The sequence below is a fragment of the Humulus lupulus genome, chromosome 2 (genome assembly GCF_963169125.1).
Source record: "Humulus lupulus chromosome 2, drHumLupu1.1, whole genome shotgun sequence".
Classification (NCBI taxonomy): domain Eukaryota; kingdom Viridiplantae; phylum Streptophyta; class Magnoliopsida; order Rosales; family Cannabaceae; genus Humulus; species Humulus lupulus.
Genome location: NC_084794.1, coordinates 585484 through 657572, shown reverse-complemented (window position 1 = coordinate 657572; position 72089 = coordinate 585484).

Below are 72089 nucleotides of genomic sequence, written 5' to 3'. Positions count from 1 at the left end.
TATATAATATTATTGAGATGGGAAAAGGTTCAAAAAAATTAGAGCTTGTTAGAGGGAAATATGAGGGAATTACGAAATCGCTTCGGAGCCCTAGGCAGCTGCCTAGGAGATTTGGCCTGAAAGGTCAATTTTTTTGTTTGGTTGAATTAGGACCCCAATTCATGGTCAATAATCGCCCTATATAATATTATTGAGATGGGAAAAGGTTCAAAAAAATTAGAGCTTGTTAGATAGAAATATGAGTGAATTACGAAATCGCTTCGGAGCCCTAGGCAGCTGCCTAGGAGATTTGGCCTGAAAGGTCAATTTTTTTGTTTGGTTGAATTAGGACCCCAATTCATGGACAATAATAGCCCTATATAATATTATTGATATGGGAAAAGGTTCAAAAAAATTAGAGCTTGTTAGAGGGAAATATGAGGGAATTACGAAATCGCTTCGGAGCCCTAGGCAGCTGCCTAGGAGATTTGGCCTGAAAGGTCAATTTTTTTGTTTGGTTGAATTAGGACCCCAATTCATGGTCAATAATAGCCCTATATAATATTATTGAGATGGGAAAAGGTTCAAAAAAATTAGAGCTTGTTAGAGGGAAATATGAGGGAATTACGAAATCGCTTCGGAGCCCTAGGCAGCTGCCTAGGAGTTTTGTCCTGAAAGGTCAATTTTTTTGTTTGGTTGAATTAGGACCCCAATTAATGGTCAATAATCGCCCTATATAATATTATTGAGATGGGAAAAGGTTCAAAAAAATTAGAGCTTGTTAGATAGAAATATGAGTGAATTACGAAATCGCTTCGGAGCCCTAGGCAGCTGCCTAGGAGATTTGGCCTGAAAGGTCAATTTTTTTGTTTGGTTGAATTAGGACCCCAATACATGGTCAATAATCGCCCTATATAATATTATTGAGATGGCAAAAGGTTCAAAAAAATTAGAGCTTGTTAGATAGAAATATGAGTGAATTACGAAATCGCTTCGGAGCCCTAGGCAGCTGCCTAGGAGATTTCTCCTGAAAGGTAAATTTTTTTGTTTGGTTGAATTAGGACCCCAATTCATGGACAATAATAGCCCTATATAATATTATTGATATGGGAAAAGGTTCAAAAAAATTAGAGCTTGTTAGAGGGAAATATGAGGGAATTACGAAATCGCTTCGGAGCCCTAGGCAGCTGCCTAGGAGATTTGGCCTGAAAGGTCAATTTTTTTGTTTGGTTGAATTAGGACCCCAATTCATGGTCAATAATAGCCCTATATAATATTATTGAGATGGGAAAAGGTTCAAAAAAATTAGAGCTTGTTAGAGGGAAATATGAGGGACTTACGAAATCGCTTCGGAGCCCTAGGCAGCTGCCTAGGAGTTTTGTCCTGAAAGGTCAATTTTTTTGTTTGGTTGAATTAGGACCCCAATTCATGGTCAATAATCGCCCTATATAATATTATTGAGATGGGAAAAGGTTCAAAAAAATTAGAGCTTGTTAGATAGAAATATGAGTGAATTACGAAATCGCTTCGGAGCCCTAGGCAGCTGCCTAGGAGATTTGGCCTGAAAGGTCAATTTTTTTGTTTGGTTGAATTAGGACCCCAATACATGGTCAATAATCGCCCTATATAATATTATTGAGATGGCAAAAGGTTCAAAAAAATTAGAGCTTGTTAGATAGAAATATGAGTGAATTACGAAATCGCTTCGGAGCCCTAGGCAGCTGCCTAGGAGATTTCTCCTGAAAGGTAAATTTTTTTGTTTGGTTGAATTAGGACCCCAATTCATGGACAATAATAGCCCTATATAATATTATTGATATGGGAAAAGGTTCAAAAAAATTAGAGCTTGTTAGAGGGAAATATGAGGGAATTACGAAATCGCTTCGGAGCCCTAGGCAGCTGCCTAGGAGATTTGGCCTGAAAGGTCAATTTTTTTGTTTGGTTGAATTAGGACCCCAATTCATGGTCAATAATAGCCCTATATAATATTATTGAGATGGGAAAAGGTTCAAAAAAATTAGAGCTTGTTAGAGGGAAATATGAGGGAATTACGAAATCGCTTCGGAGCCCTAGGCAGCTGCCTAGGAGTTTTGTCCTGAAAGGTCAATTTTTTTGTTTGGTTGAATTAGGACCCCAATTCATGGTCAATAATCGCCCTATATAATATTATTGAGATGGGAAAAGGTTCAAAAAAATTAGAGCTTGTTAGAGAGAAATATGAGTGAATTACGAAATCGCTTCGGAGCCCTAGGCAGCTGCCTAGGAGATTTGGCCTGAAAGGTCAATTTTACTGTTTGGTTGAATTAGGACCCCAATTCATGGACAATAATAGCCCTATATAATATTATTGATATGGGAAAAGGTTCAAAAAAATTAGAGCTTGTTAGAGGGAAATATGAGGGAATTACGAAATCGCTTCGGAGCCCTAGGCAGCTGCCTAGGAGATTTGGCCTGAAAGGTCAATTTTTTGGTTTGGTTGAATTAGGACCCCAATACATGGTCAATAATCGCCCTATATAATATTATTGAGATGGTAAAAGGTTCAAAAAAATTAGAGCTTGTTAGATAGAAATATGAGTGAATTACGAAATCGCTTCGGAGCCCTAGGCAGCTGCCTAGGAGATTTCTCCTGAAAGGTAAATTTTTTTGTTTGGTTGAATTAGGAACCCAATTCATGGACAATAATAGCCCTATATAATATTATTGAGATGGGAAAAGGTTCAAAAAATTAGAGCTTGTTAGAGAGAAATATGAGTGAATTACGAAATCCCTTCGGAGCCCTAGGCAGCTGCCTAGGAGTTTTGGCCTGAAAGGTCAATTTTTTTGTTTGGTTGAATTAGGACCCCAATTCATGGTCAATAATCGCCCTATATAATATTATTGAGATGGGAAAAGGTTCAAAAAAATTAGAGCTTGTTAGAGGGAAATATGAGGGAATTACGAAATCGCTTCGGAGCCCTAGGCAGCTGCCTAGGAGATTTGGCCTGAAAGGTCAATTTTTTTGTTTGGTTGAATTAGGACCCCAATTCATGGTCAATAATCGCCCTATATAATATTATTGAGATGGGAAAAGGTTCAAAAAAATTAGAGCTTGTTAGATAGAAATATGAGTGAATTACGAAATCGCTTCGGAGCCCTAGGCAGCTGCCTAGGAGATTTGGCCTGAAAGGTCAATTTTTTTGTTTGGTTGAATTAGGACCCCAATTCATGGACAATAATAGCCCTATATAATATTATTGATATGGGAAAAGGTTCAAAAAAATTAGAGCTTGTTAGAGGGAAATATGAGGGAATTACGAAATCGCTTCGGAGCCCTAGGCAGCTGCCTAGGAGATTTGGCCTGAAAGGTCAATTTTTTTGTTTGGTTGAATTAGGACCCCAATTCATGGTCAATAATAGCCCTATATAATATTATTGAGATGGGAAAAGGTTCAAAAAAATTAGAGCTTGTTAGAGGGAAATATGAGGGAATTACGAAATCGCTTCGGAGCCCTAGGCAGCTGCCTAGGAGTTTTGTCCTGAAAGGTCAATTTTTTTGTTTGGTTGAATTAGGACCCCAATTCATGGTCAATAATCGCCCTATATAATATTATTGAGATGGGAAAAGGTTCAAAAAAATTAGAGCTTGTTAGATAGAAATATGAGTGAATTACGAAATCGCTTCGGAGCCCTAGGCAGCTGCCTAGGAGATTTGGCCTGAAAGGTCAATTTTTTTGTTTGGTTGAATTAGGACCCCAATACATGGTCAATAATCGCCCTATATAATATTATTGAGATGGTAAAAGGTTCAAAAAAATTAGAGCTTGTTAGATTGAAATATGAGTGAATTACGAAATCGCTTCGGAGCCCTAGGCAGCTACCTAGGAGATTTCTCCTGAAAGGTAAATTTTTTTGTTTGGTTGAATTAGGACCCCAATTCATGGACAATAATAGCCCTATATAATATTATTGAGATGGGAAAAGGTTCAAAAAATTAGAGCTTGTTAGAGAGAAATATGAGTGAATTACGAAATCCCTTCGGAGCCCTAGGCAGCTGCCTAGGAGTTTTGGCCTGAAAGGTCAATTTTTTTGTTTGGTTGAATTAGGACCCCAATTCATGGTCAATAATCGCCCTATATAATATTATTGAGATGGGAAAAGGTTCAAAAAAATTAGAGCTTGTTAGAGGGAAATATGAGGGAATTACGAAATCGCTTCGGAGCCCTAGGCAGCTGCCTAGGAGATTTGGCCTGAATGGTCAATATTTTTGTTTGGTTGAATTAGGACCCCAATTCATGGTCTATAATAGCCCTATATAATATTATTGAGATGGGAAAAGGTTCAAAAAAATTAGAGCTTGTTAGAGAGAAATATGAGTGAATTACGAAATCGCTTCGGAGCCCTAGGCAGCTGCCTAGGAGATTTGGCCTTAAAGGTCAATTTTACTGTTTGGTTGAATTAGGAACCCAATTCATGGACAATAATAGCCCTATATAATATTATTGATATGGGAAAAGGTTCAAAAAAATTAGAGCTTGTTAGAGGGAAATATGAGGGAATTACGAAATCGCTTCGGAGCCCTAGGCAGCTGCCTAGGAGATTTGGCCTGAAAGGTCAATTTTTTTGTTTGGTTGAATTAGGACCCCAATTCATGGTCAATAATCGCCCTATATAATATTATTGAGATGGGAAAAGGTTCAAAAAAATTAGAGCTTGTTAGATAGAAATATGAGTGAATTACGAAATCGCTTCGGAGCCCTAGGCAGCTGCCTAGGAGATTTGGCCTGAAAGATCAATTTTTTTGTTTGGTTGAATTAGGACCCCAATTCATGGACAATAATAGCCCTATATAATATTATTGATATGGGAAAAGGTTCAAAAAAATTAGAGCTTGTTAGAGGGAAATATGAGGGAATTACGAAATCGCTTCGGAGCCCTAGGCAGCTGCCTAGGAGATTTGGCCTGAAAGGTCAATTTTTTTGTTTGGTTGAATTAGGACCCCAATTCATGGTCAATAATAGCCCTATATAATATTATTGAGATGGGAAAAGGTTCAAAAAAATTAGAGCTTGTTAGAGGGAAATATGAGGGAATTACGAAATCGCTTCGGAGCCCTAGGCAGCTGCCTAGGAGTTTTGTCCTGAAAGGTCAATTTTTTTGTTTGGTTGAATTAGGACCCCAATTCATGGTCAATAATTGCCCTATATAATATTATTGAGATGGGAAAAGGTTCAAAAAAATTAGAGCTTGTTAGATAGAAATATGAGTGAATTACGAAATCGCTTCGGAGCCCTAGGCAGCTGCCTAGGAGATTTGGCCTGAAAGGTCAATTTTTTTGTTTGGTTGAAGTAGGACCCCAATTCATGGACAATAATAGCCCTATATAATATTATTGATATGGGAAAAGGTTCAAAAAAATTAGAGCTTGTTAGAGGGAAATATGAGGGAATTACGAAATCGCTTCGGAGCCCTAGGCAGCTGCCTAGGAGATTTGGCCTGAAAGGTCAATTTTTTTGTTTGGTTGAATTAGGACCCCAATACATGGTCAATAATCAACCTATATAATATTATTGAGATGGTAAAAGGATCAAAAAAATTAGAGCTTGTTATATAGAAATATGAGTGAATTACGAAATCGCTTCGGAGCCCTAGGCAGCTGCCTAGGAGATTTCTCCTGAAAGGTCAATTTTTTTGTTTGGTTGAATTAGGACCCCAATTCATGGACAATAATAGCCCTATATAATATTATTGAGATGGGAAAAGGTTCAAAAAATTAGAGCTTGTTAGAGAGAAATATGAGTGAATTACGAAATCCCTTCGGAGCCCTAGGCAGCTGCCTAGGAGTTTTGGCCTGAAAGGTCAATTTTTTTGTTTGGTTGAATTAGGACCCCAATTCATGGTCAATAATCGCCCTATATAATATTATTGAGATGGGAAAAGGTTCAAAAAAATTAGAGCTTGTTAGAGGGAAATATGAGGGAATTACGAAATCGCTTCGGAGCCCTAGGCAGCTGCCTAGGAGATTTGGCCTGAATGGTCAATATTTTTGTTTGGTTGAATTAGGACCCCAATTCATGGTCTATAATAGCCCTATATAATATTATTGAGATGGGAAAAGGTTCAAAAAAATTAGAGCTTGTTAGAGAGAAATATGAGTGAATTACGAAATCGCTTCGGAGCCCTAGGCAGCTGCCTAGGAGATTTGGCCTTAAAGGTCAATTTTACTGTTTGGTTGAATTAGGAACCCAATTCATGGACAATAATAGCCCTATATAATATTATTGATATGGGAAAAGGTTCAAAAAAATTAGAGCTTGTTAGAGGGAAATATGAGGGAATTACGAAATCGCTTCGGAGCCCTAGGCAGCTGCCTAGGAGATTTGGCCTGAAAGGTCAATTTTTTTGTTTGGTTGAATTAGGACCCCAATTCATGGTCAATAATCGCCCTATATAATATTATTGAGATGGGAAAAGGTTCAAAAAAATTAGAGCTTGTTAGATAGAAATATGAGTGAATTACGAAATCGCTTCGGAGCCCTAGGCAGCTGCCTAGGAGATTTGGCCTGAAAGATCAATTTTTTTGTTTGGTTGAATTAGGACCCCAATTCATGGACAATAATAGCCCTATATAATATTATTGATATGGGAAAAGGTTCAAAAAAATTAGAGCTTGTTAGAGGGAAATATGAGGGAATTACGAAATCGCTTCGGAGCCCTAGGCAGCTGCCTAGGAGATTTGGCCTGAAAGGTCAATTTTTTTGTTTGGTTGAATTAGGACCCCAATTCATGGTCAATAATAGCCCTATATAATATTATTGAGATGGGAAAAGGTTCAAAAAAATTAGAGCTTGTTAGAGGGAAATATGAGGGAATTACGAAATCGCTTCGGAGCCCTAGGCAGCTGCCTAGGAGTTTTGTCCTGAAAGGTCAATTTTTTTGTTTGGTTGAATTAGGACCCCAATTCATGGTCAATAATTGCCCTATATAATATTATTGAGATGGGAAAAGGTTCAAAAAAATTAGAGCTTGTTAGATAGAAATATGAGTGAATTACGAAATCGCTTCGGAGCCCTAGGCAGCTGCCTAGGAGATTTGGCCTGAAAGGTCAATTTTTTTGTTTGGTTGAAGTAGGACCCCAATTCATGGACAATAATAGCCCTATATAATATTATTGATATGGGAAAAGGTTCAAAAAAATTAGAGCTTGTTAGAGGGAAATATGAGGGAATTACGAAATCGCTTCGGAGCCCTAGGCAGCTGCCTAGGAGATTTGGCCTGAAAGGTCAATTTTTTTGTTTGGTTGAATTAGGACCCCAATACATGGTCAATAATCAACCTATATAATATTATTGAGATGGTAAAAGGATCAAAAAAATTAGAGCTTGTTATATAGAAATATGAGTGAATTACGAAATCGCTTCGGAGCCCTAGGCAGCTGCCTAGGAGATTTCTCCTGAAAGGTCAATTTTTTTGTTTGGTTGAATTAGGACCCCAATTCATGGACAATAATAGCCCTATATAATATTATTGAGATGGGAAAAGGTTCAAAAAATTAGAGCTTGTTAGAGAGAAATATGAGTGAATTACGAAATCGCTTCGGAGCCCTAGGCTGCTGCCTAGGAGTTTTGGCCTGAAAGGTCAATTTTTTTGTTTGGTTGAATTAGGACCCCAATTCATGGTCAATAATCGCCCTATATAATATTATTGAGATGGGAAAAGGTTCAAAAAAATTAGAGCTTGTTAGAGGGAAATATGAGGGAATTACGAAATCGCTTCGGAGCCCTAGGCAGCTGCCTAGGAGATTTGGCCTGAATGGTCAATATTTTTGTTTGGTTGAATTAGGACCCCAATTCATGGTCTATAATAGCCCTATATAATATTATTGAGATGGGAAAAGGTTCAAAAAAATTAGAGCTTGTTAGAGAGAAATATGAGTGAATTACGAAATCGCTTCGGAGCCCTAGGCAGCTGCCTAGGAGATTTGGCCTGAAAGGTCAATTTTACTGTTTGGTTGAATTAGGACCCCAATTCATGGACAATAATAGCCCTTTATAATATTATTGATATGGGAAAAGGTTCAAAAAAATTAGAGCTTGTTAGAGGGAAATATGAGGGAATTACGAAATCTCTTCGGAGCCCTAGGCAGCTGCCTAGGAGATTTGGCCTGAAAGGTCAATTTTTTTGTTTGGTTGAATTAGGACCCCAATTCATGGTCAATAATCGCCCTATATAATATTATTGAGATGGGAAAAGGTTCAAAAAAATTAGAGCTTGTTAGATAGAAATATGAGTGAATTACGAAATCGCTTCGGAGCCCTAGGCAGCTGCCTAGGAGATTTGGCCTGAAAGGGCAATTTTATTGTTTGGTTGAATTAGGACCCCAATTCATGGACAATAATAGCCCTATATAATATTATTGATATGGGCAAAGGTTCAAAAAAAATTAGAGCTTGTTGGAGGGAAATATGAGGGAATTACGAAATCGCTTCGGAGCCCTGGACAACTGCCTAGGAGATTTGGCCTGAAAGGTCAATTTTTTTGTTTGGTTGAATTAGGACCCCAATTCATGGAAAATAATGGCCCTATATAATATTATGGAAATGGGAAAAGGTTAAAAAAAATTAGAGCTTGTTGGATGGAAATATGAGGGAATTACGAAATCGCTTCGGAGCCCTTGGCAGCTTGCCTAGGAGATTTGGCCTGAATGGTCAATATTTTTGTTTGGTTGAATTAGGACCCCAATTCATGGTCTATAATAGCCCTATATAATATTATTGAGATGGGAAAAGGTTCAAAAAAATTAGAGCTTGTTAGAGAGAAATATGAGTGAATTACGAAATCGCTTCGGAGCCCTAGGCAGCTGCCTAGGAGATTTGGCCTGAAAGGTCAATTTTACTGTTTGGTTGAATTAGGACCCCAATTCATGGACAATAATAGCCCTATATAATATTATTGATATGGGAAAAGGTTCAAAAAAATTAGAGCTTGTTAGAGGGAAATATGAGGGAATTACGAAATCGCTTCGGAGCCCTAGGCAGCTGCCTAGGAGATTTGGCCTGAAAGGTCAATTTTTTTGTTTGGTTGAATTAGGACCCCAATTCATGGTCAATAATCGCCCTATATAATATTATTGAGATGGGAAAAGGTTCAAAAAAATTAGAGCTTGTTAGATAGAAATATGAGTGAATTACGAAATCGCTTCGGAGCCCTAGGCAGCTGCCTAGGAGATTTGGCCTGAAAGGGCAATTTTAATGTTTGGTTGAATTAGGACCCCAATTCATGGACAATAATAGCCCTATATAATATTATTGATATGGGCAAAGGTTCAAAAAAAATGAGAGCTTGTTGGAGGGAAATATGAGGGAATTACGAAATCGCTTCGGAGCCCTGGACAACTGCCTAGGAGATTTGGCCTGAAAGGTCAATTTTTTTGTTTGGTTGAATTAGGACCCCAATTCATGGAAAATAATGGCCCTATATAATATTATGGAAATGGGAAAAGGTTAAAAAAAATTAGAGCTTGTTGGATGGAAATATGAGGGAATTACGAAATCGCTTCGGAGCCCTTGGCAGCTTGCCTAGGAGATTTGGCCTGAAAGGTCAATTTTTTTGTTTGGTTGAATTAGGACCCCAATTCATGGTCAATAATAGCCCTACATAATATTTTTGAGATTGGAAATGGTTCAAAAAAACTAGAGCTATTTAGAGAGAAATATGAGTGAATTACGAAATCGCTTCGGAGCCCTAGGCAGCTGCCTATGAGATTTGGCCGGAAAGGTCAATTTTTTTGTTTGGTTGAATTAGGACCCCAATTCATGGTCAATAATCGCGCTATATAATATTATTGAGATGGGAAAAGGTTCAAAAAATTAGAGCTTGTTAGAGAGAAATATAAGTGAATTACGAAATCGCTTCGGAGCCCTAGGCAGCTGCCTAGGAGTTTTGGCCTGAAAGGTCTATTTTTTTGTTTGGTTGGATTAGGACTCCAATTCATGGTCAATAATATCCCTATATAATATTATTGAGATGGGAAAAGGTTCAAAAAAATTAGAGCTTGTTAGAGGGAAATATGAGGGAATTACGAAATCGCTTCGGAGCCCTAGGCAGCTGCCTAGGAGATTTGGCCTGAATGGTCAATATTTTTGTTTGGTTGAATTAGGACCCCAATTCATGGACAATAATAGCCCTATATAATATTATTGAGATGGGAAAAGGTTCAAAAAATTAGAGCTTGTTAGAGAGAAATATGAGTGAATTACGAAATCGCTTCGGAGCCCTAGGCAGCTGCCTAGGAGATTTGGCCTGAAAGGTCAATTTTTTTGTTTGGTTGAATTAGGACCCCAATACATGGTCAATAATCACCCTATATAATTTTATTGAGATGGTAAAAGGTTCAAAAAAATTAGAGCTTGTTAGATAGAAATATGAGTGAATTACGAAATCGCTTCGGAGCCCTAGGCAGCTGCCTAGGAGATTTCTCCTGAAAGGTCAATTTTTTTGTTTGGTTGAATTAGGACCCCAATTCATGGACAATAATAGCCCTATATAATATTATTGAGATGGGAAAAGGTTCAAAAAATTAGAGCTTGTTAGAGAGAAATATGAGTGAATTACGAAATCCCTTCGGAGCCCTAGGCCGCTGCCTAGGAGTTTTGGCCTGAAAGGTCAATTTTTTTGTTTGGTTGAATTAGGACCCCAATTCATGGTCAATAATCGCCCTATATAATATTATTGAGATGGGAAAAGGTTCAAAAAAATTAGAGCTTGTTAGAGGGAAATATGAGGGAATTACGAAATCGCTTCGGAGCCCTAGGCAGCTGCCTAGGAGATTTGGCCTGAATGGTCAATATTTTTGTTTGGTTGAATTAGGACCCCAATTCATGGTCTATAATAGCCCTATATAATATTATTGAGATGGGAAAAGGTTCAAAAAAATTAGAGCTTGTTAGAGAGAAATATGAGTGAATTACGAAATCGCTTCGGAGCCCTAGGCAGCGGCCTAGGAGATTTGGCCTGAAAGGTCAATTTTACTGTTTGGTTGAATTAGGACCCCAATTCATGGACAATAATAGCGCTATATAATATTATTGATATGGGAAAAGGTTCAAAAAAATTAGAGCTTGTTAGAGGGAAATATGAGGGAATTACGAAATCGCTTCGGAGCCCTAGGCAGCTGCCTAGGAGATTTGGCCTGAAAGGTCAATTTTTTTGTTTGGTTGAATTAGGACCCCAATTCATGGTCAATAATCGCCCTATATAATATTATTGAGATGGGAAAAGGTTCAAAAAAATTAGAGCTTGTTAGATAGAAATATGAGTGAATTACGAAATCGCTTCGGAGCCCTAGGCAGCTGCCTAGGAGATTTGGCCTGAAAGGGCAATTTTAATGTTTGGTTGAATTAGGACCCCAATTCATGGACAATAATAGCCCTATATAATATTATTGATATGGGCAAAGGTTCAAAAAAAATTAGAGCTTGTTGGAGGGAAATATGAGGGAATTACGAAATCGCTTCGGAGCCCTGGACAACTGCCTAGGAGATTTGGCCTGAAAGGTCAATTTTTTTGTTTGGTTGAATTAGGACCCCAATTCATGGAAAATAATGGTTCTATATAATATTATGGAAATGGGAAAAGGTTAAAAAAAATTAGAGCTTGTTGGATGGAAATATGAGGGAATTACGAAATCGCTTCGGAGCCCTTGGCAGCTTGCCTAGGAGATTTGGCCTGAATGGTCAATATTTTTGTTTGGTTGAATTAGGACCCCAATTCATGGTCTATAATAGCCCTATATAATATTATTGAGATGGGAAAAGGTTCAAAAAAATTAGAGCTTGTTAGAGAGAAATATGAGTGAATTACGAAATCGCTTCGGAGCCCTAGGCAGCTGCCTAGGAGATTTGGCCTGAAAGGTCAATTTTACTGTTTGGTTGAATTAGGACCCCAATTCATGGACAATAATAGCCCTATATAATATTATTGATATGGGAAAAGGTTCAAAAAAATTAGAGCTTGTTAGAGGGAAATATGAGGGAATTACGAAATCGCTTCGGAGCCCTAGGCAGCTGCCTAGGAGATTTGGCCTGAAAGGTCAATTTTTTTGTTTGGTTGAATTAGGACCCCAATTCATGGTCAATAATCGCCCTATATAATATTATTGAGATGGGAAAAGGTTCAAAAAAATTAGAGCTTGTTAGATAGAAATATGAGTGAATTACGAAATCGCTTCGGAGCCCTAGGCAGCTGCCTAGGAGATTTGGCCTGAAAGGGCAATTTTAATGTTTGGTTGAATTAGGACCCCAATTCATGGAAAATAATAGCCCTATATAATATTATTGATATGGGCAAAGGTTCAAAAAAAATTAGAGCTTGTTGGAGGGAAATATGAGGGAATTACGAAATCGCTTCGGAGCCCTGGACAACTGCCTAGGAGATTTGGCCTGAAAGGTCAATTTTTTTGTTTGGTTGAATTAGGACCCCAATTCATGGAAAATAATGGCCTTATATAATATTATGGAAATGGGAAAAGGTTAAAAAAAATTAGAGCTTGTTGGATGGAAATATGAGGGAATTACGAAATCGATTCGGAGCCCTTGGCAGCTTGCCTAGGAGATTTGGCCTGAAAGGTCAATTTTTTTGTTTGGTTGAATTAGGACCCCAATTCATGGTCAATAATAGCCCTACATAATATTTTTGAGATTGGAAATGGTTCAAAAAAACTAGAGCTATTTAGAGAGAAATATGAGTGAATTACGAAATCGCTTCGGAGCCCTAGGCAGCTGCCTATGAGATTTGGCCAGAAAGGTCAATTTTTTTGTTTGGTTGAATTAGGACCCCAATTCATGGTCAATAATCGCGCTATATAATATTATTGAGATGGGAAAAGGTTCAAAAAATTAGAGCTTGTTAGAGAGAAATATAAGTGAATTACGAAATCGCTTCGGAGCCCTAGGCAGCTGCCTAGGAGTTTTGGCCTGAAAGGTCTATTTTTTTGTTTGGTTGGATTAGGACTCCAATTCATGGTCAATAATATCCCTATATAATATTATTGAGATGGGAAAAGGTTCAAAAAAATTAGAGCTTGTTAGAGGGAAATATGAGGGAATTACGAAATCGCTTCGGAGCCCTAGGCAGCTGCCTAGGAGATTTGGCCTGAATGGTCAATATTTTTGTTTGGTTGAATTAGGACCCCAATTCATGGTCTATAATAGCCCTATATAATATTATTGAGATGGGAAAAGGTTCAAAAAAATTAGAGCTTGTTAGAGAGAAATATGAGTGAATTACGAAATCGCTTCGGAGCCCTAGGCAGCTGCCTAGGAGATTTGGCCTGAAAGGTCAATTTTACTGTTTGGTTGAATTAGGACCCCAATTCATGGACAATAATAGCCCTATATAATATTATTCATATGGGAAAAGGTTCAAAAAAATTAGAGCTTGTTAGAGGGAAATATGAGGGAATTACGAAATCGCTTCGGAGCCCTAGGCAGCTGCCTAGGAGATTTGGCCTGAATGGTCAATTTTTTTGTTTGGTTGAATTAGGACCCCAATTCATGGTCAATAATCGCCCTATATAATATTATTGAGATGGGAAAAGGTTCAAAAAAATTAGAGCTTGTTAGATAGAAATATGAGTGAATTGCGAAATCGCTTCGGAGCCCTAGGCAGCTGCCTAGGAGATTTGGCCTGAAAGGTCAATTTTAATGTTTGGTTGAATTAGGAGCCCAATTCATGGACAATAATAGCCCTATATAATATTATTGATATGGGCAAAGGTTCAAAAAAAATTAGAGCTTGTTGGAGGGAAATATGAGGGAATTACGAAATCGCTTCGGAGCCCTGGACAACTGCCTAGGAGATTTGGCCTGAAAGGTCAATTTTTTTGTTTGGTTGAATTAGGACCCCAATTCATGGAAAATAATGGCCCTATATAATATTATGGAAATGGGAAAAGGTTAAAAAAAATTAGAGCTTGTTGGATGGAAATATGAGGGAATTACGAAATCGCTTCGGAGCCCTTGGCAGCTTGCCTAGGAGATTTGGCCTGAAAGGTCAATTTTTTTGTTTGGTTGAATTAGGACCCCAATTCATGGTCAATAATAGCCCTACATAATATTTTTGAGATTGGAAATGGTTCAAAAAAACTAGAGCTATTTAGAGAGAAATATGAGTGAATTACGAAATCGCTTCGGAGCCCTAGGCAGCGGCCTATGAGATTTGGCCGGAAAGGTCAATTTTTTTGTTTGGTTGAATTAGGACCCCAATTCATGGTCAATAATCGCGCTATATAATATTATTGAGATGGGAAAAGGTTCAAAAAATTAGAGCTTGTTAGAGAGAAATATAAGTGAATAACGAAATCGCTTCGGAGCCCTAGGCAGCTGCCTAGGAGTTTTGGCCTGAAAGGTCTATTTTTTTGTTTGGTTGGATTAGGACTCCAATTCATGGTCAATAATATCCCTATATAATATTATTGAGATGGGAAAAGGTTCAAAAAAATTAGAGCTTGTTAGAGGGAAATATGAGGGAATTACGAAATCGCTTCGGAGCCCTAGGCAGCTGCCTAGGAGATTTGGCCTGAAAGGTCAATTTTACTGTTTGGTTGAATTAGGACCCCAATTCATGGACAATAATAGCCCTATATAATATTATTGATATGGGAAATGGTTCAAAAAAATTAGAGCTTGTTAGAGGGAAATATGAGGGAATTACGAAATCGCTTCGGAGCCCTAGGCAGGTGCCTAGGAGATTTGGCCTGAATGGTCAATTTTTTTGTTTGGTTGAATTAGGACCCCAATTCATGGTCTATAATAGTCCTATATAATATTATTGAGATGGGAAAAGGTTCAAAAAAAATTAGAGCTTGTTAGAGTGAAATATGAGTGAATTACGAAATCGCTTCGGAGCCCTAGGCAGCTGCCTAGGAGATTTGGCCTGAAAGGTCAATTTTAATGTTTGGTTGAATTAGGACCCCAATTCATGGACAATAATAGCCCTATATAATATTATTTATATGGGCAAAGGTTCAAAAAAAATTAGAGCTTGTTGGAGGGAAATATGAGGGAATTACGAAATCGTTTCGGAGCCCTGGACAACTGCCTAGGAGATTTGGCCTGAAAGGTCAATTTTTTTGTTTGGTTGAATTAGGACCCCAATTCATGGAATATAATGGCCCTATATAATATTATGGAAATGGGAAAAGGTTAAAAAAAATTAGAGCTTGTTGGATGGAAATATGAGGGAATTACGAAATCGCTTCGGAGCCCTTGGCAGCTTGCCTAGGAGATTTGGCCTGAAAGGTCAATTTTTTTGTTTGGTTGAATTAGGACCCCAATTCATGGTCAATAATAGCCCTACATAATATTTTTGAGATTGGAAATGGTTCAAAAAAACTAGAGCTATTTAGAGAGAAATATGAGAGAATTACGAAATCGCTTCGGAGCCCTAGGCAGCTGCCTATGAGATTTGGCCGGAAAGGTCAATTTTTTTGTTTGGTTGAATTAGGACCCCAATTCATGGTCAATAATCGCGCTATATAATATTATTGAGATGGGAAAAGGTTCAAAAAATTAGAGCTTGTTAGAGAGAAATATAAGTGAATTACGAAATCGCTTCGGAGCCCTAGGCAGCTGCCTAGGAGTTTTGGCCTGAAAGGTCTATTTTTTTGTTTGGTTGGATTACGACTCCAATTCATGGTCAATAATATCCCTATATAATATTATTGAGATTGGAAAAGGTTCAAAAAAATTATAGCTTGTTAGAGGGAAATATGAGGGAATTACGAAATCGCTTCGGAGCCCTAGGCAGCTGCCTAGGAGATTTGGCCTGAATGGTCAATATTTTTGTTTGGTTGAATTAGGACCCCAATTCATGGTCTATAATAGCCCTATATAATATTATTGAGATGGGAAAAGGTTCAAAAAAATTAGAGCTTGTTAGAGAGAAATATGAGAGAATTACGAAATCGCTTCGGAGCCCTAGGCCGCTGCCTAGGAGATTTGGCCTGAAAGGTCAATTTTACTGTTTGGTTGAATTAGGACCCCAATTCATGGACAATAATAGCCCTATATAATATTATTGATATGGGAAAAGGTTCAAAAAAATTAGAGCTTGTTAGAGGGAAATATGAGGGAATTACGAAATCGCTTCGGAGCCCAAGGCAGCTGCCTAGGAGATTTGGCCTGAATGGTCAATTTTTTTGTTTGGTTGAATTAGGACCCCAATTCATGGTCAATAATAGTCCTATATAATATTATTGAGATGGGAAAAGGTTCAAAAAAATTAGAGCTTGTTAGAGTGAAATATGAGTGAATTACGAAATCGCTTCGGAGCCCTAGGCAGCTGCCTAGGAGATTTGGCCTGAAAGGTCAATTTTAATGTTTGGTTGAATTAGGACCCCAATTCATGGACAATAATAGCCCTATATAATATTATTTATATGGGCAAAGGTTCAAAAAAAATTAGAGCTTGTTGGAGGGAAATATGAGGGAATTACGAAATCGCTTCGGAGCCCTGGACAACTGCCTAGGAGATTTGGCCTGAAAGGTCAATTTTTTTGTTTGGCTGAATTAGGACCCCAATTCATGGAAAATAATGGCCCTATATAATATTATGGAAATGGGAAAAGGTTAAAAAAAATTAGAGCTTGTTGGATGGAAATATGAGGGAATTACGAAATCGCTTCGGAGCCCTTGGCAGCTTGCCTAGGAGATTTGGCCTGAAAGGTCAATTTTTTTGTTTGGTTGAATTAGGACCCCAATTCATGGTCAATAATAGCCCTACATAATATTTTTGAGATTGGAAATGGTTCAAAAAAACTAGAGCTATTTAGAGAGAAATATGAGAGAATTACGAAATCGCTTCGGAGCCCTAGGCAGCTGCCTATGAGATTTGGCCGGAAAGGTCAATTTTTTTGTTTGGTTGAATTAGGACCCCAATTCATGGTCAATAATCGCGCTATATAATATTATTGAGATGGGAAAAGGTTCAAAAAATTAGAGCTTGTTAGAGAGAAATATAAGTGAATTACGAAATCGCTTCGGAGCCCTAGGCAGCTGCCTAGGAGTTTTGGCCTGAAAGGTCTATTTTTTTGTTTTGTTGGATTAGGACTCCAATTCATGGTCAATAATATCCCTATATAGTATTATTGAGATGGGAAAAGGTTCAAAAAAATTAGAGCTTGTTAGAGAGAAATATGAGTGAATTACGAAATCGCTTCGGAGCCCTAGGCAGCTGCCTAGGAGATTTGGCCTGAAAGGTCAATTTTTTTGTTTGGTTGAATTAGGACCCCAATACATGGTCAATAATCACCCTATATAATATTATTGAGATGGTAAAAGGTTCAAAACAATTAGAGCTTGTTAGATAGAAATATGAGTGAATTACGAAATCGCTTCGGAGCCCTAGGCAGCTGCCTAGGAGATTTCTCCTGAAAGGTCAATTTTTTTGTTTGGTTGAATTAGGACCCCAATTCATGGACAATAATAGCCCTATATAATATTATTGAGATGGGAAAAGGTTCAAAAAATTAGAGCTTGTTAGAGAGAAATATGAGTGAATTACGAAATCCCTTCGGAGCCCTAGGCAGCTGCCTAGGAGTTTTGGCCTGAAAGATCAATTTTTTTGTTTGGTTGAATTAGGACCCCAATTCATGGTCAATAATCGCCCTATATAATATTATTGAGATGGGAAAAGGTTCAAAAAAATTAGAGCTTGTTTGAGGGAAATATGAGGGAATTACGAAATCGCTTCGGAGCCCTAGGCAGCTGCCTAGGAGATTTGGCCTGAATGGTCAATATTTTTGTTTGGTTGAATTAGGACCCCAATTCATGGTCTATAATAGCCCTATATAATATTATTGAGATGGGAAAAGGTTCAAAAAAATTAGAGCTTGTTAGAGAGAAATATGAGTGAATTACGAAATCGCTTCGGAGCCCTAGGCTGCTGCCTAGGAGATTTGGCCTGAAAGGTCAATTTTACTGTTTGGTTGAATTAGGACCCCAATTCATGGACAATAATAGCCCTATATAATATTATTGATATGGGAAAAGGTTCAAAAAAATTAGAGCTTGTTAGAGGGAAATATGAGGGAATTACGAAATCGCTTCGGAGCCCTAGGCAGCTGCCTAGGAGATTTGGCCTGAAAGGTCAATTTTTTTGTTAGGCTGAATTAGGACCCCAATTCATGGTCAATAATCGCCCTATATAATATTATTGAGATGGGAAAAGGTTCAAAAAAATTAGAGCTTGTTAGATAGAAATATGAGTGAATTACGAAATCGCTTCGGAGCCCTAGGCAGCTGCCTAGGAGATTTGGCCTGAAAGGGCAATTTTAATGTTTGGTTGAATTAGGACCCCAATTCATGGACAATAATAGCCCTATATAATATTATTGATATGGGCAAAGGTTCAAAAAAAATTAGAACTTGTTGGAGGGAAATATGAGGGAATTACGAAATCGCTTCGGAGCCCTGGACAACTGCCTAGGAGATTTGGCCTGAAAGGTCAATTTTTTTGTTTGGTTGAATTAGGACCCCAATTCATGGAAAATAATGGCCCTATATAATATTATGGAAATGGGAAAAGGTTAAAAAAAATTAGAGCTTGTTGGATGGAAATATGAGGGAATTACGAAATCGCTTCGGAGCCCTTGGCAGCTTGCCTAGGAGATTTGGCCTGAAAGGTCAATTTTTTTGTTTGGTTGAATTAGGACCCCAATTCATGGTCAATAATAGCCCTACATAATATTTTTGAGATTGGAAATGGTTCAAAAAAACTAGAGCTATTTAGAGAGAAATATGAGTGAATTACGAAATCGCTTCGGAGCCCTAGGCAGCTGCCTATGAGATTTGGCCGGAAAGGTCAATTTTTTTGTTTGGTTGAATTAGGACCCCAATTCATGGTCAATAATCGCGCTATATAATATTATTGAGATGGGAAAAGGTTCAAAAAATTAGAGCTTGTTAGAGAGAAATATAAGTGAATTACGAAATCGCTTCGGAGCCCTAGGCAGCTGCCTAGGAGTTTTGGCCTGAAAGGTCTATTTTTTTGTTTGGTTGGATTAGGACTCCAATTCATGGTCAATAATATCCCTATATAATATTATTGAGATTGGAAAAGGTTCAAAAAAATTATAGCTTGTTAGAGGGAAATATGAGGGAATTACGAAATCGCTTCGGAGCCCTAGGCAGCTGCCTAGGAGATTTGGCCTGAATGGTCAATATTTTTGTTTGGTTGAATTAGGACCCCAATTCATGGTCTATAATAGCCCTATATAATATTATTGAGATGGGAAAAGGTTCAAAAAAATTAGAGCTTGTTAGAGAGAAATATGAGTGAATTACGAAATCGCTTCGGAGCCCTAGGCAGCTGCCTAGGAGATTTGGCCTGAAAGGTCAATTTTACTGTTTGGTTGAATTAGGACCCCAATTCATGGACAATAATAGCCCTATATAATATTATTGATATGGGAAATGGTTCAAAAAAATTAGAGCTTGTTAGAGGGAAATATGAGGGAATTACGAAATCGCTTCGGAGCCCTAGGCAGCTGCCTAGGAGATTTGGCCTGAATGGTCAATTTTTTTGTTTGGTTGAATTAGGACCCCAATTCATGGTCTATAATAGTCCTATATAATATTATTGAGATGGGAAAAGGTTCAAAAAAATTAGAGCTTGTTAGAGTGAAATATGAGTGAATTACGAAATCGCTTCGGAGCCCTAGGCAGCTGCCTAGGAGATTTGGCCTGAAAGGTCAATTTTAATGTTTGGTTGAATTAGGACCCCAATTCATGGACAATAATAGCCCTATATAATATTATTTATATGGGAAAAGGTTAAAAAAAATTAGAGCTTGTTGGAGGGAAATATGAGGGAATTACGAAATCGCTTCGGAGCCCTGGACAACTGCCTAGGAGATTTGGCCTGAAAGGTCAATTTTTTTGTTTGGTTGAATTAGGACCCCAATTCATGGAAAATAATGGCCCTATATAATATTATGGAAATGGGAAAAGGTTAAAAAAAATTAGAGCTTGTTGGATGGAAATATGAGGGAATTACGAAATCGCTTCGGAGCCCTTGGCAACTTGCCTAGGAGATTTGGCCTGAAAGGTCAATTTTTTTGTTTGGTTGAATTAGGACCCCAATTCATGGTCAATAATCGCGCTATATAATATTATTGAGATGGGAAAAGGTTCAAAAAATTAGAGCTTGTTAGAGAGAAATATAAGTGAATTACGAAATCGCTTCGGAGCCCTAGGCAGCTGCCTAGGAGTTTTGGCCTGAAAGGTCTATTTTTTTGTTTGGTTGGATTAGGACTCCAATTCATGGTCAATAATATCCCTATATAATATTATTGAGATTGGAAAAGGTTCAAAAAAATTATTGCTTGTTAGAGGGAAATATGAGGGAATTACGAAATCGCTTCGGAGCCCTAGGCAGCTGCCTAGGAGATTTGGCCTGAATGGTCAATATTTTTGTTTGGTTGAATTAGGACCCCAATTCATGGTCTATAATAGCCCTATATAATATTATTGAGATGGGAAAAGGTTCAAAAAAATTAGAGCTTGTTAGAGAGAAATATGAGTGAATTACGAAATCGCTTCGGAGCCCTAGGCAGCTGCCTAGGAGATTTGGCCTGAAAGGTCAATTTTACTGTTTGGTTGAATTAGGACCCCAATTCATGGACAATAATAGCCCTATATAATATTATTGATATGGGAAAAGGTTCAAAAAAATTAGAGCTTGTTAGAGGGAAATATGAGGGAATTACGAAATCGCTTCGGAGCCCTAGGCAGCTGCCTAGGAGATTTGGCCTGAATGGTCAATTTTTTTGTTTGGTTGAATTAGGACCCCAATTCATGGTCTATAATAGTCCTATATAATATTATTGAGATGGGAAAAGGTTCAAAAAAATTAGAGCTTGTTAGAGTGAAATATGAGTGAATTACGAAATCGCTTCGGAGCCCTAGGCAGCTGCCTAGGAGATTTGGCCTGAATGGTCAATATTTTTGTTTGGTTGAATTAGGACCCCAATTCATGGTCTATAATAGCCCTATATAATATTATTGAGATGGGAAAAGGTTCAAAAAAATTAGAGCTTGTTAGAGAGAAATATGAGTGAATTACGAAATCGCTTCGGAGCCCTAGGCTGCTGCCTAGGAGATTTGGCCTGAAAGGTCAATTTTACTGTTTGGTTGAATTAGGACCCCAATTCATGGACAATAATAGCCCTATATAATATTATTGATATGGGAAAAGGTTCAAAAAAATTAGAGCTTGTTAGAGGGAAATATGAGGGAATTACGAAATCGCTTCGGAGCCCTAGGCAGCTGCCTAGGAGATTTGGCCTGAAAGGTCAATTTTTTTGTTAGGCTGAATTAGGACCCCAATTCATGGTCAATAATCGCCCTATATAATATTATTGAGATGGGAAAAGGTTCAAAAAAATTAGAGCTTGTTAGATAGAAATATGAGTGAATTACGAAATCGCTTCGGAGCCCTAGGCAGCTGCCTAGGAGATTTGGCCTGAAAGGGCAATTTTAATGTTTGGTTGAATTAGGACCCCAATTCATGGACAATAATAGCCCTATATAATATTATTGATATGGGCAAAGGTTCAAAAAAAATTAGAACTTGTTGGAGGGAAATATGAGGGAATTACGAAATCGCTTCGGAGCCCTGGACAACTGCCTAGGAGATTTGGCCTGAAAGGTCAATTTTTTTGTTTGGTTGAATTAGGACCCCAATTCATGGAAAATAATGGCCCTATATAATATTATGGAAATGGGAAAAGGTTAAAAAAAATTAGAGCTTGTTGGATGGAAATATGAGGGAATTACGAAATCGCTTCGGAGCCCTTGGCAGCTTGCCTAGGAGATTTGGCCTGAAAGGTCAATTTTTTTGTTTGGTTGAATTAGGACCCCAATTCATGGTCAATAATAGCCCTACATAATATTTTTGAGATTGGAAATGGTTCAAAAAAACTAGAGCTATTTAGAGAGAAATATGAGTGAATTACGAAATCGCTTCGGAGCCCTAGGCAGCTGCCTATGAGATTTGGCCGGAAAGGTCAATTTTTTTGTTTGGTTGAATTAGGACCCCAATTCATGGTCAATAATCGCGCTATATAATATTATTGAGATGGGAAAAGGTTCAAAAAATTAGAGCTTGTTAGAGAGAAATATAAGTGAATTACGAAATCGCTTCGGAGCCCTAGGCAGCTGCCTAGGAGTTTTGGCCTGAAAGGTCTATTTTTTTGTTTGGTTGGATTAGGACTCCAATTCATGGTCAATAATATCCCTATATAATATTATTGAGATTGGAAAAGGTTCAAAAAAATTATAGCTTGTTAGAGGGAAATATGAGGGAATTACGAAATCGCTTCGGAGCCCTAGGCAGCTGCCTAGGAGATTTGGCCTGAATGGTCAATATTTTTGTTTGGTTGAATTAGGACCCCAATTCATGGTCTATAATAGCCCTATATAATATTATTGAGATGGGAAAAGGTTCAAAAAAATTAGAGCTTGTTAGAGAGAAATATGAGTGAATTACGAAATCGCTTCGGAGCCCTAGGCAGCTGCCTAGGAGATTTGGCCTGAAAGGTCAATTTTACTGTTTGGTTGAATTAGGACCCCAATTCATGGACAATAATAGCCCTATATAATATTATTGATATGGGAAATGGTTCAAAAAAATTAGAGCTTGTTAGAGGGAAATATGAGGGAATTACGAAATCGCTTCGGAGCCCTAGGCAGCTGCCTAGGAGATTTGGCCTGAATGGTCAATTTTTTTGTTTGGTTGAATTAGGACCCCAATTCATGGTCTATAATAGTCCTATATAATATTATTGAGATGGGAAAAGGTTCAAAAAAATTAGAGCTTGTTAGAGTGAAATATGAGTGAATTACGAAATCGCTTCGGAGCCCTAGGCAGCTGCCTAGGAGATTTGGCCTGAAAGGTCAATTTTAATGTTTGGTTGAATTAGGACCCCAATTCATGGACAATAATAGCCCTATATAATATTATTTATATGGGAAAAGGTTAAAAAAAAATTAGAGCTTGTTGGAGGGAAATATGAGGGAATTACGAAATCGCTTCGGAGCCCTGGACAACTGCCTAGGAGATTTGGCCTGAAAGGTCAATTTTTTTGTTTGGTTGAATTAGGACCCCAATTCATGGAAAATAATGGCCCTATATAATATTATGGAAATGGGAAAAGGTTAAAAAAAATTAGAGCTTGTTGGATGGAAATATGAGGGAATTACGAAATCGCTTCGGAGCCCTTGGCAGCTTGCCTAGGAGATTTGGCCTGAAAGGTCAATTTTTTTGTTTGGTTGAATTAGGACCCCAATTCATGGTCAATAATCGCGCTATATAATATTATTGAGATGGGAAAAGGTTCAAAAAATTAGAGCTTGTTAGAGAGAAATATAAGTGAATTACGAAATCGCTTCGGAGCCCTAGGCAGCTGCCTAGGAGTTTTGGCCTGAAAGGTCTATTTTTTTGTTTGGTTGGATTAGGACTCCAATTCATGGTCAATAATATCCCTATATAATATTATTGAGATTGGAAAAGGTTCAAAAAAATTATTGCTTGTTAGAGGGAAATATGAGGGAATTACGAAATCGCTTCGGAGCCCTAGGCAGCTGCCTAGGAGATTTGGCCTGAATGGTCAATATTTTTGTTTGGTTGAATTAGGACCCCAATTCATGGTCTATAATAGCCCTATATAATATTATTGAGATGGGAAAAGGTTCAAAAAAATTAGAGCTTGTTAGAGAGAAATATGAGTGAATTACGAAATCGCTTCGGAGCCCTAGGCAGCTGCCTAGGAGATTTGGCCTGAAAGGTCAATTTTACTGTTTGGTTGAATTAGGACCCCAATTCATGGACAATAATAGCCCTATATAATATTATTGATATGGGAAAAGGTTCAAAAAAATTAGAGCTTGTTAGAGGGAAATATGAGGGAATTACGAAATCGCTTCGGAGCCCTAGGCAGCTGCCTAGGAGATTTGGCCTGAATGGTCAATTTTTTTGTTTGGTTGAATTAGGACCCCAATTCATGGTCTATAATAGTCCTATATAATATTATTGAGATGGGAAAAGGTTCAAAAAAATTAGAGCTTGTTAGAGTGAAATATGAGTGAATTACGAAATCGCTTCGGAGCCCTAGGCAGCTGCCTAGGAGATTTGGCCGGAAAGGTCAATTTTTTTGTTTGGTTGAATTAGGACCCCAATTCATGGTCAATAATCGCGCTATATAATATTATTGAGATGGGAAATGGTTCAAAAAAACTAGAGCTATTTAGAGAGAAATATGAGAGAATTACGAAATCGCTTCGGAGCCCTAGGCAGCTGCCTATGAGATTTGGCCGGAAAGGTCAATTTTTTTGTTTGGTTGAATTAGGACCCCAATTCATGGTCAATAATCGCGCTATATAATATTATTGAGATGGGAAAAGGTTCAAAAAATTAGAGCTTGTTAGAGAGAAATATAAGTGAATTACGAAATCGCTTCGGAGCCCTAGGCAGCTGCCTAGGAGTTTTGGCCTGAAAGGTCTATTTTTTTGTTTGGTTGGATTAGGACTCCAATTCATGGTCAATAATATCCCTATATAATATTATTGAGATTGGAAAAGGTTCAAAAAAATTATTGCTTGTTAGAGGGAAATATGAGGGAATTACGAAATCGCTTCGGAGCCCTAGGCAGCTGCCTAGGAGATTTGGCCTGAAAGGTCAATTTTACTGTTTGGTTGAATTAGGACCCCAATTCATGGACAATAATAGCCCTATATAATATTATTGATATGGGAAATGGTTCAAAAAAATTAGAGCTTGTTAGAGGGAAATATGAGGGAATTACGAAATCGCTTCGGAGCCCTAGGCAGCTGCCTAGGATATTTGGCCTGAATGGTCAATTTTTTTGTTTGGTTGAATTAGGACCCCAATTCATGGTCTATAATAGCCCTACATAATATTTTTGAGATTGGAAATGGTTCAAAAAAACTAGAGCTATTTAGAGAGAAATATGAGAGAATTACGAAATCGCTTCGGAGCCCTAGGCAGCTGCCTATGAGATTTGGCCGGAAAGGTCAATTTTTTTGTTTGGTTGAATTAGGACCCCAATTCATGGTCAATAATCGCGCTATATAATATTATTGAGATGGGAAAAGGTTCAAAAAATTAGAGCTTGTTAGAGAGAAATATAAGTGAATTACGAAATCGCTTCGGAGCCCTAGGCAGCTGCCTAGGAGTTTTGGCCTGAAAGGTCTATTTTTTTGTTTGGTTGGATTAGGACTCCAATTCATGGTCAATAATATCCCTATATAATATTATTGAGATTGGAAAAGGTTCAAAAAAATTATTGCTTGTTAGAGGGAAATATGAGGGAATTACGAAATCGCTTCGGAGCCCTAGGCAGCTGCCTAGGAGATTTGGCCTGAATGGTCAATATTTTTGTTTGGTTGAATTAGGACCCCAATTCATGGTCTATAATAGCCCTATATAATATTATTGAGATGGGAAAAGGTTCAAAAAAATTAGAGCTTGTTAGAGAGAAATATGAGTGAATTACGAAATCGCTTCGGAGCCCTAGGCAGCTGCCTAGGAGATTTGGCCTGAAAGGTCAATTTTAATGTTTGGTTGAATTAGGACCCCAATTCATGGACAATAATAGCCCTATATAATATTATTTATATGGGAAAAGGTTAAAAAAAAATTAGAGCTTGTTGGAGGGAAATATGAGGGAATTACGAAATCGCTTCGGAGCCCTGGACAACTGCCTAGGAGATTTGGCCTGAAAGGTCAATTTTTTTGTTTGGTTGAATTAGGACCCCAATTCATGGACAATAATAGCCCTATATAATATTATGGAAATGGGAAAAGGTTAAAAAAAATTAGAGCTTGTTGGATGGAAATATGAGGGAATTACGAAATCGCTTCGGAGCCCTTGGCAGCTTGCCTAGGAGATTTGGCCTGAAAGGTCAATTTTTTTGTTTGGTTGAATTAGGACCCCAATTCATGGTCAATAATCGCGCTATATAATATTATTGAGATGGGAAAAGGTTCAAAAAATTAGAGCTTGTTAGAGAGAAATATAAGTGAATTACGAAATCGCTTCGGAGCCCTAGGCAGCTGCCTAGGAGTTTTGGCCTGAAAGGTCTATTTTTTTGTTTGGTTGGATTAGGACTCCAATTCATGGTCAATAATATCCCTATATAATATTATTGAGATTGGAAAAGGTTCAAAAAAATTATTCCTTGTTAGAGGGAAATATGAGGGAATTACGAAATCGCTTCGGAGCCCTAGGCAGCTGCCTAGGAGATTTGGCCTGAATGGTCAATATTTTTGTTTGGTTGAATTAGGACCCCAATTCATGGTCTATAATAGCCCTATATAATATTATTGAGATGGGAAAAGGTTCAAAAAAATTAGAGCTTGTTAGAGAGAAATATGAGTGAATTACGAAATCGCTTCGGAGCCCTAGGCAGCTGCCTAGGAGATTTGGCCTGAAAGGTCAATTTTACTGTTTGGTTGAATTAGGACCCCAATTCATGGACAATAATAGCCCTATATAATATTATTGATATGGGAAATGGTTCAAAAAAATTAGAGCTTGTTAGAGGGAAATATGAGGGAATTACGAAATCGCTTCGGAGCCCTAGGCAGCTGCCTAGGAGATTTGGCCTGAATGGTCAATTTTTTTGTTTGGTTGAATTAGGACCCCAATTCATGGTCTATAATAGCCCTACATAATATTTTTGAGATTGGAAATGGTTCAAAAAAACTAGAGCTATTTAGAGAGAAATATGAGAGAATTACGAAATCGCTTCGGAGCCCTAGGCAGCTGCCTATGAGATTTGGCCGGAAAGGTCAATTTTTTTGTTTGGTTGAATTAGGACCCCAATTCATGGTCAATAATCGCGCTATATAATATTATTGAGATGGGAAAAGGTTCAAAAAATTAGAGCTTGTTAGAGAGAAATATAAGTGAATTACGAAATCGCTTCGGAGCCCTAGGCAGCTGCCTAGGAGTTTTGGCCTGAAAGGTCTATTTTTTTGTTTGGTTGGATTAGGACTCCAATTCATGGTCAATAATATCCCTATATAATATTATTGAGATTGGAAAAGGTTCAAAAAATTTGAGCTTGTTAGAGAGAAATATAAGTGAATTACGAAATCGCTTCGGAGCCCTAGGCAGCTGCCTAGGAGTTTTGGCCTGAAAGGTCTATTTTTTTGTTTGGTTGGATTAGGACTCCAATTCATGGTCAATAATATCCCTATATAATATTATTGAGATTGGAAAAGGTTCAAAAAAATTATTGCTTGTTAGAGGGAAATATGAGGGAATTACGAAATCGCTTCGGTGCCCTAGGCAGCTGCCTAGGAGATTTGGCCTGAAAGGTCAATTTTACTGTTTGGTTGAATTAGGACCCCAATTCATGGACAATAATAGCCCTATATAATATTATTGATATGGGAAATGGTTCAAAAAAATTAGAGCTTGTTAGAGGGAAATATGAGGGAATTACGAAATCGCTTCGGAGCCCTAGGCAGCTGCCTAGGAGATTTGGCCTGAATGGTCAATTTTTTTGTTTGGTTGAATTAGGACCCCAATTCATGGTCTATAATAGCCCTACATAATATTTTTGAGATTGGAAATGGTTCAAAAAAACTAGAGCTATTTAGAGAGAAATATGAGAGAATTACGAAATCGCTTCGGAGCCCTAGGCAGCTGCCTATGAGATTTGGCCGGAAAGGTCAATTTTTTTGTTTGGTTGAATTAGGACCCCAATTCATGGTCAATAATCGCGCTATATAATATTATTGAGATGGGAAAAGGTTCAAAAAATTAGAGCTTGTTAGAGAGAAATATAAGTGAATTACGAAATCGCTTCGGAGCCCTAGGCAGCTGCCTAGGAGTTTTGGCCTGAAAGGTCTATTTTTTTGTTTGGTTGGATTAGGACTCCAATTCATGGTCAATAATATCCCTATATAATATTATTGAGATTGGAAAAGGTTCAAAAAAATTATTGCTTGTTAGAGGGAAATATGAGGGAATTACGAAATCGCTTCGGAGCCCTAGGCAGCTGCCTAGGAGATTTGGCCTGAATGGTCAATATTTTTGTTTGGTTGAATTAGGACCCCAATTCATGGTCTATAATAGCCCTATATAATATTATTGAGATGGGAAAAGGTTCAAAAAAATTAGAGCTTGTTAGAGAGAAATATGAGTGAATTACGAAATCGCTTCGGAGCCCTAGGCAGCTGCCTAGGAGATTTGGCCTGAAAGGTCAATTTTAATGTTTGGTTGAATTAGGACCCCAATTCATGGACAATAATAGCCCTATATAATATTATTTATATGGGAAAAGGTTAAAAAAAAATTAGAGCTTGTTGGAGGGAAATATGAGGGAATTACGAAATCGCTTCGGAGCCCTGGACAACTGCCTAGGAGATTTGGCCTGAAAGGTCAATTTTTTTGTTTGGTTGAATTAGGACCCCAATTCATGGAAAATAATGGCCCTATATAATATTATGGAAATGGGAAAAGGTTAAAAAAAATTAGAGCTTGTTGGATGGAAATATGAGGGAATTACGAAATCGCTTCGGAGCCCTTGGCAGCTTGCCTAGGAGATTTGGCCTGAAAGGTCAATTTTTTTGTTTGGTTGAATTAGGACCCCAATTCATGGTCAATAATCGCGCTATATAATATTATTGAGATGGGAAAAGGTTCAAAAAATTAGAGCTTGTTAGAGAGAAATATAAGTGAATTACGAAATCGCTTCGGAGCCCTAGGCAGCTGCCTAGGAGTTTTGGCCTGAAAGGTCTATTTTTTTGTTTGGTTGGATTAGGACTCCAATTCATGGTCAATAATATCCCTATATAATATTATTGAGATTGGAAAAGGTTCAAAAAAATTATTGCTTGTTAGAGGGAAATATGAGGGAATTACGAAATCGCTTCGGAGCCCTAGGCAGCTGCCTAGGAGATTTGGCCTGAATGGTCAATATTTTTGTTTGGTTGAATTAGGACCCCAATTCATGGTCTATAATAGCCCTATATAATATTATTGAGATGGGAAAAGGTTCAAAAAAATTAGAGCTTGTTAGAGAGAAATATGAGTGAATTACGAAATCGCTTCGGAGCCCTAGGCAGCTGCCTAGGAGATTTGGCCTGAAAGGTCAATTTTACTGTTTGGTTGAATTAGGACCCCAATTCATGGACAATAATAGCCCTATATAATATTATTGATATGGGAAAAGGTTCAAAAAAATTAGAGCTTGTTAGAGGGAAATATGAGGGAATTACGAAATCGCTTCGGAGCCCTAGGCAGCTGCCTAGGAGATTTGGCCTGAATGGTCAATTTTTTTGTTTGGTTGAATTAGGACCCCAATTCATGGTCTATAATAGTCCTATATAATATTATTGAGATGGGAAAAGGTTCAAAAAAATTAGAGCTTGTTAGAGTGAAATATGAGTGAATTACGAAATCGCTTCGGAGCCCTAGGCAGCTGCCTAGGAGATTTGGCCTGAAAGGTCAATTTTAATGTTTGGTTGAATTAGGACCCCAATTCATGGACAATAATAGCCCTATATAATATTATTTATATGGGCAAAGGTTCAAAAAAAATTAGAGCTTGTTGGAGGGAAATATGAGGGAATTACGAAATCGCTTCGGAGCCCTGGACAACTGCCTAGGAGATTTGGCCTGAAAGGTCAATTTTTTTGTTTGGTTGAATTAGGACCCCAATTCATGGAAAATAATGGCCCTATATAATATTATGGAAATGGGAAAAGGTTAAAAAAAATTAGAGCTTGTTGGATGGAAATATGAGGGAATTACGAAATCGCTTCGGAGCCCTTGGCAGCTTGCCTAGGAGATTTGGCCTGAATGGTCAATATTTTTGTTTGGTTGAATTAGGACCCCAATTCATGGTCTATAATAGCCCTATATAATATTATTGAGATGGGAAAAGGTTCAAAAAAATTAGAGCTTGTTAGAGAGAAATATGAGTGAATTACGAAATTGCTTCGGAGCCCTAGGCAGCTGCCTAGGAGATTTGGCCTGAAAGGTCAATTTTACTGTTTGGTTGAATTAGGACCCCAATTCATGGACAATAATAGCCCTATATAATATTATTGATATGGGAAATGGTTCAAAAAAATTAGAGCTTGTTAGTGGGAAATATGAGGGAATTACGAAATCGCTTCGGAGCCCTTGGCAGCTGCCTAGGAGATTTGGCCTGAATGGTCAATATTTTTGTTTGGTTGAATTAGGACCCCAATTCATGGTCTATAATAGCCCTATATAATATTATTGAGATGGGAAAAGGTTCAAAAAAATTAGAGCTTGTTAGAGAGAAATATGAGTGAATTACGAAATCGCTTCGGAGCCCTAGGCAGCTGCCTAGGAGATTTGGCCTGAAAGGTCAATTTTACTGTTTGGTTGAATTAGGACCCCAATTCATGGACAATAATAGCCCTATATAATATTATTGATATGGGAAATGGTTCAAAAAAATTAGAGCTTGTTAGAGGGAAATATGAGGGAATTACGAAATCGCTTCGGAGCCCTAGGCAGCTGCCTAGGAGATTTGGCCTGAATGGTCAATTTTTTTGTTTGGTTGAATTAGGACCCCAATTCATGGTCTATAATAGCCCTACATAATATTTTTGAGATTGGAAATGGTTCAAAAAAACTAGAGCTATTTAGAGAGAAATATGAGAGAATTACGAAATCGCTTCGGAGCCCTAGGCAGCTGCCTATGAGATTTGGCCGGAAAGGTCAATTTTTTTGTTTGGTTGAATTAGGACCCCAATTCATGGTCAATAATCGCGCTATATAATATTATTGAGATGGGAAAAGGTTCAAAAAATTAGAGCTTGTTAGAGAGAAATATAAGTGAATTACGAAATCGCTTCGGAGCCCTAGGCAGCTGCCTAGGAGTTTTGGCCTGAAAGGTCTATTTTTTTGTTTGGTTGGATTAGGACTCCAATTCATGGTCAATAATATCCCTATATAATATTATTGAGATTGGAAAAGGTTCAAAAAAATTATTGCTTGTTAGAGGGAAATATGAGGGAATTACGAAATCGCTTCGGAGCCCTAGGCAACTGCCTAGGAGATTTGGCCTGAATGGTCAATATTTTTGTTTGGTTGAATTAGGACCCCAATTCATGGTCTATAATAGCCCTATATAATATTATTGAGATGGGAAAAGGTTCAAAAAAATTAGAGCTTGTTAGAGAGAAATATGAGTGAATTACGAAATCGCTTCGGAGCCCTAGGCAGCTGCCTAGGAGATTTGGCCTGAAAGGTCAATTTTACTGTTTGGTTGAATTAGGACCCCAATTCATGGACAATAATAGCCCTATATAATATTATTGATATGGGAAAAGGTTCAAAAAAATTAGAGCTTGTTAGAGGGAAATATGAGGGAATTACGAAATCGCTTCGGAGCCCTAGGCAGCTGCCTAGGAGATTTGGCCTGAATGGTCAATTTTTTTGTTTGGTTGAATTAGGACCCCAATTCATGGTCTATAATAGTCCTATATAATATTATTGAGATGGGAAAAGGTTCAAAAAAATTAGAGCTTGTTAGAGTGAAATATGAGTGAATTACGAAATCGCTTCGGAGCCCTAGGCAGCTGCCTAGGAGATTTGGCCTGAAAGGTCAATTTTAATGTTTGGTTGAATTAGGACCCCTATTCATGGACAATAATAGCCCTATATAATATTATTTATATGGGCAAAGGTTCAAAAAAAATTAGAGCTTGTTGGAGGGAAATATGAGGGAATTACGAAATCGCTTCGGAGCCCTGGACAACTGCCTAGGAGATTTGGCCTGAAAGGTCAATTTTTTTGTTTGGTTGAATTAGGACCCCAATTCATGGAAAATAATGGCCCTATATAATATTATGGAAATGGGAAAAGGTTAAAAAAAATTAGAGCTTGTTGGATGGAAATATGAGGGAATTACGAAATCGCTTCGGAGCCCTTGGCAGCTTGCCTAGGAGATTTGGCCTGAAAGGTCAATTTTTTTGTTTGGTTGAATTAGGACCCCAATTCATGGTCAATAATAGCCCTACATAATATTTTTGAGATTGGAAATGGTTCAAAAAAACTAGAGCTATTTAGAGAGAAATACGAGAGAATTACGAAATCGCTTCGGAGCCCTAGGCAGCTGCCTATGAGATTTGGCCGGAAAGGTCAATTTTTTTGTTTGGTTGAATTAGGACCCCAATTCATGGTCAATAATCGCGCTATATAATATTATTGAGATGGGAAAAGGTTCAAAAAATTAGAGCTTGTTAGAGAGAAATATAAGTGAATTACGAAATCGCTTCGGAGCCCTAGGCAGCTGCCTAGGAGTTTTGGCCTGAAAGGTCTATTTTTTTTTTTGGTTGGATTAGGACTCCAATTCATGGTCAATAATATCCCTATATAGTATTATTGAGATGGGAAAAGGTTCAAAAAAATTAGAGCTTGTTAGAGAGAAATATGAGTGAATTACGAAATCGCTTCGGAGCCCTAGGCAGCTGCCTAGGAGATTTGGCCTGAAAGGTCAATTTTTTTGTTTGGTTGAATTAGGACCCCAATAAATGGTCAATAATCACCCTATATAACATTATTGAGATGGTAAAAGGTTCAAAAAAATTAGAGCTTGTTAGAGGGAAATATGAGGGAATTACGAAATCGCTTCGGAGCCCTAGGCAGCTGCCTAGGAGATTTGGCCTGAATGGTCAATATTTTTGTTTGGTTGAATTAGGACCCCAATTCATGGTCTATAATAGCCCTATATAATATTATTGAGATGGGAAAAGGTTCAAAAAAATTAGAGCTTGTTAGAGAGAAATATGAGTGAATTACGAAAGCGCTTCGGAGCCCTAGGCAGCTGCCTAGGAGAGTTGGCCTGAAAGGTCAATTTTACTGTTTGGTTGAATTAGGACCCCAATTCATGGACAATAATAGCCCTATATAATATTATTGATATGGGAAAAGGTTCAAAAAAATTATAGCTTGTTAGAGGGAAATATGAGGGAATTACGAAATCGCTTCGGAGCCCTAGGCAGCTGCCTAGGAGTTTTGGCCTGAAAGGTCTATTTTTTTGTTTGGTTGGATTAGGACTCCAATTCATGGTCAATAATATCCCTATATAATATTATTGAGATGGGAAAAGGTTCAAAAAAATTAGAGCTTGTTAGAGGGAAATATGAGGGAATTACGAAATCGCTTCGGAGCCCTAGGCAGCTGCCTAGGAGATTTGGCCTGAATGGTCAATATTTTTGTTTGGTTGAATTAGGACCCCAATTCATGGTCTATAATAGCCCTATATAATATTATTGAGATGGGAAAAGGTTCAAAAAAATTAGAGCTTGTTAGAGAGAAATATGAGTGAATTACGAAATCGCTTCGGAGCCCTAGGCCGCTGCCTAGGAGATTTGGCCTGAAAGGTCAATTTTACTGTTTGGTTGAATTAGGACCCCAATTCATGGACAATAATAGCCCTATATAATATTATTGATATGGGAAAAGGTTCAAAAAAATTAGAGCTTGTTAGAGGGAAATATGAGGGAATTACGAAATCGCTTCGGAGCCCTAGGCAGCTGCCTAGGAGATTTGGCCTGAATGGTCAATATTTTTGTTTGGTTGAATTAGGACCGCAATTCATGGTCTATAGTAGCCCTATATAATATTATTGAGATGGGAAAAGGTTCAAAAAAATTAGAGCTTGTTAGAGAGAAATATGAGTGAATTACGAAATCGCTTCGGAGCCCTAGGCAGCTGCCTAGGAGATTTGGCCTGAAAGGTCAATTTTACTGTTTGGTTGAATTAGGACCCCAATTCATGGACAATAATAGCCCTATATAATATTATTGATATGGGAAAAGGTTCAAAAAAATTAGAGCTTGTTAGAGGGAAATATGAGTGAATTACGAAATCGCTTCGGAGCCCTAGGCAGCTGCCTAGGAGATTTGGCCTGAATGGTCAATTTTTTTGTTTGGTTGAATTAGGACCCCAATTCATGGTCTATAATAGTCCTATATAATATTATTGAGATGGGAAAAGGTTCAAAAAAATTAGAGCTTGTTAGAGTGAAATATGAGTGAATTACGAAATCGCTTCGGAGCCCTAGGCAGCTGCCTAGGAGATTTGGCCTGAAAGGTCAATTTTAATGTTTGGTAGAATTAGGACCCCAATTCATGGACAATAATAGCCCTATATAATATTATTTATATGGGCAAAGGTTCAAAAAAAATTAGAGCTTGTTGGAGGGAAATATGAGGGAATTACGAAATCGCTTCGGAGCCCTGGACACCTGCCTAGGAGATTTGGCCTGAAAGGTCAATTTTTTTGTTTGGTTGAATTAGGACCCCAATTCATGGAAAATAATGGCCCTATATAATATTATGGAAATGGGAAAAGGTTAAAAAAAATTAGAGCTTGTTGGATGGAAATATGAGGGAATTACGAAATCGCTTCGGAGCCCTTGGCAGCTTGCCTAGGAGATTTGGCCTGAAAGGTCAATTTTTTTGTTTGGTTGAATTAGGACCCCAATTCATGGTCAATAATAGCCCTACATAATATTTTTGAGATTGGAAATGGTTCAAAAAAACTAGAGCTATTTAGAGAGAAATATGAGAGAATTACGAAATCGCTTCGGAGCCCTAGGCAGCTGCCTATGAGATTTGGCCGGAAAGGTCAATTTTTTTGTTTGGTTGAATTAGGACCCCAATTCATGGTCAATAATCGCGCTATATAATATTATTGAAATGGGAAAAGGTTCAAAAAATTAGAGCTTGTTAGAGTGAAATATAAGTGAATTACGAAATCGCTTCGGAGCCCTAGGCAGCTGCCTAGGAGATTTGGCCTGAAAGGTCAATTTTAATGTTTGGTAGAATTAGGACCCCAATTCATGGACAATAATAGCCCTATATAATATTATTTATATGGGCAAAGGTTCAAAAAAAATTAGAGCTTGTTGGAGGGAAATATGAGGGAATTACGAAATCGCTTCGGAGCCCTGGACAACTGCCTAGGAGATTTGGCCTGAAAGGTCAATTTTTTTGTTTGGTTGAATTAGGACCCCAATTCATGGAAAATAATGGCCCTATATAATATTATGGAAATGGGAAAAGGTTAAAAAAAATTAGAGCTTGTTGGATGGAAATATGAGGGAATTACGAAATCGCTTCGGAGCCCTTGGCAGCTTGCCTAGGAGATTTGGCCTGAAAGGTCAATTTTTTTGTTTGGTTGAATTAGGACCCCAATTCATGGTCAATAATAGCCCTACATAATATTTTTGAGATTGGAAATGGTTCAAAAAAACTAGAGCTATTTAGAGAGAAATATGAGAGAATTACGAAATCGCTTCGGAGCCCTAGGCAGCTGCCTATGAGATTTGGCCGGAAAGGTCAATTTTTTTGTTTGGTTGAATTAGGACCCCAATTCATGGTCAATAATCGCGCTATATAATATTATTGAAATGGGAAAAGGTTCAAAAAATTAGAGCTTGTTAGAGTGAAATATAAGTGAATTACGAAATCGCTTCGGAGCCCTAGGCAGCTGCCTAGGAGTTTTGGCCTGAAAGGTCTATTTTTTTGTTTGGTTGGATTAGGACTCCAATTCATGGTCAATAATATCCCTATATAATATTATTGAGATGGGAAAAGGTTCAAAAAAATTAGAGCTTGTTAGAGAGAAATATGAGTGAATTACGAAATCGCTTCGGAGCCCTAGGCAGCTGCCTAGGAGTTTTGGCCTGAAAGGTCAATTTTTTTGTTTGGTTGAATTAGGACCCCAATTCATGGTCAATAATCGCCCTATATAATATTATTGAGATGGGAAAAGGTTCAAAAAAATTAGAGCTTGTTAGAGGGAAATATGAGGGAATTACGAAATCGCTTCGGAGCCCTAGGCAGCTGCCTAGGAGATTTGGCCTGAATGGTCAATATTTTTGTTTGGTTGAATTAGGACCCCAATTCATGGTCTATAATAGCCCTATATAATATTATTGAGATGGGAAAAGGTTCAAAAAAATTAGAGCTTGTTAGAGAGAAATATGAGTGAATTACGAAATCGCTTCGGAGCCCTAGGCAGCTGCCTAGGAGATTTGGCCTGAAAGGTCAATTTTACTGTTTGTTTGAAGTAGGACCCCAATTCATGGACAATAATAGCCCTATATAATATTATTGATATGGGAAAAGGTTCAAAAAAATTAGAGCTTGTTAGAGGGAAATATGAGGGAATTACGAAATCGCTTCGGAGCCCTAGGCAGCTGCCTAGGAGATTTGGCCTGAAAGGTCAATTTTTTTGTTTGGTTGAATTAGGACCCCAATTCATGGTCAATAATCGCCCTATATAATATTATTGAGATGGGAAAAGGTTCAAAAATATTAGAGCTTGTTAGATAGAAATATGAGTGAATTACGAAATCGCTTCGGAGCCCTAGGCAGCTGCCTAGGAGATTTGGCCTGAAAGGTCAATTTTTTTGTTTGGTTGAATTAGGACCCCAATTCATGGACAATAATAGCCCTATATAATATTATTGATATGGGAAAAGGTTCAAAAAAATTAGAGCTTGTTAGAGGGAAATATGAGGGAATTACGAAATCGCTTCGGAGCCCTAGGCAGCTGCCTAGGAGATTTGGCCTGAAAGGTCAATTTTTTTGTTTGGTTGAATTAGGACCCCAATACATGGTCAATAATCGCCTTATATAATATTATTGAGATGGTAAAAGGTTAAAAAAAATTAGAGCTTGTTAGATAGAAATATGAGTGAATTGCGAAATCGCTTCGGAGCCCTAGGCAGCCGCCTAGGAGATTTCTCCTGAAAGGGCAATTTTTTTGTTTGGTTGAATTAGGACCCCAATTCATGGACAATAATAGCCCTATATAATATTATTAAGATGGGAAAAGGTTCAAAAAATTAGAGCTTGTTAGAGAGAAATATGAGTGAATTACGAAATCGCTTCGGAGCCCTAGGCAGCTGCCTAGGAGTTTTGGCCTGAAAGGTCAATTTTTTTGTTTGGTTGAATTAGGACCCCAATTCATGGTCAATAATCGCCCTATATAATATTATTGAGATGGGAAAAGGTTCAAAAAAATTAGAGCTTGTTAGAGGGAAATATGAGGGAATTACGAAAACGCTTCGGAGCCCTAGGCAGCTGCCTAGGAGATTTGGCCTGAATGGTCAATATTTTTGTTTGGTTGAATTAGGACCCCAATTCATGGTCTATAATAGCCCTATATAATATTATTGATATGGGAAAAGGTTCAAAAAAATTAGAGCTTGTTAGAGGGAAATATGAGGGAATTACGAAATCGCTTCGGAGCCCTAGGCAGCTGCCTAGGAGATTTGGCCTGAAAGGTCAATTTTTTTGTTTGGTTGAATTAGGACCCCAATTCATGGACAATAATAGCCCTATATAATATTATTGATATGGGAAAAGGTTCAAAAAATTAGAGCTTGTTAGAGAGAAATATGAGTGAATTACGAAATCGCTTCGGAGCCCTAGGCAGCTGCCTAGGAGATTTGGCCTGAAAGGTCAATTTTACTGTTTGGTTGAATTAGGACCCCAATTCATGGACAATAATAGCCCTATATAATATTATTGATATGGGAAAAGGTTCAAAAAAATTAGAGCTTGTTAGAGGGAAATATGAGGGAATTACGAAATCGCTTCGGAGCCCTAGGCAGCTGCCTAGGAGATTTGGCCTGAATGGTCAATTTTTTTGTTTGGTTGAATTAGGACCCCAATTCATGGTCTATAATAGCCCTATATAATATTATTGAGATGGGAAAAGGTTCAAAAAAATTAGAGCTTGTTAGAGTGAAATATGAGTGAATTACGAAATCGCTTCGGAGCCCTAGGCAGCTGCCTAGGAGATTTGGCCTGAAAGGTCAATTTTACTGTTTGTTAGAAGTAGGACCCCAATTCATGGACAATAATAGCCCTATATAATATTATTGATATGGGAAAAGGTTCAAAAAAATTAGAGCTTGTTAGAGGGAAATATGAGGGAATTACGAAATCGCTTCGGAGCCCTAGGCAGCTGCCTAGGAGATTTGGCCTGAAAGGTCAATTTTTTTGTTTGGTTGAATTAGCACCCCAATTCATGGTCAATAATCGCCCTATATAATATTATTGAGATGGGAAAAGGTTCAAAAAAATTAGAGCTTGTTAGAGGGAAATATGAGGGAATTACGAAATCGCTTCGGAGCCCTAGGCAGCTGCCTAGGAGATTTGGCCTGAATGGTCAATATTTTTGTTTGGTTGAATTAGGACCACAATTCATGGTCTATAATAGCCCTATATAATATTATTGAGATGGGAAAAGGTTCAAAAAAATTAGAGCTTGTTAGAGAGAAATATGAGTGAATTACGAAATCGCTTCGGAGCCCTAGGCAGCTGCCTAGGAGATTTGGCCTGAAAGGTCAATTTTACTGTTTGTTTGAAGTAGGACCCCAATTCATGGACAATAATAGCCCTATATAATATTATTGATATGGGAAAAGGTTCAAAAAAATTAGAGCTTGTTAGAGGGAAATATGAGGGAATTACGAAATCGCTTCGGAGCCCTAGGCAGCTGCCTAGGAGATTTGGCCTGAAAGGTCAATTTTTTTGTTTGGTTGAATTAGGACCCCAATTCATGGTCAATAATCGCCCTATATAATATTATTGAGATGGGAAAAGGTTCAAAAAAATTAGAGCTTGTTAGAGGGAAATATGAGTGAATTACGAAATCGCTTCGGAGCCCTAGGCAGCTGCCTAGGAGTTTTGGCCTGAAAGGTCTATTTTTTTGTTTGGTTGGATTAGGACTCCAATTCATGGTCAATAATATCCCTATATAATATTATTGATATGGGAAAAGGTTCAAAAAAATTAGAGCTTGTTAGAGAGAAATATGAGTGAATTACGAAATCGCTTCGGAGCCCTAGGCAGCTGCCTAGGAGTTTTGGCCTGAAAGGTCAATTTTTTTGTTTGGTTGAATTAGGACCCCAATTCATGGTCAATAATCGCCCTATATAATATTATTGAGATGGGAAAAGGTTCAAAAAAATTAGATCTTGTTAGAGGGAAATATGAGGGAATTACGAAATCGCTTTGGAGCCCTAGGCAGCTGCCTAGGAGATTTGGCCTGAATGGTCAATATTTTTGTTTGGTTGAATTAGGACCCAAATTCATGGTCTATAATAGCCCTATATAATATTATTGAGATGGGAAAAGGTTCAAAAAAATTAGAGCTTGTTAGAGAGAAATATGAGTGAATTACGAAATCGCTTCGGAGCCCTAGGCAGCTGCCTAGGAGATTTGGCCTGAAAGGTCAATTTGACTGTTTGTTTGAAGTAGGACCCCAATTCATGGACAATAATAGCCCTATATAATATTAATGATATGGGAAAAGGTTCAAAAAAATTAGAGCTTGTTAGAGGGAAATATGAGGGAATTACGAAATCGCTTCGGAGCCCTAGGCAGCTGCCTAGGAGATTTGGCCTGAAAGGTCAATTTTACTGTTTGTTTGAAGTAGGACCCCAATTCATGGACAATAATAGCCCTATATAATATTATTGATATGGGAAAAGGTTCAAAAAAATTAGAGCTTGTTAGAGGGAAATATGAGGGAATTACGAAATCGCTTCGGAGCCCTAGGCAGCTGCCTAGGAGATTTGGCCTGAAAGGTCAATTTTTTTGTTTGGTTGAATTAGGACCCCAATTCATGGTCAATATTCGCCCTATATAATATTATTGAGATGGGAAAAGGTTCAAAAAAATTAGAGCTTGTTAGAGGGAAATATGAGTGAATTACGAAATCGCTTCGGAGCCCTAGGCAGCTGCCTAGGAGTTTTGGCCTGAAAGGTCTATTTTTTTGTTTGGTTGGATTAGGACTCCAATTCATGGTCAATAATATCCCTATATAATATTATTGAGATGGGAAAAGGTTCAAAAAAATTAGAGCTTGTTAGAGAGAAATATGAGTGAATTACGAAATCGCTTCGGAGCCCTAGGCAGCTGCCTAGGAGTTTTGGCCTGAAAGGTCAATTTTTTTGTTTGGTTGAATTAGGACCCCAATTCATGGTCAATAATCGCCCTATATAATATTATTGAGATGGGAAAAGGTTCAAAAAAATTAGAGCTTGTTAGAGGGAAATATGAGCGAATTACGAAATCGCTTCGGAGCCCTAGGCAGCTGCCTAGGAGATTTGGCCTGAATGGTCAATATTTTTGTTTGGTTGAATTAGGACCCAAATTCATGGTCTATAATAGCCCTATATAATATTATTGAGATGGGAAAAGGTTCAAAAAAATTAGAGCTTGTTAGAGAGAAATATGAGTGAATTACGAAATCGCTTCGGAGCCCTAGGCAGCTGCCTAGGAGATTTGGCCTGAAAGGTCAATTTTACTGTTTGTTTGAAGTAGGACCCCAATTCATGGACAATAATAGCCCTATATAATATTAATGATATGGGAAAAGGTTCAAAAAAATTAGAGCTTGTTAGAGGGAAATATGAGGGAATTACGAAATCGCTTCGGAGCCCTAGGCAGCTGCCTAGGAGATTTGGCCTGAAAGATCAATTTTTTTGTTTGGTTGAATTAGGACCCCAATTCATGGTCAATAATCGCCCTATATAATATTATTGAGATGGGAAAAGGTTCAAATAAATTAGAGCTTGTTAGATAGAAATATGAGTGAATTACGAAATCGCTTCGGAGCCCTAGGCAGCTGCCTAGGAGATTTGGCCTGAAAGGTCAATTTTTTTGTTTGGTTGAATTAGGACCCCAATACATGGTCAATAATCGCCCTATATAATGTTATTGAGATGGTAAAAGGTTCAAAAAAATTAGAGCTTGTTAGATAGAAATATGAGTGAATTACGAAATCGCTTCGGAGCCCTAGGCAGCCGCCTAGGAGATTTCTCCTGAAAGGTCAATTTTTTTGTTTGGTTGAATTAGGACCCCAATTCATGGACAATAATAGCCCTATATAATATTATTAAGATGGGAAAAGGTTCAAAAAATTAGAGCTTGTTAGAGAGAAATATGAGTGAATTACGAAATCGCTTCGGAGCCCTAGGCAGCTGCCTAGGAGTTTTGGCCTGAAAGGTCAATTTTTTTGTTTGGTTGAATTAGGACCCCAATTCATGGTCAATAATCGCCCTATATAATATTATTGTGTTGGGAAAAGGTTCAAAAAAATTAGAGCTTGTTAGAGGGAAATATGAGGGAATTACGAAATCGCTTCGGAGCCCTAGGCAGCTGCCTTGGAGATTTGGCCTGAATGGTCAATATTTTTGTTTGGTTGAATTAGGACCCCAATTCATGGTCTATAATAGCCCTATATAATATTATTGATATGGGAAAAGGTTCAAAAAAATTAGAGCTTGTTAGAGGAAAATATGAGGGAATTACGAAATCGCTTCGGAGCCCTAGGCAGCTGCCTAGGAGATTTGGCCTGAAAGGTCAATTTTTTTGTTTAGTTGAATTAGGACCCCAATTCATGGACAATAATAGCCCTATATAATATTATTGATATGGGAAAAGGTTCAAAAAATTAGAGCTTGTTAGAGAGAAATATGAGTGAATTACGAAACCGCTTCGGAGCCCTAGGCAGCTGCCTAGGAGATTTGGCCTGAAAGGTCAATTTTACTGTTTGGTTGAATTAGGACCCCAATTCATGGACAATAAAAGCCCTATATAATATTATTGATATGGGAAAAGGTTCAAAAAAATTAGAGCTTGTTAGAGGGAAATATGAGGGAATTACGAAATCGCTTCGGAGCCCTAGGCAGCTGCCTAGGAGATTTGGCCTGAATGGTCAATTTTTTTGTTTGGTTGAATTAGGACCCCAATTCATGGTCTATAATAGCCCTATATAATATTATTGAGATGGGAAAAGGTTCAAAAAAATTAGAGCTTGTTAGAGTGAAATATGAGTGAATTACGAAATCGCTTCGGAGCCCTAGGCAGCTGCCTAGGAGATTTGGCCTGAAAGGTCAATTTTAATGTTTGGTTGAATTAGGACCCCAATTCATGGACAATAATAGCCCTATATAATATTATTGATATGGGCAAAGGTTCAAAAAAAATTAGAGCTTGTTGGAGGGAAATATGAGGGAATTACGAAATCGCTTCGAAGCCCTGGACAACTGCCTAGGAGATTTGGCCTGAAAGGTCAATTTTTTTGTTTGGTTGAATTAGGACCCCAATTCATGGAAAATAATGGCCCTATATAATATTATGGAAATGGGAAAAGGTTAAAAAAAATTAGAGCTTGTTGGATGGAAATATGAGGGAATTACGAAATCGCTTCGGAGCCCTTGGCAGCTTGCCTAGGAGATTTGGCCTGAAAGGTCAATTTTTTTGTTTGGTTGAATTAGGACCCCAATTCATGGTCAATAATAGCCCTACATAATATTTTTGAGATTGGAAATGGTTCAAAAAAACTAGAGCTATTTAGAGAGAAATATGAGTGAATTACGAAATCGCTTCGGAGCCCTAGGCAGCTGCCTATGAGATTTGGCCGGAAAGGTCAATTTTTTTGTTTGGTTGAATTAGGACCCCAATTCATGGTCAATAATCGCGCTATATAATATTATTGAGATGGGAAAAGGTTCAAAAAATTAGAGCTTGTTAGAGAGAAATATAAGTGAATTACGAAATCGCTTCGGAGCCCTAGGCAGCTGCCTAGGAGTTTTGGCCTGAAAGGTCTATTTTTTTGTTTGGTTGGATTAGGACCCCAATTCATGGTCAATAATAGCCCTATATAATATTATTGAGATGGGAAAAGGTTCAAAAAAATTAGAGCTTGTTAGAGAGAAATATGAGTGAATTACGAAATCGCTTCGGAGCCCTAGGCAGCTGCCTAGGAGATTTGGCCTGAAAGGTCAATTTTTTTCTTTGGTTGAATTAGGACCCCAATTCATGGACAATAATAGCCCTATATAATATTATTGATATGGGAAAAGGTTCAAAAAAATTAGAGCTTGTTAGAGGGAAATATGAGGGAATTACGAAATCGCTTCGGAGCCCTAGGCAGCTGCCTAGGAGATTTGGCCTGAAAGGTCAATTTTTTTGTTTAGTTGAATTAGGACCCCAATACATGGTCAATAATCGCCCTATATAATATTATTGAGATGGTAAAAGGTTCAAAAATATTAGAGCTGGTTAGATAGAAATATGAGTGAATTACGAAATCGCTTCGGAGCCCTAGGCAGCTGCCTAGGAGATTTCTCCTGAAAGGTCAATTTTTTTGTTTGGTTGAATTAGGACCCCAATTCATGGACAATAATAGCCCTATATAATATTATTTAGATGGGAAAAGGGTCAAAAAATTAGAGCTTGTTAGAGAGAAATATGAGTGAATTACGAAATCGCTTCGGAGCCCTAGGCAGCTGCCTAGGAGTTTTGGCCTGAATGGTCAATTTTTTTGTTTGGTTGAATTAGGACCCCAATTCATGGTCAATAATCGCCCTATATAATATTATTGAGATGGGAAAAGGTTCAAAAAAATTAGAGCTTGTTAGATAGAAATATGAGTGAATTACGAAATCGCTTCGGAGCCCTAGGCAGCTGCGTAGGAGATTTGGCCTGAAAGGTCAATTTTTTTGTTTGGTTGAATTAGGACCCAAATTCATGGACAATAATAGTCCTATATAATATTATTGATATGGGAAAAGGTTCAAAAAAATTAGAGCTTGTTAGAGGGAAATATGAGGGAATTACGAAATCGCTTCGGAGCCCTAGGCAGCTGCCTAGGAGATTTGGCCTGAAAGGTCAATTTTTTTGTTTGGTTGTATTAGGACCCCAATACATGGTCAATAATCGCCCTATATAATATTATTGATATGGTAAAAGGTTCAAAAAAATTAGAGCTTGTTAGATAGAAATATGAGTGAATTACGAAATGGCTTCGGAGCCCTAGGCAGCTGCCTAGGAGATTTCTCCTGAAAGGTCAATTTTAATGTTTGGTTGAATTAGGACCCCAATTCATGGACAATAATAGCCCTATATAATATTATGGATATGGGCAAAGGTTCAAAAAAAATTAGAGCTTGTTGGAGGGAAATATGAGGGAATTACGAAATCGCTTCGGAGCCCTGGACAACTGCCTAGGAGATTTGGCCTGAAAGGTCAATTTTTTTGTTTGGTTGAATTAGGACCCCAATTCATGGAAAATAATGGCCCTATATAATATTATGGAAATGGGAAAAGGTTAAAAAAAATTAGAGCTTTTTGGATGGAAATATGAGGGAATTACGAAATCACTTCGGAGCCCTTGGCAGGTTGCCTAGGAGATTTGGCCTGAAAGGTCAATTTTTTTGTTTGGTTGAATTAGGACCCCAATTCATGGTCAATAATAGCCCTGCATAATATTTTTGAGATTGGAAATGGTTCAAAAAAACTAGAGCTATTTAGAGAGAAATATGAGTGAATTACGAAATCGCTTCGGAGCCCTAGGCAGCTGCCTATGAGATTTGGCCGGAAAGGTCAATTTTTTTGTTTGGTTGAATTAGGACCCCAATTCATGGTCAATAATCGCGCTATATAATATTATTGAGATGGGAAAAGGTTCAAAAAAATTAGAGCTTGTTAGAAGGAAATATGAGGGAATTACGAAATCGCTTCGGAGCCCTAGGCAGCTGCCTTGGAGATTTGGCCTGAATGGTCAATATTTTTGTTTGGTTGAATTAGGACCCCAATTCATGGTCTATAATAGCCCTATATAATATTATTGATATGGGAAAAGGTTCAAAAAAATTAGAGCTTGTTAGAGGAAAATATGAGGGAATTACGAAATCGCTTCGGAGCCCTAGGCAGCTGCCTAGGAGATTTGGCCTGAAAGGTCAATTTTTTTGTTTGGTTGAATTAGGACCCCAATTCATGGACAATAATAGCCCTATATAATATTATTGATATGGGAAAAGGTTCAAAAAATTAGAGCTTGTTAGAGAGAAATATGAGTGAATTACGAAATCGCTTCGGAGCCCTAGGCAGCTGCCTAGGAGATTTGGCCTGAAAGGTCAATTTTACTGTTTGGTTGAATTAGGACCCCAATTCATGGACAATAATAGCCCTATATAATATTATTGATATGGGAAAAGGTTCAAAAAAATTAGAGCTTGTTAGAGGGAAATATGAGGGAATTACGAAATCGCTTCGGAGCCCTAGGCAGCTGCCTAGGAGATTTGGCCTGAATGGTCAATTTTTTTGTTTGGTTGAATTAGGACCCCAATTCATGGTCTATAATAGCCCTATATAATATTATTGAGATGGGAAAAGGTTCAAAAAAATTAGAGCTTGTTAGAGTGAAATATGAGTGAATTACGAAATCGCTTCGGAGCCCTAGGCAGCTGCCTAGGAGATTTGGCCTGAAAGGTCAATTTTAATGTTTGGTTGAATTAGGACCCCAATTCATGGACAATAATAGCCCTATATAATATTATTGATATGGGCAAAGGTTCAAAAAAAATTAGAGCTTGTTGGAGGGAAATATGAGGGAATTACGAAATCGCTTCGGAGCCCTGGACAACTGCCTAGGAGATTTGGCCTGAAAGGTCAATTTTTTTGTTTGGTTGAATTAGGACCCCAATTCATGGAAAATAATGGCCCTATATAATATTATGGAAATGGGAAAAGGTTAAAAAAAATTAGAGCTTGTTGGATGGAAATATGAGGGAATTACGAAATCGCTTCGGAGCCCTTGGCAGCTTGCCTAGGAGATTTGGCCTGAAAGGTCAATTTTTTTGTTTGGTTGAATTAGGACCCCAATTCATGGTCAATAATAGCCCTACATAATATTTTTGAGATTGGAAATGGTTCAAAAAAACTAGAGCTATTTAGAGAGAAATATGAGTGAATTATGAAATCGCTTCGGAGCCCTAGGCAGCTGCCTATGAGATTTGGCCGGAAAGGTCAATTTTTTTGTTTGGTTGAATTAGGACCCCAATTCATGGTCAATAATCGCGCTATATAATATTATTGAGATGGGAAAAGGTTCAAAAAATTAGAGCTTGTTAGAGAGAAATATAAGTGAATTACGAAATCGCTTCGGAGCCCTAGGCAGCTGCCTAGGAGTTTTGGCCTGAAAGGTCTATTTTTTTGTTTGGTTGGATTAGGACCCCAATTCATGGTCAATAATAGCCCTATATAATATTATTGAGATGGGAAAAGGTTCAAAAAAATTAGAGCTTGTTAGAGAGAAATATGAGTGAATTACGAAATCGCTTCGGAGCCCTAGGCAGCTGCCTAGGAGATTTGGCCTGAAAGGTCAATTTTTTTCTTTGGTTGAATTAGGACCCCAATTCATGGACAATAATAGCCCTATATAATATTATTGATATGGGAAAAGGTTCAAAAAAATTAGAGCTTGTTAGAGGGAAATATGAGGGAATTACGAAATCGCTTCGGAGCCCTAGGCAGCTGCCTAGGAGATTTGGCCTGAAAGGTCAATTTTTTTGTTTAGTTGAATTAGGACCCCAATACATGGTCAATAATCGCCCTATATAATATTATTGAGATGGTAAAAGGTTCAAAAATATTAGAGCTGGTTAGATAGAAATATGAGTGAATTACGAAATCGCTTCGGAGCCCTAGGCAGCTGCCTAGGAGATTTCTCCTGAAAGGTCAATTTTTTTGTTTGGTTGAATTAGGACCCCAATTCATGGACAATAATAGCCCTATATAATATTATTTAGATGGGAAAAGGGTCAAAAAATTAGAGCTTGTTAGAGAGAAATATGAGTGAATTACGAAATCGCTTCGGAGCCCTAGGCAGCTGCCTAGGAGTTTTGGCCTGAATGGTCAATTTTTTTGTTTGGTTGAATTAGGACCCCAATTCATGGTCAATAATCGCCCTATATAATATTATTGAGATGGGAAAAGGTTCAAAAAAATTAGAGCTTGTTAGATAGAAATATGAGTGAATTACGAAATCGCTTCGGAGCCCTAGGCAGCTGCGTAGGAGATTTGGCCTGAAAGGTCAATTTTTTTGTTTGGTTGAATTAGGACCCAAATTCATGGACAATAATAGCCCTATATAATATTATTGATATGGGAAAAGGTTCAAAAAAATTAGAGCTTGTTAGAGGGAAATATGAGGGAATTACGAAATCGCTTCGGAGCCCTAGGCAGCTGCCTAGGAGATTTGGCCTGAAAGGTCAATTTTTTTGTTTGGTTGTATTAGGACCCCAATACATGGTCAATAATCGCCCTATATAATATTATTGATATGGTAAAAGGTTCAAAAAAAGTAGAGCTTGTTAGATAGAAATATGAGTGAATTACGAAATGGCTTCGGAGCCCTAGGCAGCTGCCTAGGAGATTTCTCCTGAAAGGTCAATTTTAATGTTTGGTTGAATTAGGACCCCAATTCATGGACAATAATAGCCCTATATAATATTATGGATATGGGCAAAGGTTCAAAAAAAATTAGAGCTTGTTGGAGGGAAATATGAGGGAATTACGAAATCGCTTCGGAGCCCTGGACAACTGCCTAGGAGATTTGGCCTGAAAGGTCAATTTTTTTGTTTGGTTGAATTAGGACCCCAATTCATGGAAAATAATGGCCCTATATAATATTATGGAAATGGGAAAAGGTTAAAAAAAATTAGAGCTTGTTGGATGGAAATATGAGGGAATTACGAAATCACTTCGGAGCCCTTGGCAGGTTGCCTAGGAGATTTGGCCTGAAAGGTCAATTTTTTTGTTTGGTTGAATTAGGACCCCAATTCATGGTCAATAATAGCCCTGCATAATATTTTTGAGATTGGAAATGGTTCAAAAAAACTAGAGCTATTTAGAGAGAAATATGAGTGAATTACGAAATCGCTTCGGAGCCCTAGGCAGCTGCCTATGAGATTTGGCCGGAAAGGTCAATTTTTTTGTTTGGTTGAATTAGGACCCCAATTCATGGTCAATAATCGCGCTATATAATATTATTGAGATGGGAAAAGGTTCAAAAAATTAGAGCTTGTTAGAGAGAAATATAAGTGAATTACGAAATCGCTTCGGAGCCCTAGGCAGCTGCCTAGGAGTTTTGGCCTGAAAGATCTATTTTTTTGTTTGGTTGGATTAGGACCCCTATTCATGGTCAATAATAGCCCTATATAATATTATTGAGATGGGAAAAGGTTCAAACAAATTAGAGCTTGTTAGAGAGAAATATGAGTGAATTACGAGATCGCTTCGGAGCCCTAGGCAGCTACCTAGGAGATTTGGCCGGAAAGGTCAATTTTTTTGTTTGGTTGAATTAGGACCCCAATACATGGTCAATATTCGCCCTATATAATATTATTGAGATGGTAAAAGGTTCAAAAAAATTAGAGCTTGTTAGATAGAAATATGAGTGAATTACGAAATCGCTTCGGAGCCCTAGGCTGCCTAGGAGATTTCGCCTGAAAGGTCAATTTTTTTGTTTGGTTGAATTAGGACCCCAATTCATGGACAATAATAGCCCTATATAATATTATTGAGATGGGAAAAGTTTCAAAAAATTAGAGCTTGTTAGAGAGAAATATAAGTGAATTACGAAATCGCTTCGGAGCCTTAGGCAGCTGCCTAGGAGTTTTGGCCTGAAAGGTCAATTTTTTTGTTTGGTTGAATTAGGACCCCAATTCATGGTCAATAATCGCCCTATATAATATTATTGAGATGGGAAAAGGTTCAAAAAAATTAGAGCTTGTTAGATAGAAATATGAGTGAATTACGAAATCGCTTCGGAGCCCTAGGCAGCTGCCTAGGAGATTTGGCCTGAAAGGTCAATTTTTTTGTTTGGTTGAATTAGGACCCCAATTCATGGACAATAATAGCCCTATATAATATTATTGATATGGGAAAAGGTTCAAAAAAATTAGAGCTTGTTAGAGGGAAATATGAGGGAATTACGAAATCGCTTCGGAGCCCTAGGCAGCTGCCTAGGAGATTTTGCCTGAATGGTCAATATTTTTGTTTGGTTGAATTAGGACCCCAATTCATGGTCTATAATAGCCCTATATAATATTATTGAGATGGGAAAAGGTTCAAAAATATTAGAGCTTGTTAGAGAGAAATATGAGTGAATTACGAAATCGCTTCGGAGCCCTAGGCACTGCCTAGGAGATTTGGCCTGAAAGGTCAATTTTAATGTTTGGTTGAATTAGGACCCCAATTCATGGAAAATAATGGCCCTATATAATATTATGGATATGGGAAAAGGTTAAAAAAAATTAGAGCTTGTTGGATGGAAATATGAGGGAATTACGAAATCGCTTCGGAGCCCTTGGCAGCTTGCCTAGGAGATTTGGCCTGAAAGGTCAATTTTTTTGTTTGGTTGAATTAAGACCCCAATTCAAGGTCAATAATAGCCCTACATAATATTTTTGAGATTGGAAATGGTTCAAAAAAACTAGAGCTATTTAGAGAGAAATATGAGTGAATTACGAAATCGCTTCGGAGCCCTAGGCAGCTGCCTATGAGATTTGGCCTGAAAGGTCAATTTTTTTGTTTGGTTGAATTAGGACCCCAATACATGGTCAATAATCGCCCTATATAATATTATTGAGATGGTAAAAGGTTCAAAAAAATTAGAGCTTGTTAGATAGAAATATGAGTGAATTACGAAATCGCTTCGGAGCCCTAGGCTGCCTAGGAGATTTCGCCTGAAAGGTCAATTTTTTTGTTTGGTTGAATTAGGACCCCAATTCATGGACAATAATAGCCCTATATAATATTATTGAGATGGGAAAAGTTTCAAAAAATTAGAGCTTGTTAGAGAGAAATATAAGTGAATTACGAAATCGCTTCGGAGCCTTAGGCAGCTGCCTAGGAGTTTTGGCCTGAAAGGTCAATTTTTTTGTTTGGTTGAATTAGGACCCCAATTCATGGTCAATAATCGCCCTATATAATATTATTGAGATGGGAAAAGGTTCAAAAAAATTAGAGCTTGTTAGATAGAAATATGAGTGAATTACGAAATCGCTTCGGAGCCCTAGGCAGCTGCCTAGGAGATTTGGCCTGAAAGGTCAATTTTTTTGTTTGGTTGAATTAGGACCCCAATTCATGGACAATAATAGCCCTATATAATATTATTGATATGGGAAAAGGTTCAAAAAAATTAGAGCTTGTTAGAGGGAAATATGAGGGAATTACGAAATCGCTTCGGAGCCCTAGGCAGCTGCCTAGGAGATTTTGCCTGAATGGTCAATATTTTTGTTTGGTTGAATTAGGACCCCAATTCATGGTCTATAATAGCCCTATATAATATTATTGAGATGGGAAAAGGTTCAAAAATATTAGAGCTTGTTAGAGAGAAATATGAGTGAATTACGAAATCGCTTCGGAGCCCTAGGCAGCTGCCTAGGAGATTTGGCCTGAAAGGTCAATTTTAATGTTTGGTTGAATTAGGACCCCAATTCATGGAAAATAATGGCCCTATATAATATTATGGATATGGGAAAAGGTTAAAAAAAATTAGAGCTTGTTGGATGGAAATATGAGGGAATTACGAAATCGCTTCGGAGCCCTTGGCAGCTTGCCTAGGAGATTTGGCCTGAAAGGTCAATTTTTTTGTTTGGTTGAATTAAGACCCCAATTCATGGTCAATAATAGCCCTACATAATATTTTTGAGATTGGAAATGGTTCAAAAAAACTAGAGCTATTTAGAGAGAAATATGAGTGAATTACGAAATCGCTTCGGAGCCCTAGGCAGCTGCCTATGAGATTTGGCCTGAAAGGTCAATTTTTTTGTTTGGTTGAATTAGGACCCCAATTCATGGTCAATAATCGCGCTATATAATATTATTGAGATGGGAAAAGGTTCAAAAAATTAGAGCTCGTTCGAGAGAAATATAAGTGAATTACGAAATCGCTTCGGAGCCCTAGGCAGCTGCCTAGGAGTTTTGGCCTGAAAGATCTATTTTTTTGTTTGGTTGGATTAGGACCCCAATTCATGGTCAATAATAGCCCTATATAATATTATTGAGATGGGAAAAGGTTCAAAAAAATTAGAGCTTGTTAGAGAGAAATATGAGTGAATTACGAGATCGCTTCGGAGCCCTAGGCAGCTACCTAGGAGATTTGGCCTGAAAGGTCAATTTTTTTGTTTGGTTGAATTAGGACCCCAATACATGGTCAATAATCGCCCTATATAATATTATTGATATGGGAAAAGGTTCAAAAAAATTAGAGCTTGTTAGAGAGAAATATGAGTGAATTACGAAATCGCTTCGGAGCCCTAGGCAGCTGCCTAGGAGATTTGGCCTGAAAGGTCAATTTTTTTGTTTGGTTGAATTAGGACCCCAATTCATGGACAATAATAGCCCTATATAATATTATTGATATGGGAAAAGGTTCAAAAAAATTAGAGCTTGTTAGAGGGAAATATGAGGGAATTACGAAATCGCTTCGGAGCCCTAGGCAGCTGCCTAGGAGATTTTGCCTGAATGGTCAATATTTTTGTTTGGTTGAATTAGGACCCCAATTCATGGTCTATAATAGCCCTATATAATATTATTGAGATGGGAAAAGGTTCAAAAATATTAGAGCTTGTTAGAGAGAAATATGAGTGAATTACGAAATCGCTTCGGAGCCCTAGGCAGCTGCCTAGGAGATTTGGCCTGAAAGGTCAATTTTAATGTTTGGTTGAATTAGGACCCCAATTCATGGAAAATAATGGCCCTATATAATATTATGGATATGGGAAAAGGTTAAAAAAAATTAGAGCTTGTTGGATGGAAATATGAGGGAATTACGAAATCGCTTCGGAGCCCTTGGCAGCTTGCCTAGGAGATTTGGCCTGAAAGGTCAATTTTTTTGTTTGGTTGAATTAAGACCCCAATTCATGGTCAATAATAGCCCTACATAATATTTTTGAGATTGGAAATGGTTCAAAAAAACTAGAGCTATTTAGAGAGAAATATGAGTGAATTACGAAATCGCTTCGGAGCCCTAGGCAGCTGCCTATGAGATTTGGCCTGAAAGGTCAATTTTTTTGTTTGGTTGAATTAGGACCCCAATTCATGGTCAATAATCGCGCTATATAATATTATTGAGATGGGAAAAGGTTCAAAAAATTAGAGCTCGTTCGAGAGAAATATAAGTGAATTACGAAATCGCTTCGGAGCCCTAGGCAGCTGCCTAGGAGTTTTGGCCTGAAAGATCTATTTTTTTGTTTGGTTGGATTAGGACCCCAATTCATGGTCAATAATAGCCCTATATAATATTATTGAGATGGGAAAAGGTTCAAAAAAATTAGAGCTTGTTAGAGAGAAATATGAGTGAATTACGAGATCGCTTCGGAGCCCTAGGCAGCTACCTAGGAGATTTGGCCTGAAAGGTCAATTTTTTTGTTTGGTTGAATTAGGACCCCAATACATGGTCAATAATCGCCCTATATAATATTATTGATATGGGAAAAGGTTCAAAAAAATTAGAGCTTGTTAGAGAGAAATATGAGTGAATTACGAAATCGCTTCGGAGCCCTTGGCAGCTGCCTAGGAGATTTGGCCTGACAGGTCAATTTTAATGTTTGGTTGAATTAGGACCCCAATTCATGGACAATAATAGCCCTATATAATATTATTGAGATGGGAAAAGTTTCAAAAAATTAGACATTGTTAGAGAGAAATATAAGTGAATTACGAAATCGCTTCGGAGCCTTAGGCAGCTGCCTAGGAGTTTTGGCCTGAAAGGTCAATTTTTTTGTTTGGTTGAATTAGGACCCCAATTCATGGTCAATAATCGCCCTATATAATATTATTGAGATGGGAAAAGGTTCAAAAAAATTAGAGCTTGTTAGATAGAAATATGAGTGAATTACGAAATCGCTTCGGAGCCCTAGGCAGCTGCCTAGGAGATTTGGCCTGAAAGGTCAATTTTTTTGTTTGGTTGAATTAGGACCCCAATTCATGGACAATAATAGCCCTATATAATATTATTGATATGGGAAAAGGTTCAAAAAAATTAGAGCTTGTTAGAGGGAAATATGAGGGAATTACGAAATCGCTTCGGAGCCCTAGGCAGCTGCCTAGGAGATTTGGCCTGAAAGGTCAATTTTTTTGTTTGGTTGAATTAGGACCCCAATACATGGTCAATAATCGCCCTATATAATATTATTGAGATGGTAAAAGGTTCAAAAAAATTAGAGCTTGTTAGATAGAAATATGAGTGAATTACGAAATCGCTTAGGAGCCCTAGGCAGCTGCCTAGGAGATTTGGCCTGAAAGGTCAATTTTAATGTTTGGTTGAATTAGGACCCCAATTCATGGAAAATAATAGCCCTATATAATATTATTGATATGGGAAAAGGTTCAAAAAAATTAGAGCTTGTTAGAGGGAAATATCAGGGAATTACGAAATCGCTTCGGAGCCCTAGGCAGCTGCCTAGGAGATTTGGCCTGAATGGTCAATATTTTTGTTTGGTTGAATTAGGACCCCAATTCATGGTCTATAATAGCCCTATATAATATTATTGAGATGGGAAAAGGTTCAAAAAAATTAGAGCTTGTTAGAGTGAAATATGAGTGAATTACGAAATCGCTTCGGAGCCCTAGGCAGCTGCCTAGGAGATTTGGCCTGAAAGGTCAATTTTAATGTTTGGTTGAATTAGGACCCCAATTCATGGACAATAATAGCCCAATATAATATTATTGATATGGGCAAAGGTTCAAAAAAAATTAGAGCTTGTTGGAGGGAAATATGAGGGAATTACGAAATCGCTTCGGAGCCCTGGACAACTGCCTAGGAGATTTGGCCTGAAAGGTCAATTTTTTTGTTTGGTTGAATTAGGACCCCAATTCATGTTCAATGTTAGCCCTATATAATATTATAGAGATGGGAAATGGTTCAAAAAAATTAGAGCTGATTAGAGTAAAATATGAGTGAATTACGAGATCGCTTCGGAGTCCTAGGCAGCTGCCTAGGAGATTTGGCCTGAAAGGTCAATTTTAATGTTTGGTTGAATTAGGACCCCAATTCATGGACAATAATAGCCCTATATAATATTATTGAGATGGGAAAAGTTTCAAAAAATTAGACATTGTTAGAGAGAAATATGAGAGAATTACGAGATCGCTTCAGAGCCCTAGGCAGCAGCCTAGGAGATTTGGCGTGAAAGGTCAATTATTTTGTTTGGTTGAATTAGGACCCCAATTCATGGTCAATAATAGCCCAATATAATTTTATTGAGATGGGAAAAGGTTCAAAAAAATTAGAGCTTGTTAGGGAGAAATATGAGTGAATTACGAGATCGCTTCGGAGCCCTAGGCAGCCGCCTAGGAGATTTGGCCTGAAAGGTCAATTTTTTTGTTTGGTTGAATTAGGACCCCAATTCATGGTCAATAATAGCCCAATGTAATTTTATAGAGATGGGAAAAGGTTCAAAAAAATTAGAGCTTGTTAGGGAGAAATATGAGTGAATTACGAGATCGCTTCGGAGCCCTAGGAAGCCGCCTAGGAGATTTGGCCTGAAAGGTCAATTTTTTTGTTTGGTTGAATTAGGACCCCAATTCATGTTCAATGTTAGCCCTATATAATATTATAGAGATGGGAAATGGTTCAAAAAAATTAGAGCTGATTAGAGTAAAATATGAGTGAATTACGAGATCGCTTCGGAGTCCTAGGCAGCTGCCTAGGAGATTTGGCCTGAAAGGTCAATTTTTTTGTTTGGTTGAATTAGGACCCCAATTCATGGTCAATAATAGCCCTATATAATATTATTGAGATGAGAAAAGGTTCAAAAAAATTAGAGCTTGTTAGAGAGAAATATGAGAGAATTACGAGATCGCTTCAGAGCCCTAGGCAGCAGCCTAGGAGATTTGGCGTGAAAGGTCAATTATTTTGTTTGGTTGAATTAGGACCCCAATTCATGGTCAATAATAGCCCAATATAATTTTATTGAGATGGGAAAAGGTTCAAAAAAATTAGAGCTTGTTAGGGAGAAATATGAGTGAATTACGAGATCGCTTCGGAGCCCTAGGCAGCCGCCTAGGAGATTTGGCCTGAAAGGTCAATTTTTTTGTTTGGTTGAATTAGGACCCCAATTCATGGTCAATAATAGCCCTATATAATATTATTGAAATGGGAAAAGGTTCAAAAAAATTAGAGCTTGTTAGAGAGAAATATGAGTGAATTACGAAATCGCTTCGGAGCCCTAAGCAGCTGCCTAGGAGATTTGGCCTGAAAGGTCGATTTTTTTGTTTGGTTGAATTAGGACCCCAATTCATGGTCAATAATAGCCCTATATAATATTATTGATATGGGAAAAGGTTCAAAAAAATTAGATCTTGTTAGAGAGGAATATGAGTAAATTACGAGATCGCTTCGGAGTCCTAGGCAGCGGCCTGGGAGATTTGGCCTGAAAGGTCAATTTTTTTGTTTGGTTGAATTAGGACCCCAATTCATGGTCAATAATAGCCCAATATAATTTTATTGAGATGGGAAAAGGTTCAAAAATATTAGAGCTTGTTAGGGAGAAATATGAGTGAATTACGAGATCGCTACGGAGCCCTAGGCTGCCGCCTAGGAGATTTGGCCTGAAAGGTCAATTTTTTAGTTTGGTTGAATTAGGACCCCAATTCATGGTCAATAATAGCCCTATATAATATTATTGAGATGGGAAATGGTTCAAAAAAATTAGAGCTAATTAGAGTGAAAGATGAGTAATTTACCAGATCGCTTCGGAGCCCTAGGCAGCTCTGCCTAGGAGATTTGGCTTGAAAGGTCAATTTTTTTGTTTGGTTGAATTAGGACCCCAATTCATGGTCAATAATAGCCCAATGTAATTTTATTGAGATGGGAAAAGGTTCAAAAAAATTAGAGCTTGTTAGGGAGAAATATGAGTGAATTACGAGATCGCTTCGGAGCCCTAGGAAGCCGCCTAGGAGATTAGGCCTGAAAGGTCAATTTTTTTGTTTGGTTGAATTAGGACCCCAATTCATGTTCAATGTTAGCCCTATATAATATTATAGAGATGGGAAATGGTTCAAAAAAATTAGAGCTGATTAGAGTAAAATATGAGTGAATTACGAGATCGCTTCGGAGTCCTAGGCAGCTGCCAAGGAGATTTGTCCTGAAAGGTCAATTTTTTTGTTTGGTTGAATTAGGACCCCAATTCATGGTCAATAATAGCCCTATATAATATTATTGACATGGGAAAAGGTTCAAAAAAATTAGAGCTAGTTAGGGAGAAATATGAGTGAATTACGAGATCGCTACGGAGCCCTAGGCAGCTGCCAAGAGATTTGGCCTGAAAGGTCAATTTTTTTGTTAGGTTGAATTAGGACCCCAATTCATGGTCAATAATGGCCCTATACAATATTATTGAGATGGGAACAGGTTCAAAAAAATTAGAGCTTGTTCAAGACAAATATGAGTGAATTACGAAATCGCTTCGGAACCCTAGGCAGCTGCCTAGGAGATTTGGCCTGAAAAGTCAATATTTTTGTTTGGTTGAATTAGGACCCCAATTCATGGTCAATAATAGCCCAATATAATTTTATTGAGATGGGAAAAGGTTCAAAAAAATTAGAGCTTGTTAGGGAGAAATATGAGTGAATTACGAGATCGCTTCGGAGCCCTAGGCAGCCGCCTAGGAGATTTGGCCTGAAAGGTCAATTTTTTTGTTTGGTTGAATTAGGACCCCAATTCATGGTCAATAATAGCCCTATATAATACTATTGAAATGGGAAAAGGTTCAAAAAAATTAGAGCTTGTTAGAGAGAAATATGAGTGAATTACGAAATCGCTTCGGAGCCCTAAGGAGCTGCCTAGGAGATTTGGCCTGAAAGGTCGATATTTTTGTTTGGTTGAATTAGGACCCCAATTCATGGTCAATAATAGCCCTATATAATATTATTGATATGGGAAAAGGTTCAAAAAAATTAGATCTTGTTAGAGAGGAATATGAGTGAATTACGAGATCGCTTCGGAGTCCTAGGCAGCGGCCTGGGAGATTTGGCCTGAAAGGTCAATTTTTTTGTTTGGTTGAATTAGGACCCCAATTCATGGTCAATAATAGCCCAATATAATTTTATTGAGATGGGAAAAGGTTCAAAAATATTAGAGCTTGTTAGGGAGAAATATGAGTGAATTACGAGATCGCTACGGAGCCCTAGGCTGCCGCCTAGGAGATTTGGCCTGAAAGGTCAATTTTTTTGTTTGGTTGAATTAGGACCCCAATTCATGGTCAATAATAGCCCTATATAATATTATTGAGATGGGAAATGGTTCAAAAAAATTAGAGCTAATTAGAGTGAAATATGAGTAATTTACCAGATCGCTTCGGAGCCCTAGGCAGCTCTGCCTAGGAGATTTGGCTTGAAAGGTCAATTTTTTTGTTTGGTTGAATTAGGACCCCAATTCATGGTCAATAATAGCCCAATGTAATTTTATTGAGATGGGAAAAGGTTCAAAAAAATTAGAGCTTGTTAGGGAGAAATATGAGTGAATTACGAGATCGCTTCGGAGCCCTAGGAAGCCGCCTAGGAGATTTGGCCTGAAAGGTCAATTTTTTTGTTTGGTTGAATTAGGACCCCAATTAATGTTCAATGTTAGCCCTATATAATATTATAGAGATGGGAAATGGTTCAAAAAAATTAGAGCTGATTAGAGTAAAATATGAGTGAATTACGAGATCGCTTCGGAGTCCTAGGCAGCTGCCTAGGAGATTTGTCCTGAAAGGTCAATTTTTTTGTTTGGTTGAATTAGGACCCCAATTCATGGTCAATAATAGCCCTATATAATATTATTGACATGGGAAAAGGTTCAAAAAAATTAGAGCTAGTTAGGGAGAAATATGAGTGAATTACGAGATCGCTACGGAGCCCTAGGCAGCTGCCAAGAGATTTGGCCTGAAAGGTCAATTTTTTTGTTAGGTTGAATTAGGACCCCAATTCATGGTCAATAATGGCCCTATACAATATTATTGAGATGGGAACAGGTTCAAAAAAATTAGAGCTTGTTCAAGACAAATATGAGTGAATTACGAAATCGCTTCGGAACCCTAGGCAGCTGCCTAGGAGATTTGGCCTGAAAAGTCAATATTTTTGTTTGGTTGAATTAGGACCCCAATTCATGGTCAATAATAGCCCTATATAATATTATTGAGATGGGAAAATGTTCAAAAAAATTAGAGCTTGTTAAAGTGAAATATAAGTGAATTACGAGATCGCTTCGGAGTCCTAGGCAGCTGCCTAGGAGATTTGGCCTGAAAGGTCAATTTTTTTATTTGGTTGAATTAGGACCCCAATTCATGTTCAATGTTAGCCCTATATAATATTATAGAGATGGGAAATGGTTCAAAAAAATTAGAGCTGATTAGAGTAAAATATGAGTGAATTACGAGATCGCTTCGGAGTCCTAGGCAGCTGCCTAGGAGATTTGTCCTGAAAGGTCAATTTTTTTGTTTGGTTGAATTAGGACCCCAATTCATGGTCAATAATAGCCCTATATAATATTATTGAGATGAGAAAGGGTTCAAAAAAATTAGAGCTTGTTAGAGAGAAATATGAGAGAATTACGAGATCGCTTCGGAGCCCTAGGCAGCAGCCTAGGAGATTTGGCGTGAAAGGTCAATTTTTTTAATTGGTTGAATTAGGACCCCAATTCATGGTCAATAATAGCCCAATATAATTTTATTGAGATGGGAAAAGGTTCAAAAAAATTAGAGCTTGTTAGGGAGAAATATGAGTGAATTACGAGATCGCTTCGGAGCCCTAGGCAGCCGCTAGGAGATTTGGCCTGAAAGGTCAATTTTTTTGTTTGGTTGAATTAGGACCCCAATTCATGGTCAATAATAGCCCTATATAATATTATTGAAATGGGAAAAGGTTCAAAAAAATTAGAGCTTGTTAGAGAGAAATATGAGTGAATTACGAAATCGCTTCGGAGCCCTAAGCAGCTGCCTAGGAGATTTGGCCTGAAAGGTCGATTTTTTTGTTTGGTTGAATTAGGACCCCAATTCATGGTCAATAATAGCCCTATATAATATTATTGATATGGGAAAAGGTTCAAAAATATTAGAGCTTGTTAGGGAGAAATATGAGTGAATTACGAGATCGATACGGAGCCCTAGGCAGCTGCCTAGGAGATTTGGCCTGAAAGGTCGATTTTTTTGTTTGGTTGAATTTGGACCCCAATTCATGGTCAATAATAGCCCTATATAATATTATTGATATGGGAAAAGGTTCAAAAAAATTAGATCTTGTTAGAGAGGAATATGAGTGAATTACGAGATCGCTTCGGAGTCCTAGGCAGCGGCCTGGGATATTTGGCCTGAAATGTCAATTTTTTTGTTTGGTTGAATTAGGACCCCAATTCATGGTCAATAATAGCCCAATATAATTTTATTGAGATGGGAAAAGGTTCAAAAATATTAGAGCTTGTTAGGGAGAAATATGAGTGAATTACGAGATCGCTACGGAGCCCTAGGCAGCCGCCTAGGAGATTTGGCCTGAAAGGTCAATTTTTTTGTTTGGTTGAATTAGGACCCCAATTCATGGTCAATAATAGCCCTATATAATATTATTGAGATGGGAAATGGTTCAAAAAAATTAGAGCTAATTAGAGTGAAATATGAGTACTTTACGAGATCGCTTCGGAGCCCTAGGCAGCTGCCTAGGAGATTTGGCCTGAAAGGTCGATTTTTTTGTTTGGTTGAATTAGGACCCCAATTCATGGTCAATAATAGCCCAATGTAATTTTATTGAGATGGGAAAAGGTTCAAAATAATTAGAGCTTGTTAGGGAGAAATATGAGTGAATTACGAGATCGCTTCGGAGCCCTAGGAAGCCGCCTAGGAGATTTGGCCTGAAAGGTCAATTTTTTTGTTTGGTTGAATTAGGACCCCAATTCATGTTCAATGTTAGCCCTATATAATATTATAGAGATGGGAAATGGTTCAAAAAAATTAGAGCTGATTAGAGTAAAATATGAGTGAATTACGAGATCGCTTCGGAGTCCTCAGCAGCTGCCTAGGAGATTTGGCCTGAAAGGTCAATTTTTTTGTTTGGTTGAATTAGGACCCCAATTCATGGTCAATAATGGCCCTATACAATATTATTGAGATGGGAACAGGTTCAAAAAAATTAGAGCTTGTTCAAGACAAATATGAGTGAATTACGAAATCGCTTCGGAACCCTAGGCAGCTGCCTAGGAGATTTGGCCTGAAAAGTCAATATTTTTGTTTGGTTGAATTAGGACCCCAATTCATGGTCAATAATAGCCCTATATAATATTATTGAGATGGGAAAAGGTTCAAAAAAATTAGAGCTTGTTAAAGTGATATATAAGTGAATTACGAGATCGCTTCGGAGTCCTAGGCAGCTGCCTAGGAGATTTGGCCTGAAAGGTCAATTTTTTTATTTGGTTGAATTAGGACCCCAATTCATGTTCAATGTTAGCCCTATATAATATTATAGAGATGGGAAATGGTTCAAAAAAATTAGAGCTGATTAGAGTAAAATATGAGTGAATTACGAGATCGCTTCGGAGTCCTAGGCAGCTGCCTAGGAGATTTGTCCTGAAAGGTCAATTTTTTTGTTTGGTTGAATTAGGACCCCAATTCATGGTCAATAATAGCCCTATATAATATTATTGAGATGAGAAAGGGTTCAAAAAAATTAGAGCTTGTTAGAGAGAAATATGAGAGAATTACGAGATCGCTTCGGAGCCCTAGGCAGCAGCCTAGGAGATTTGGCGTGAAAGGTCAATTTTTTTAATTGGTTGAATTAGGACCCCAATTCATGGTCAATAATAGCCCAATATAATTTTATTGAGATGGGAAAAGGTTCAAAAATATTAGAGCTTGTTAGGGAGAAATATGAGTGAATTACGAGATCGCTTCGGAGCCCTAGGCTGCCGCCTAGGAGATTTGGCCTGAAAGGTCAATTTTTTTGTTTGGTTGAATTAGGACCCCAATTCATGGTCAATAATAGCCCTATATAATATTATTGAAATGGGAAAATGTTCAAAAAAATTAGAGCTTGTTAGAGAGAAATATGAGTGAATTACGAAATCGCTTCGGAGCCCTAAGCAGCTGCCTAGGAGATTTGGCCTGAAAGGTCGATTTTTTTGTTTGGTTGAATTAGGACCCCAATTCATGGTCAATAATAGCCCTATATTATATTATTGATATGGGAAAAGGTTAAAAAAAATTAGATCTTGTTAAAGAGGAATATGAGTGAATTACGAGATCGCTTCGGAGCCCTAGGCAGCTGCCTAGGAGATTTGGCCTGAAAGGTCAATTTTTTTGTTTGGTTGAATTAGGACCCCAATTCATGGTCAATAATAGCCCAATATAATTTTATTGAGATGGGAAAAGGTTCAAAAATATTAGAGCTTGTTAGGGAGAAATATGAGTGAATTACGAGATTGATACGGAGCCCTAGGCAGCTGCCTAGGAGATTTGGCCTGAAAGGTCGATTTTTTTGTTTGGTTGAATTAGGACCCCAATTCATGGTCAATAATAGCCCTATATAATATTATTGATATGGGAAAAGGTTCAAAAAAATTAGATCTTGTTAGAGAGGAATATGAGTGAATTACGAGATCGCTTCGGAGTCCTAGGCAGCGGCCTGGGATATTTGGCCTGAAAGGTCAATTTTTTTGTTTGGTTGAATTAGGACCCCAATTCATGGTCAATAATAGCCCTATATAATATTATTGAGATGGGAAAAGGTTCAAAAAAATTAGAGCTTGTTAGAGAGAAATATGAGTGAATTACGAAATCGCTTCGGAACCCTACGCAGCTGCCTAGGAGATTTGGCCTGAAAAGTCTATTTTTTTGTTTGGTTGAATTAGGACCCCAATTCATGGTCAATAATAGCCCTATAAAATATTATCGAGATTGGAAAAGGTTCAAAAAAATTAGAGCTTGTTAAAGAGAAATATGAGTGAATTACGAAATCGCTTCGGAGCCCTAGGCAGCTGCCTAGGAGATTTGGGCTGAAGGTTCAATTTTTTTTTTTTGGTTGAATTAGGACCCCAATTCATGGTCAATGATAGCCCTATATAATATTATTGAGATGGGAAATGGTTCAAAAAAATTAGAGCTAATTAGAGTGAAATATGAATGATTTACGGGATCGCTTCGGAGCCCTAGGCAGCTGCGTAGGAGATTTGGCCTGAAAGGTCAATTTTTTTGTTTGGTTGAATTAGGACCCCAATTCATGGTCAATAATAGCCCAATATAATTTTATTGAGATGGGAAAAGGTTCAAAAAAATTAGAGCTTGTTAGGGAGAAATATGAGTGAATTACGAGATCGCTTCGGAGCCCTAGGAAGCCGCCTAGGAGATTTGGCCTGAAAGGTCAATTTTTTTGTTTGGTTGCATTAGGACCCCAATTCATGTTCAATGTTAGCCCTATATAATATTATTGAGATGGGAAATGGTTCAAAAAAGTTAGAGCTAATTAGAGTGAAATATGAGTGAATTACGAGATCGCTTCGGAGTCCTAGGCAGCCGCCAAGGAGATTTGGCCTGAAAGGTCAATTTTTTTGTTTGGTTGAATTAGGACCCCAATTCATGGTCAATAATAGCCCTATATAATATTATTGAAATGGGAAAAGGTTCAAAAAAATTAGAGCTTGTTAGAGAGAAATATGAGTGAATTACGAAATCGCTTCGGAGCCCTAAGCAGCTGCCTAGGAGATTTGGCCTGAAAGGTCGATTTTTTTGTTTGGTTGAATTAGGACCCCAATTCATGGTCAATAATAGCCCTATATAATATTATTGATATGGGAAAAGGTTCAAAAAAATTAGATCTTGTTAGAGAGGAATATGAGTGAATTACGAGATCGCTTCGGAGCCCTAGGCAGCTGCCTAGGAGATTTGGCCTGAAAGGTCAATTTTTTTGTTTGGTTGAATTAGGACCCCAATTCATGGTCAATAATAGCCCAATATAATTTTATTTAGATGGGAAAAGGTTCAACAATATTAGAGCTTGTTAGGGAGAAATATGAGTGAATTACGAGATCGATACGGAGCCCTAGGCAGCCGCCTAGGAGATTTGGCCTGAAAGGTCAATTTTTTTGTATGGTTGAATTAGGACCCCAATTCATGGTCAATAATAGCCCTATATAATATTATTGAGATGGGAAAAGGTTCAAAAAAATTAGAGCTTGTTAGAGAGAAATATGAGTGATTTACGAAATCTCTTCGGAACCCTAGGCAGCAGCTTAGGAGATTTGGCCTGAAAAGTCTATTTTTTTGTTTGGTTGAATTAGGACCCCAATTCATGGTCAATAATAGCCCTATAAAATATTATTGAGATTGGAAAAGGTTCAAAAAAATTAGAGCTTGTTAAAGAGAAATATGAGTGAATTACGAAATCGCTTCGGAGCCCTAGGCAGCTACCTAGGAGATTTGGGCTGAAAGGTCAATTTTTTTTTTGGTTGAATTAGGACCCCAATTCATGGTCAATGATAGCCCTATATAATATTATTGAGATGGGAAATGGTTCAAAAAAATTAGAGCTAATTAGAGTGAAATATGAGTGATTTACGAGATCGCTTCGGAGACCTAGGCAGCTGCCTAGGTGATTTGGCCTGAAAGGTCAATTTTTTTGTTTGGTTGAATTAGGACCCCAATTCATGGTCAATAATAGCCCAATATAATTTTATTGAGATGGGAAAAGGTTCAAAAAAATTAGAGCTTGTTAGGGAGAAATATGAGTGAATTACGAGATCGCTTCGGAGCCCTAGGCAGCCGCCTAGGAGATTTGGCCTGAAAGGTCAATTTTTTTGTTTGGTTGAATTAGGACCCCAATTAATGGTCAATAATTGCCCAATATAATTTTATTGAGATGGGAAAAGGTTCAAAAAAATTAGAGCTTGTTAGAGAGAAATATGAGTGAATTACGAAATCGCTTCGGAGCCCTAGGCAGCCGCCTAGGAGATTTGGCGTGAAAGGTCAATTTTTTTGTTTGGTTTAATTAGGACCCCAATTCATAGTCAATAATAGCCCAATATAATTTTATTGAGATGGGAAAAGGTTCAAAAAAATTAGAGCTTGTTAGGGAGAAATATGAGTGAATTACGAGATCGCTTCGGAGCCCTAGGAAGCCGCCTAGGAGATTTGGCCTGAAAGGTCAATTTTTTTGTTTGGTTGAATTAGGACCCCAATTCATGGTAAATAATGGCCCTATATAATATTATTGAGATGGGAAAAGGTTCAAAAAAATTAGAGCTAGTTAGGGAGAAATATGAGTGAATTACGAGATCGCTACGGAGCCCTAGGCAGCTGCCAAGAGATTTGGCCTGAAAGGTCAATTTTTTTGTTAGGGTGAATTAGGACCCCAATTCATGGTCAATAATAGCCCTATATAATATTATTGAGATGGGAACAGGTTCAAAAAAATTAGAGCTTGTTCAAGAGAAATATGAGTGAATTACGAAATCGCTTCGGAACCCTAGGCAGCTGCCTAGGAGATTTGGCCTGAAAAGTCTATTTTTTTGTTTGGTTGAATTAAGACCCCAATTCATGGTCAATAATAGCCCTATAAAATATTATTGAGATTGGAAAAGGTTCAAAAAAATTAGAGCTTGTTAAAGAGAAATATTAGTGAATTACGAAATCGCTTCGGAGCCCTAGGCAGCTGCCTAGGAGATTTGGGCTGAAAGGTCAATTTTTTTGTTTGGTTGAATTAGGACCCCAATTCATGGTCAATGATAGCCCTATATAATATTATTGAGATGGGAAATGGTTCAAAAAAATTAGAGCTTGTTAAAGAGAAATATGAGTGAATTACGAAATCGCTTCGGAGCCCTAAGCAGCTACCTAGGAGATTTGGGCTGAAAGGTCAAAAAATTTTTTTGGTTGAATTAGGACCCCAATTCATGGTCAATGATAGCCCTATATAATATTATTGAGATGCGAAATGGTTCAAAAAAATTAGAGCTAATTAGAGTGAAATATGAGTGATTTACGAGATCGCTTCGGAGCCCTAGGCAGCTGCCTAGGAGATTTGGCCTGAATGGTCAATTTTTTTGTTTGGTTGAATTAGGACCCCAATTCATGGTCAATAATAGCCCAATATAATTTTATTGAGATGGGAAAAGGTTCAAAAAAATTAGAGATTGTTAGGGAGAAATATGAGTGAATTACGAGATCGCTTTGGAGCCCTGGGCAGCCGCCTAGGAGATTTGGCCTGAAAGGTCAATTTTTTTGTTTGGTTGAATTAGGACCCCAATTCATGGTCAATAATGGCCCTATATAATATTATTGAGATGGGAAAAGGTTCAAAAAAATTAGAGCTAGTTAGGGAGAAATATGAGTGAATTACGAGATCGCTACGGAGCCCTAGGCAGCTGCTAAGAGATTTGGCCTGAAAGGTCAATTTTTTTGTTAGGGTGAATTAGGACCCCAATTCATGGTCAATAACAGCCCTATATAATATTATTGAGATGGGAACAGGTTCAAAAAAATTAGAGCTTGTTCAAGAGAAATATGAGTGAATTACGAAATCGCTTCGGAACCCTAGGCAGCTGCCTAGGACATTTGGCCTGAAAAGTCTATTTTTTTGTTTGGTCGAATTAGGACCCCAATTCATGGTCAATAATAGCCCTATAAAATATTATTGAGATTGGAAAAGGTTCAAAAAAATTAGAGCTTTTTAAAGACAAATATGAGTGAATTACGAAATCGCTTCGGAGCCCTAGGCAGCTGCCTAGGAGATTTGGGCTGAAAGGTCAATTTTTTTGTTTGGTTGAATTTGGACCCCAATTCATGGTCAATGATAGCCCTATATAATATAATTGAGATGGGAAATGGTTCAAAAAAATTAGAGCTTGTTAAAGAGAAATATGAGTGAATTACGAAATCGCTTCGGTGCCCTAGGCAGCTGCCGAGGAGATTTGGCCTGAAAGGTCAATTTTTTTGTTTTGATGAATTAGGACCCCAATTCATGGTCAATAATAGCCCAATATAATTTTATTGAGATGGGAAAAGGTTCAAAAAAATTAGAGCTTGTTAGGGAGAAATATGAGTGAATTACGAGATCTCTTCGGAGCCCTAGCCAACCGCCTAGGAGATTTGGCCTGAAAGGTCAATTTTTTTGTTTGGTTGAATTAGGACACCAATTCATGGTCAATAATAGCCCTATATAATATTATTGAGATGGGAAAAGGTTCAAAAAAATTAGAGCTAGTTAGGGAGAAATATGAGTGAATTACGAGATCGCTACGGAGCCCTAGGCAGCCGCCTTGGAGATTTGGCCTGAAAGGTCAATTTTTTTGTTTGGTTGAATTAGGACCCCAATTAATGGTCAATAATTGCCCAATATAATTTTATTGAGAAGGGAAAAGGTTCAAAAAAATTAGAGCTTGTTAGAGAGAAATATGAGTGAATTACGAAATCGCTTCGGAGCCCTAGGCAGCAGCCTAGGAGATTTGGCGTGAAAGGTCAATTTTTTTGTTTGGTTGAATTAGGACCCCAATTCATAGTCAATAATAGCCCAATATAATTTTATTGAGATGGGAAAAGGTTCAAAAAAATTAGAGCTTGTTAGGGAGAAATATGAGTGAATTACGAGATCGCTTCGGAGCCCTAGGCAGCCGCCTAGGAGATTTGGCCTGAAAGGTCAATTTTTTTGTTTGGTTGAATTAGGACCCCAATTCATGGTCAATAATGGCCCTATATAATATTATTGAGATGGGAAAAGGTTCAAAAAAATTAGAGCTAGTTAGGGAGAAATATGAGTGAATTACGAGATCGCTACGGAGCCCTAGGCAGCTGCCAAGAGATTTGGCCTGAAAGGTCAATTTTTTTGTTAGGGTGAATTAGTACCCCAATTCATGGTCAATAATAGCCCTATATAATATTATTGAGATGGGAACAGGTTCAAAAAAATTAGAGCTTGTTCAAGAGAAATATGAGTGAATTACGAAATCGCTTCGGAACCCTAGGCAGCTGCCTAGGAGATTTGGCCTGAAAAGTCTATTTTTTTGTTTGGTTGAATTAGGACCCCAATTCATGGTCAATAATAGCCCTATAAAATATTATTGAGATTGGAAAAGGTTCAAAAAAATTAGAGTTTGTTAAAGAGAAATATGAGTGAATTACGAAATCGCTTCGGAGCCCTAGGCAGCAGCCTAGGAGATTTGGGCTGAAAGGTCAATTTTTTTGTTTGGTTGAATTAGGACCCCAATTCATGGTCAATGATAGCCCTATATAATATTATTGAGATGGTAAATGGTTCAAAAAAATTAGAGCTTGTTAAAGAGAGATATGAGTGAATTACGAAATCGCTTCAAAGCCCTAAGCAGCTACCTAGGAGATTTGGGCTGAAAGGTCAAAAAAAAATTTTGGTTGAATTAGGACCCCAATTCATGGTCTATGATAGCCCTATATAATATTATTGAGATGGGAAATGGTTCAAAAAAATTAGAGCTAATTAGAGTGAAATATGAGTGATTTACGAGATCGCTTCGGAGCCCTAGGCAGCTGCCTAGGAGATTTGGCCTGAAAGGTCAATTTTTTTGTTTGGTTGAATTAGGACCCCAATTCATGGTCAATAATAGCCCTATATAATATTATTGAGATGGGAAAAGGTTCAAAAAAATTAGAGCTAGTTAGGGAGAAATATGAGTGAATTACGAGATCGCTACGGAGCCCTAGGCAGCTGCCAAGAGATTTGGCCTGAAAGGTCAATTTTTTTGTTAGGGTGAATTAGGACCCCAATTTATGGTCAATAATAGCCCTATATAATATTATTGAGATGGGAACAGGTTCAAAAAAATTAGAGCTTGTTCAAGAGAAATATGAGTGAATTACGAAATCGCTTCGGAACCCTAGGCAGCTGCCTAGGAGATTTGGCCGGAAAAGTCTATTTTTTTGTTTGGTTGAATTAGGACCCCAATTCATGGTCAATAATAGCCCTATAAAATATTATTGAGATTGGAAAAGGTTCAAAAAAATTAGAGTTTGTTAAAGAGAAATATGAGTGAATTACGAGATCGATACGGAGCCCTAGGCAGCCGCCTAGGAGATTTGGCCTGAAAGGTCAATTTTTTTGTTTGGTTGAATTAGGACCCCAATTCATGGTCAATAATAGCCCTATATAATATTATTGAGATGGGAAAAGGTTCAAAAAAATTAGAGCTTGTTAGAGAGAAATATGAGTGAATTACGAAATCGCTTCGGAACCCTAGGCAGCTGCCTAGGAGATTTTGCCTGAAAAGTCTATTTTTTTGTTTGGTTGAATTAGGACCCCAATTCATGGTCAATAATAGCCCTATAAAATATTATTGAGATTGGAAAAGGTTCAAAAATATTAGAGCTTGTTAAAGAGAAATATGAGTGAATTACGAAATCGCAACGGAGCCCTAGGCTGCTTCCTAGGAGATGTGGGCTGAAAGGTCAATTTTTTTTTGTTGGTTGAATTTGGACCCCAATTCATGGTCAATGATAGCCCTATATAATATTATTGAGATGGGAAATGGATCAAAAAAATTAGAGCTAATTAGAGTGAAATATGAGTGATTTACGAGATCGCTTCGGAGCCCTAGGCAGCAGCCTAGGAGATTTGGCCTGAAAGGTCAATTTTTTTGTTTGGTTGAATTAGGACCCCAATTCATGGTCAATAATAGCCCTATATAATATTATTGAGATGGGAACAGGTTCAAAAAAATTAGAGCTTGTTCAAGAGAAATATGAGTGAATTACGAAATCGCTTCGGAACCCTAGGCAGCTGCCTAGGACATTTGGCCTGAAAAGTCTATTTTTTTGTTTGGTCGAATTAGGACCCCAATTCATGGTCAATAATAGCCCTATAAAATATTATTGAGGTTGGAAAAGGTTCAAAAAAATTAGAGCTTGTTAAAGAGAAATATGAGTGAATTACGAAATCGCTTCGGAGCCCTAGGCAGCTGCCTAGGAGATTTGGGCTGAAAGGTCAATTTTTTTGTTTGGTATAATTTGGACCCCAATTCATGGTCAATGATAGCCCTATATAATATAATTGAGATGGGAAATGGTTCAAAAAAATTAGAGCTTGTTAAAGAGAAATATGAGTGAATTACGAAATCGCTTCGGTGCCCTAGGCAGCTGCCGAGGAGATTTGGCCTGAAAGGTCAATTTTTTTGTTTTGTTGAATTAGGACCCCAATTCATGGTCAATAATAGCCCAATATAATTTTATTGAGATGGGAAAAGGTTCAAAAAAATTAGAGCTTGTTAGGGAGAAATATGAGTGAATTACGAGATCGCTACGGAGCCCTAGGCAGCCGCCTAGGAGATTTGGCCTGAAAGGTCAATTTTTTTGTTTGGTTGAATTAGGACCCCAATTAATGGTCAATAATTGCCCAATATAATTTTATTGAGAAGGGAAAAGGTTCAAAAAAATTAGAGCTTGTTAGAGAGAAATATGAGTGAATTACGAAATCGCTTCGGAGTCCTAGGCAGCAGCCTAGGAGATTTGGCGTGAAAGGTCAATTTTTTTGTTTGGTTGAATTAGGACCCCAATTCATAGTCAATAATAGCCCAATATAATTTTATTGAGATGGGAAAAGGTTCACTAAAATTAGAGCTTGTTAGGGAGAAATATGAGTGATTACGAGATCGCTTCGGAGCCCTAGGCAGCCGCCTAGGAGATTTGGCCTGAAAGGTCAATTTTTTTGTTTGGTTGAATTAGGACCCCAATTCATGGTCAATAATGGCCCTATATAATATTATTGAGATGGGAAAAGGTTCAAAAAAATTAGAGCTAGTTAGGGAGAAATATGAGTGAATTACGAGATCGCTACGGAGCCCTAGGCAGCGGCCAAGAGATTTGGCCTGAAAGGTCAATTTTTTTGTTAGGGTGAATTAGGACCCCAATTCATGGTCAATAATAGCCCTATATAATATTATTGAGATGGGAACAGGTTCAAAAAAATTAGAGCTTGTTCAAGAGAAATATGAGTGAATTACGAAATCGCTTCGGAACCCTAGGCAGCTGCCTAGGAGATTTGGCCTGAAAAGTCTATTTTTTTGTTTGGTTGAATTAGGACCCCAATTCATGGTCAATAATAGCCCTATAAAATATTATTGAGATTGGAAAAGGTTCAAAAAAATTAGAGTTTGTTAAAGAGAAATATGAGTGAATTACGAAATCGCTTCGGAGCCCTAGGCAGCAGCCTAGGAGATTTGGGCTGAAAGGTCAATTTTTTTGTTTGGTTGAATTAGGACCCCAATTCATGGTCAATGATAGCCCTATATAATATTATTGAGATGGGAAATGGTTCAAAAAAATTAGAGCTTGTTAAAGAGAAATATGAGTGAATTACGAAATCGCTTCGGAGCCCTAAGCAGCTACCTAGGAGATTTGGGCTGAAAGGTCAAAAAAATTTTTTGGTTGAATTAGGACCCCAATTCATGGTCAATGATAGCCCTATATAATATTATTGAGATGGGAAATGGTTCAAAAAAATTAGAGCTAATTAGAGTGAAATATGAGTGATTTACGAGATCGCTTCGGAGCCCTAGGCAGCTGCCTAGGAGATTTGGCCTGAAAGGTCAATTTTTTTGTTTGGTTGAATTAGGACCCCAATTCATGGTCAATAATAGCCCAATATAATTTTATTGAGATGGGAAAAGGTTCAAAGAAATTAGAGCTTGTTAGGGAGAAATATGAGTGAATTACGAGATCGATACGGAGCCCTAGGCAGCCGCCTAGGAGATTTGGCCTGAAAGGTCAATTTTTTTGTTTGGTTGAATTAGGACCCCAATTCATGGTCAATAATAGACCTATATAATATTATTGAGATGGGAAAAGGTTCAAAAAAATTAGAGCTTGTTAGAGAGAAATATGAGTGAATTACGAAATCGCTTCGGAACCCTAGGCAGCTGCCTAGGAGATTTTTCCTGAAAAGTCTATTTTTTTGTTTGGTTGAATTAGGACCCCAATTCATGGTCAATAATAGCCCTATAAAATATTATTGAGATTGGAAAAGGTTCAAAAATATTAGAGCTTGTTAAAGAGAAATATGAGTGAATTACGAAATCGCAACGGAGCCCTAGGCTGCTTCCTAGGAGATGTGGGCTGAAAGGTCAATTTTTTTTTGTTGGTTGAATTAGGACCCCAATTCATGGTCAATGATAGCCCTATATAATATTATTGAGATGGGAAATGGATCAAAAAAATTAGAGCTAATTAGAGTGAAATATGAGTGATTTACGAGATCGCTTCGGAGCCCTAGGCAGCAGCCTAGGAGATTTGGCCTGAAAGGTCAATTTTTTTGTTTGGTTGAATTAGGACCCCAATTCATGGTCAATAATAGCCCTATATAATATTATTGAGATGGGAACAGGTTCAAAAAAATTAGAGCTTGTTCAAGAGAAATATGAGTGAATTACGAAATCGCTTCGGAACCCTAGGCAGCTGCCTAGGACATTTGGCCTGAAAAGTCTATTTTTTTGTTTGGTCGAATTAGGACCCCAATTCATGGTCAATAATAGCCCTATAAAATATTATTGAGGTTGGAAAAGGTTCAAAAAAATTAGAGCTTGTTAAAGAGAAATATGAGTGAATTACGAAATCGCTTCGGAGCCCTAGGCAGCTGCCTAGGAGATTTGGGCTGAAAGGTCAATTTTTTTGTTTGGTTGAATTTGGACCCCAATTCATGGTCAATGATAGCCCTATATAATATAATTGAGATGGGAAATGGTTCAAAAAAATTAGAGCTTGTTAAAGAGAAATATGAGTGAAATACGAAATCGCTTCGGTGCCCTAGGCAGCTGCCGAGGAGATTTGGCCTGAAAGGTCAATTTTTTTGTTTTGTTGAATTAGGACCCCAATTCATGGTCAATAATAGCCCAATATAATTTTATTGAGATGGGAAAAGGTTCAAAAAAATTAGAGCTTGTTAGGGAGAAATATGAGTGAATTACGAGATCGCTACGGAGCCCTAGGCAGCCGCCTAGGAGATTTGGCCTGAAAGGTCAATTTTTTTGTTTGGTTGAATTAGGACCCCAATTAATGGTCAATAATTGCCCAATATAATTTTATTGAGAAGGGAAAAGGTTCAAAAAAATTAGAGCTTGTGAGAGAGAAATATGAGTGAATTACGAAATCGCTTCGGAGCCCTAGGCAGCAGCCTAGGAGATTTGGCGTGAAAGGTCAATTTTTTTGTTTGGTTGAATTAGGACCCCAATTCATAGTCAATAATAGCCCAATATA